Raw genomic sequence first — 71,884 nt, forward strand, 5'->3', positions numbered from 1 at the left:
AAACACTAAATTAAAATTTTTTTTCAATGTTTGATTTCATCCTCCAAACGTATAGCTTGCACTCCAAAACTGTGGAAAAGGCATGAAAGCAAACACCCATACCCCTACAGCCCCAAATGGGCCTTCTAGGTTTTGCATAACATCACCAGCATGAGGAGGGGAACAGTATGTGCTTTTTGCCCCTGCATCCTATACCACATAGCAGCGAGTGAAGTCCTGATTAGCTCTGCCTCCCCAGCACACTGGGCAACGCAGATGAGCTGGTAGTAGGGTATTTTAATTAGCAAAGTGTTATGCCCTGAAGCAAGTGGAAAGGGAAAGTTATGTTCATCCTTAGCTAATGTAATTCATGCTTCGCCCTTTCACAAGACCATGATATAACTTAGCCCTTAGTACAATGGAAAAAAAGGTAAGGATAAAAGCAGGGAAAAAAGATGAATTTTAATTTGGAAATTTTGCAAACATGAGATTAAAACGATGAGAAAAAATCTCTTAATTGGGGCCAAATTTTAGAAGTCCCAATACAGTATTGCTGCCTGCAAAAGGCCTAAAGAATGAGACCTTTGGTGGTGTTACTGTCTTCTTTGCGGTACACAGCTCATAAACTGTGTTGTCACGGCATTTTCAGGTAATTGATTACCTAGTTAGGAAACACAACTTAATGAGTCATGAGTGGCAGTGGCAACCACGTGTTTGTTTATTCCAAGCCAAAAATTAAGTGAATAGCATCAGCTGCCATTGAAAACTAGCTGAACGTCAGCGAAAAGTAAATAGCTGTATACATGTAACGTTACGCGCTGGCACTGAACACTCCTCCTGCACGAAAACCCAAAAGCAAACAAGGCGAGACTGGAATTCTTGTGTCTACAGAAGCGATGTACGTACACGCAGGCGGCAGAGTCAGCCATGAAATTGAGAGCAAATATTTGCCCTGCTCAAAAAATGCTCAGATTGCAATAATTGCACAATGCTGTAAGCATCTAGCTTCAAGAGCTTTTTGATCATTTATGGACACTGCCTCGCCGCTTGTTGAATATTTACTATGCATAGGGTGGGGCTTTCTAAGCAGTTTGCCATCGGTTGCTCTTGTGGTGTACTCAGGGCATTTTCAAATAAAATTATGCAAGTCAAACATGTTCTGGTATATTATGTTGTTAGTTTCTTAGTTTCCTGTAGCACATGCTGTTGCGTTTATGTTTTTCTCATTGTAGGTAGTAGGCCTGTCCCAAAGTTGGATCACTGTTTCATATAAGGTCCTGGTTTTGGCCTCTTAAAACCACAGTCAAAATCCTGTCGAAATTCCCTCTGCTGGGTACACTCCGAGGACTGGCATTAGGTGGTTTGGGGGGGGGGGGGATTTGGGGGGTTGGATTTCTTTTGGTTCAGTGAAGAAGAGAGAAGGGAAGTCTGGGGGGGGAGCTTGGATACCTTCTGAGTATACCTTCTGCTGCTGGCGGACCTGCCACATGCTGCCCAGGTTTTTCACACCTCTCAGCTGGCCAACACCATGCAAACAGGCCTGTCTGTGGCAGACCACCGCCGGTGCCTGCCCTCCTGCCTTCCCCGAGTGCCTGGAGCATAACGCCATCCACCAGCAACCTTGAACATCACCCAAACTTCTTCCGTTCCAAGAAAAAGCACGGATTTCAATGCAAAAACTAAACAGTGCAAAAACACAAGGAAAACTGCAGAACTAGTCTATTTACTCAGCACCACTTCCTTTTAGGTGTAGGTATAAATATGTACTTATAATCCAGCAAGTGGCGCAGGTGTGTGCAAGGCGCCAGCTGGAAGCGGAGGCGGCTGTGAGGACGGCCAGCCCTGCAGGAGCTGTGCTCCCATGGGACCACTGGGCACAGGTGAGCTCCTGCTGTCAGGGACAGGGACCGTGGGACCTGAACGGCAGATGAACATGGAGCAAGCTGAGAAGACTGGAGGCATGAAGAAAGTTGCAGCAGTGCTGCCCTTTCCCAGGTTCTCCCAGCGCCTGTGCTGAGACCTGCTCCTCCGCACTCTGGGGCTGGACATAGGCACGCATCTGTTCAACGTTTGCTTTGGCTTGTGCTGCCCGCGCCATGACTGTGCATGTTCACCTGGCAGACCCTGCTCTCCTCACTCATCCTCTTCCTCGCAGCCCCTGCGCTTGCTCTGGCACTTGCTTCTGATTCTTGCAGCGAGTGGCTGTGACCTTGGCAAGCTGCAGTCACTGCAGGGGCTGCAAATCCTTAAAGATGGAAAAATGGTTGTTGTCTCCCCAAATTGGCATATAAAATATCCTTTCTCACTCTTAAGTAAAGTTTCCGTCACCAGCCCCTTTCACCTGTCAGGGATGGTGTTGGTGGCTTCCAGCCACAGGGCTGACGCCTGCCCCAGCTGTCACAGATGCGGTGGCCACAGTGCAGCAAGGATGGGTGGATCATTTCCAGTAGCTCTCCTTCATTATTGGCTGCTCTGTTTTCAGGTAACCCTCGCCAAGTTTCACAAAACCGTGATCCTGTCACTCACCCAGGGCAGTGACAGCAGTTACACACCCTAGCCAAGCACAACCCAGACAGGCGGGCCCCATGGCTTTGGAGATACATGGCAAAGGTGGCAAACTGAGCTCCTGACTATGGGTCATGCCACATGCTAGGTCAGCTGAGGAGTCTGCCTTCCCAGGAAACATCTGGGATACTAGTTCACCATCAGGTTTATAACTCCCTCATGTGTGATCCGCAGTTTCATGGTAGGAAGCCAGGTGGGCATGTGCACTGCTTCTGGCTTCACCCAGGAAAGTGCAACGCATTACGTTTTGTTCAGAGCAAAAGTGTGTTGGTTCAGGGATGAGGCAATGGGGACACAGCGGCGCCATGCAGCTGTGTGCCAGGCCGGGGCTGCCCGGGGCAAGGCAGGCAGGAGCACACGCAGCAGGATGAGAAGGCCGGCGCCTCCTCCCATCGTGCCCAGCACACCCCAGCTGGCTCAACAAAGGCCCAGAAACTTGGGCTGGGACCTGGAGGAGGGCAGAGGTATTGGTGCAAAGCCTTCTGGTCAGCAGGGCATGTAAAACCTAGCAGTGCACACAATTAAAGAAAAAAAGCAGTGAAAACCCAAGCAGCAAAGGGCCCTCTTCCTCACTGGGGATGGCAGCAGCCTCCTAAAATTCCCTGCTGTATCCAGGGGTATCTACTGACATTCAACTTACAATCAAACTTCTTGCAAAATAAGGAGACCCTAGACATTGTGAAGCCTGTCTTATCTTCCCCAGCCTTGCATGCACTCAGGTCCTTCCAGTTTCACTCGGAGGTGCTTAGTGGCAGTGCGGTGGTGGGCCCTGTCCCACTGCACAGCTACCTCCCACCCCGTCCTACTGCCACCACCTCCAGCGTCTGAGTACTTCTGCTAAGGCTACTTAGATCCCAGAAAGGGACCTGCTCTGATAAAGGAAAATAGCAGTTATGTAGGGAAGCTCAAGCATTTTGAGTGGAAAGGGGACAGGAAGGGATGGGAGGAAACATCCCTTTCCCAGCGTTGCGAAGCGCAGTCCCAGAGCAGTTTTTCAAGGCAACTGACCTTGGTTAAAAACACCAGCACAGGCTTTTGGGGCAGTAGCAGTGTAACTGGTCCTTCTGGGAACAAATCTGAGCTAAAAGTTTGGGGAGGGGAGGTGTTTTGTAACCTGCGTCCCTTCCCCAGCCTGGCTCAATGCAGTCTGTGCAAGCCTAAGAGGGAGGTGTGCTTCTCGCCAGACTGCTGTTCACCTCGGCACAGCTGTAACTTCTGAGCAATTATCTACATCACTGCTACCTGGATTCTCCATTAGGGACCAAATCTGGGAAAGCGTTTCAGCACATGCTACATTTTATGTAGCTGCCTGTCTCCATTGACTTCAACGAGCTTTCAGTCAGGCCCGAATGATTTCTGTGATGACTGAGCGACCCCGGGCCCTCCCACACACCAAAAGGAAGCAGGGTGATGAACTTCATGAAACCACCATCTCGACCTTTTCTGAAAACAGCATTTTTAGATGACATTCTTTTAGAAAAGTAACTACAACATGGACCAGGTAACATTTGCTATGAGCATTAATATTTTAAAATATGTTTACAAAATGCATTTACTCCTTCCTTTTGCAACTACAGTAGGCCATTATGGTAATAGCAAAAACACAGGCAGCTTAGGGTATTTCAGTTCATAACAATATTTACAATATGACTTCAATACTCAAGTGCGCAATATTTGCAGGATCAGGCTATGATTTGCTGCCAAGGCAAGGCTTTAGGAACACAGCATTTTCTAATGGCTATTTTGGACTAAGAATGCTCTAACAAAAATACAATCAAGCTTATGCATCAAATGTGTGTTCTAAACCCATTTGTACTTTTTTTTGCATTTTTGTACTATATATAATCTACCTATAAATTTTAAATATGAAATAGTAGAATATATAAATTTACATATACTATATATTGTTATATGCCATCTGTCTTCTGTTTACCCAGAGCTTTATACACCAGTTCTACTGCTAAAGCCTATGTTGCACTCTGCTGTTGTAAGAATCTTTTCTACAGTCCTATACATCAAGATAATTCCTTTTGAACCAACACAGACTTTTATAGACATCTTAGAAATTTTATTGTGCTTTTCTTTTGATATAATTTTGTTAAAATTTTACTTGTTTTTTTCATCTTCTGACTAAACAATACGAAACAGATGGAAAACAGGAGGGACTTGTAGGTGAGATAAAGTAGTGGGAATCAAAAGTACTGAATGGCTTTTCCGGTACGAAGGGCCTCTAATAATGTTTGAGTTGTGTATGTGCTAATTACTGTCTTGTTTGCTGTAAAAACGTACACAATTAGTTGTATGTATTGCTAAGTGAACAGTATCTCCAGCTAACCCCCGTTTACCAGAAGAGGTTGCCCAACAAAGCAGGTATTGTTCAATCTGAGGTTCAACTTCTAAATCACACTGAGCACCACAGGTCAGGCCTGACATAGGAGAGGGATATAAGTCCACAACTTTGGAACACGGTTTTAGGAGGATAAATATGCGGTCACTGGAAGACAGAACGAAACAGAAGCTGTTAGGGGGCAAGCTCAGCTTTTGATCTCCAAAAGGTGACAGAGGCTGGGATGAAGACAGACCGACCTCTGTAGAGGCATATATTGATAATTAAGAAAGACTTTTATAGTGTTTTAAAATGTCTTTTCTCCTGTTATACTGTGTTCCTTCTGCTAATTTAGTCATATAAAACTTGCTGGTTACTGCATTAATATAGGGCAGCAGCTCTTGAAAAGAAAACTTGCAGGTGTTGTATCCAACTGGAGACTGGGAACGGTCATGTTTTGCACCAAAAATCTATAGCACCAAGATCTGCATGAAAGTCTGTTGGTTTCCATCCTAGAGAAATGCAATGAAAGGCCTTTGCTTGTAGGATCCCCCTCAGAGACACCAGAGAAACAGGTAGCTAGTCTTGAGCTAGCTAGTCTTGCTCTGCCATTTGATAGGTAGTTTGAATAAAACATTAATTCTCTCATTTTTCCTCCAAGCTCTTCATCTGCAGTGGGACTATTACTATTTGTCCCTTGTAGCAAATATTATGAGATTCTGAGATGAAAAATACTGTGTAAGCAAAAAGTACTTATCATAATCAATAATTCTACAATATGATAGACTCTTCAATTACATGCACTTTTTTAAAAAATGATTTGCTATAAAGATAATTTCCTAAAGACTATCTTTGAAATTAGAGAATTCAGATACAGAGTACTTAACTGGATTGCAGGAATGCACATTGTTTCTAGTTCTGCGATTAAACAACAGAACAAATCTCATCACTTCATTATTATAATGACAGCTGCTATATGAAGCCCCAAAACAGAGATAGAAATAGGTTAAGCCACAGGTACCTCAGGATGTTCTTAAGCATGTCTCTTAATAGAGCTGTATACTTCAGCATTTTTGTTTGCTATTTTCCTTTTTCAGTTATTTACAGCTTGAGTTCAGCTGCATGTCCCAGAGGTGTGGCTGGCTTTGCCCAGGTCCATGCTTCAAGGGAGGCCCAGGGGAACCGGCCACGCTAGCTTGGTCTAGACTTCCCTTTCTTAAGCAGATCAGGAAGTTTTGGTATATTTTTAACAAGAAGTTCTGGTTAGCTTCACTGTATCAGTTCTATGAGTTTTCTGTAGAATTTGACTCATCCATAAACTGTGTGAACATAAGAATCATGGAACAAATACACGCAGAGCACTGCTTTGGCCTGCAGCATTGTCACTGTCTTTAGGGCAGAAATTTCAAGGTATACATGATATCCAAAGCCTCATAAATCATGGGTTAAATTCTGCTTCCACTGATTTCATTTAGGTTGAACGGATGCAGTGAAAATGAAATTTGTTTGCATTGTAAAGACTGCAAAGCATAATGGAAATATCAGAGGAATAATGGGATAGATCCCTGACACCACATGCTGCCCCTGCCTACTCTTAACAACTTCATCTTCTAAATAAGCTTAGGATTTTTGCTGTATTTCAGTTACCTTTCCTGACATGCCCTTAGGAATGTCAATAGCTTTATTTTGTTTTATTCTTTTAAAAATACATTAGCAGTCAAGATATTTTTAGAGGACTTTATTTTAATCTAGCCCACTACCTTACAGCTCTTTAATTTCACAAAGAGTTTCTTATGTATAAAGCTGATCTTTATGGGTTGGTTGTTTACTGTGGTGATTTAAAGAGTTCATCCATCATGTTTACCACCATCCTGAAAAACTTATTCTAGTGTATTAACTAGGACTTGCCAAAAATAAGAATTTGCCCTATTTTTTTTTTCAGCTTCACTGATTTCATGATGCTTCATGATCCCATGACACTCCCATGACACATTACTGGTGGATTACAATAAAATCAGTATATGCAACATAGATACTTATACCTTAGCATCTAATTTCACACATAGTCAGCCAAATGAGCATTCTGATTTCTAGAGATATTGAGTTTTCTCAGCCCCCATAGACTTGAGAAGGAGCAACAGATGTCTGACAACTTTGAATACTTTTCATTAATGACATAGATTTAGATGTATATTTGGCACTCAAATTCTGAATTAAACTTTTTCATCCTTTTTTTCCTTTTTTAATAGAGCAGAATCAATTACTGGGCTGTGCACTAGCAGGCTGGTCCCTGATTGAAGAAACTATGCCCAGTATGATTTAATTCACAAGAGTTATCAATTATTTCAAGCTTCCAGTCACATCCCATTTTCCATAGCTATACCTTACACTGGGACGAGGAGTCACAGGTTGCCAGGACCATTTACAGCAACCCGCCATCACAGAGAATATCCCTGAATACATGGGGAAAGCTTTTAAAGTTACCCTGTGTGAATGGAATGGCAAAAAATATCCTTTTCTGGGGGAAATGTGAGAGGATTTCCCCTTTGTGTTGTAACACAACTCTGCATCACAGTTATGATATAGTTTGAATCTACGTATTTCAGAAAGATCAAAGCATTATGGTCTAGTCAGACCTGCACTATGAATTGACGGTATGAATCAACACCTTAAAAGAGCTTAAAATGAAAAAGCATTTGTTACACCTACTTTTAAAGCATATTTTAATGAAGCTTTTGCTATCACTATAGGCATCTATCAAATTTGCATATGTCTTTGTTTTAGTCACTGCTGGTTCCTTAGGCTCATGCAAGAAATTTGAAACCTTTGTATTCTAGCAAAATACTTGTTCAGACCAGAGAAAAGAGTCAGAGCAGACAGTCAGAAGGTAAGGAGAAAAAGCACAACTACCTGGTTTGTTGCATAAATTCCTGAATCTAAAGAGGATTAGTCATCATAGCTGTATACCACACTTTGGCTAGGAAACTAACCAACGATGTTATCTCATGATCACAGAGTCACAGAAATGCATGCAAGATTTCACAGCCCTCAAAAACTGATTGTCTCAACATGCAGAGTTGGAGACAGCTGAACACGTTTGAACACAGTTGATGTTATCAGCGTTCACGAATTCTGTGACAAGTGTGGGCAGTCATTTTCAGAGTATCATGCAAGACCAGTCATGTACGGACCTCCCCATTACACATTGTAGTCAACGATGTGTTCCCTTGCTCAGCTGTCAACCAAAATATCTTTGTCAACTAGTGTCAGAGAAACAGCGCTGGGACCCTGCTAGCACCAGCAGGGTTTTAACATGGCAGCAGCAAGTGCACTTCTGAGAAGCCTCTCCTTTTGTCAGAGTGCAAATCCTGGCACCTCAGACTAGAGAGACTGCAGATATTTGTTGACAAGTTTAACTTACTTCCAAGAGGAAAGTTGCATGGGACAATGCAATAGCTTGCTGCACCACCCTGGAAGAGTTCATACACGTCCATGGGCCCTGAGCGTAGGCTCAATGTGCTTGTGCTCAGTCTAAGGAGGTACCAGCACTTTGTTCCTCCTTGAGGCAGATCTGCTACACTTTTTGAGCACAGAATCTCTGTAATGCCTTGAAGGGAAGGGGATCTCACTGGTTAATTACTTCCCAAAAGAGGACCAGTACTGCCCCCTCCTGTGAGCAGCCCGGTGACTTAGACACCGCCTTTCAGAGAACAAAGTTCATGGGCTTTCCGTGGCAAATGGACACAGAGTCTTTATTCAAAAAAGAAAACAAAACAAAACCAAAAAAAATCCGCAAAAGTCCACGTGCTTTTTACTTCAGCTGACACAAGATAAACAGAGGTGTAAAAATAGCTACTGACTACACCCTGGGCTTCCTCATCACTCTTGGTCATTCTTGAAGACGAGTGAGACTTCAGAGACATTCAAGGTTACTTTCTGGCATCAAGCAGCTTCTCTGCAAAACACAGAATTTCTCTCCTTCAGCTGTTTTTCTGCTTCTGATCTTCTTTCTTTTTTCCCCTCTCACACATGCACTAACACGTAAGTACAAACATGCCAATGACAGTTGCACTAAAATAGAAGTGAAAAAACATTTCTATAAGAACCTCCAGTTCTCCTGTCGGGCTTCTTGCGTGAGCAGCAGTGAATCCCCCCACCCCTCAGCTACTTGAACAACTGCTTTCTCCTGGGCTGGAGGCATATATTTGCCCGGGGGTAAAATATTTGAACGGATAAACATCCAAATTTAATGACCCTCTGTCGTCAGCTTTGTGCCAGGTGCAAAATTTTGCCTGGAAACTCTTGCAGGCTTTACAGCAATTTGAAAGCAAAAGACAGTGAAGAAGCCAATCAGGTTCCACTTAAAAAAAAAATGCACCCCAAATCAAACAGAATTCATAAACTGTGTACAGACAAGCTTGCCAAATTTTCACACGTGGGATGATTTAGTCGAACAAAGAATGACTTGGTGTGTTTTGATTTAAGTTCATTTTTATTATATAGGTATAGTTTTTCATTATGTGTCTGCTGTTTCTATTAGATAGTTTGGATCAGTCAATAAGCATGCATGTTTGAAGGACAATTCAGAAAGGAATTTTACAAACTCTGGAAGGACATTGTACTTCAGGGTGTAGTTCTCATAATAACCGTGGCTGTTGATGCATTTTAGGCAGCTGAAATACAATCTAAAGATCATTTGGAATTTGCAAGTCTGAGCAAAAGAAAGATGGAAATGGGGTTATCAGTGACAGAAGAGAAAGGCAAGGAAATATTACAGACAAGAGAGGATTCGTTTTGACTAGATAAAGGTAAATTGAAAGGTATCCAAGAACAGAACAGACAGTTCCAGACGGACAACAGGAAGAAAAACAACAGAACAGAAATATAAAAGCAAATTCCTGAATCTTTAGTGCATTTGAAGCCAGCTATAGGAATGAGATTATATACAAAAAAGATAAAAAGAAAAGCCAATATGGAGTGAACAAGGCCAGTGAGGAGTGAATGACATGAAATCTATAGAGAAAAAAGCTTACAGAAATAGCGAAAGCTAGAACTAGAAGCCATTGGTCACAAACACCAAAGCTTCACCAAATATCAAGGAAAACAGAATCAACAATGTCAAAAATCAGAAAGATATTAAGAAGAGGAGTGGAAATATGTGCAATATTAACCTTGCAAGAAAAATACACAGTAAAAAAGTTTTTGTTTCTGAAAAGCACTATTCTTTTTGTGGAACTTTGTTAAGATACGCTAAACAAATTTCTCCCAAATTCTGTAAAAAGTAACTACTTTGGCTCTAAGAACCAGTGCATGGCAATGTAAGATTGGAATTATTTGTAAGTTACAAATATTTGCAGGTAAGCTGCAGGTATAAAATCAATGGTGGTAACAGAATGCATCAAATTATATACCAATCATCTGATATTCCGTCTGACACACATTTTATTTCAAACAAAAATAAGTTTCTTCTAATTCTCTACATCAGTGACACCTGACCATGTCCATTACTTAATATAAGTTTTATTTAGCAATTGTGGGCGTTGATTCTCACTTTAAAGAGAAGTAAGTATACTTGAGTAAGAGTAAATTGCAAATATTTTCTTGTCTGCTTTTTGGCGTGGACAAGAGTCTAGTGCTTTGCACATAGGATTGGATCAAGAGTTAAGCCCCCGACTTGGAAGCTGACCTGATCTCCTTTTTGCTATGAAATTTCCATGGGGCTACAGGCATCACTCATGTGAGCAGTGAGAGAGGTTTATTCACATGAGGAAGTGTTGAAAGACCAGCCCTTGGCTTAACAACCTTGGGCAATTAACTTCTCCTCAAGCTTCAGCTTCATTACTGGAAGGATGTATGTCTCTTCCTTGGAGGCTGCAGCAGGTGTTAATTAAATTACTGTTTGCACAGCACTTTGCATCCAAAGAACTACCTGGGTGGAAAAAAAAGAAATGAGGCCCAAGAACCGTAAAGGGAATCAGGCAGGTATATACAAAGATGGTGATTTGGAAAGCGCAGCTCTCCACGCGCACCCGTGCCATTTTGGCCTGCCATCTCAAAGCGCCTACGAGGGCTGCAGGCGGCAGCGCGAGCCAGTGCATGAGCCTTCCTCACCCCATGGGGGACGCCGGCAGCCACCCGCTGCGGCCCCGCACGCAACTGCCCCCGGCTCCAGCCCCGGGCCCCATTTATTGCCGCTGCGCGATGCCCCACGCTAGGCACCCATAGGGTGGAGCAAAGGGCTGGGGTCCGCACTGGCAACGATGAGGACACCTTGTTTCAGGTTCGGCCTCGAAACTTTCTTCCGTCCTGAAAAGCTGCAAATAGGAGCTAATATGACACTTTATAGTGATAGCTATGGGAGCCATAAGCTATAGCAAATTGTCTGTACATTTAATATTGAAGTTAATCCCCCTTTATATAGGAAAACGTGCCTTGTCCCACCTGAAAACACTCTGACCTTTCACACAAATGGCAGCATTTTCTGCATATACATTTTGCATGATGAAACAGGAAATTGGGTAACACGATGATGCCAGACCTTCCGTGGCCATTTCAGAGAAAAAACAATAAAAATCCCTCATTCTGTACAATCAGGCCTGCCTGCCAGAAAGCGTTCTCCTTTGGGCAGGCCAAAGAGTAAGAAGAGAGTAAAACGAGTTAAAAAAAAAAAAAAAAAAACAAAAAAAGACCAAAAGAGTTAAAAAATGAGTCAAAAAAAAAAAGGCGGCAAAAACCTACCTCCAGGCAGGAGGCCCGGCCGCGGCGCAGCGGGCGCCCGGCAGGCGCGGCGCGGCGCGGAACCGCCGCGCGCGGCCACGTGGGGGGAGGCGGCCGCGGGCGCGGGGGCGCGGGGGCTCCGCGCCGCCCCGCGCAGCACCTGGCGGCCCCAGCGGCGCGGGCCCGGCGGCGCGCCCCCGCGCGCGCGCCCGCGCGCCCGCCCACCGCCACATGCACACCCGCGGCGCGGCGCAGGAGCGGCATCCTCCTCGCCGTCTGCCTCTCTCCACTTTAATTCCCCCCGCCTTCCCCCTCTTTGTTTTATTTTATTTTATTTTTATTTTTATTTTTATTTTATTATTATATATTTTTTTAATTATCCGTCGGCGTGCTCCCGCCGGGGAGAGGGCGGATCACAGCGAGGGGACGCCGCGGCTGCTGGGGAAGGTAGGCAGCATCTGATGCAATCGGGGGGGACGCGGAGCGGCTCCCCGCGCCGCCGGCGCCGCCTTTGTCTCCGCGCCGCGGCCCGCGCCCGCGCTGCCCCCGGCCGAGCGGCCCGCGGAGCGCGCCCGGCCCGCGCTTTGTCCCCGCCGGGCGCCCCCCCCCCAAAAAAAAAAAAAAAAACAAAAACCGTGCCTCCCCGCCGGGCGCTCCCAACTGCTAAACCTAAAAACTGGGGGCCGGGCGCGGGGGGAGCCCCGCGGGCGCCGCTGTGGCGGGTGCAGCCCGGCGGAGGGGGGGCCGCGCCATGCGGCACCTCCGCGGCGCGGCCGCGCGGGGGGAGCCCGCGGGATGCTGCCTCGGCCAGACACTGCAGTGTGCCTTAAAAATGGCAGTGAGCGGCGATCCGCGGTGAGCTTTCCCCGGCAGCGTTAAAATAAAAATAAAAATAAATTGGGGGGGGGGGGAGAGGGCGCGTGTCCACCCTCCGCGGTGGGAGCTGGAAAACATGGTCGCTGCAAATGGGCGGCCGGGTCGTGTGTGTCGCAGCCCCACAGGATGAGTGGCCTCGGCTTTCAGCCTGCCCTCGGCAGAAGTGCTCCTGCCTTTCGCTTAAATCGGACGCTGCCGGCAGAGCCCGGGGAAGTTACACGGTATTCAGAATGTGTGGGCTGGGCCCACGGCGCACGCGTGTGTGTGTGTGTGTGTATTTGCGTGTGTGTGTGTGTGTGTGTATTTGCGTGTATGTGTGTGTATTTGCCCGTAAATATAGAGTAACAGCTAAGCTGCTTGCATTTAGCGAGCCAAAGACGAGAACAAAAAGGTGCTAGGTTTGAATGCATTGCTGCATATATGCACGTGTCCATACGTATAGCTTTCTTTTAAGGTAGAGGTTTCGTTCCCTTGTTTTTCAGAGTTTGTAATGCAACCTGTAGCTATAATTTATCGTCTTCATGAAAGAGAAGATGAAGAAGTGTGTAAACCTGTGCTTTGTTTATGTGACATTAGAAGAACTGAAATAAAACCCATGTTTGGCAGCTGATTTTAGAAGAAGCTAGTCTCCCTCTCCTATAGGCTTAACCTGCCACATATCGTTGGATGAGTCTGTGACCCACATACTGCTTTTGGGCATTTCTGCTAACCTATATTCCAAATGATTGTCATTGCTGCTTTGTGGTCTTTCATTCATCTTTTGTTTTGTTTTGTTTTTTACTATTGCTTGAAAGACAAAATGACATGGACCAGTCATTGTTCTAAAAGTAAAGTACTAGCAAACGCTCTTTTTCTATTTGATTTGCAATACTCATTTTAGCCATCTAAAATCAGAAGTAAAACCAGCTACAAAGGGGGGAAAATAGCGTTGTTCCATCTAACTTTTACTTCCTTTGTCAGCGAAGTATGAACTTGCTGTAAAAAGTATCTAAAAGGAAATTCCATCTGTTGCTGAAGAATGCATAGTATCAATAACTGCCATTTTTCAGGCTTGGAGCCCATTCTGAAATTGTGTTGAAATCAATTGGCAGAACTTCTCCGAAATCTAGGAATTACCCTATTTCCAGCGAGCAAAGGCCTTGTGATGTGACTTAGTGGAAATTCACTGACTAAAATGGAACCTGTTTCACTGTAGTGCTGAATGACTCCTGTTTGACTTTGCCTTTTTGGAGTTGTTGGGGGTTTTTTTTTTGTTTTTTTTTTTTTGAAGAGGCACCACAGGGCGAACACTTCCCCGAGGCACACTGCAGCATCCTCTGCCTGGTCGCTTGAGGCTATTGGGGCCGTAGTGGGACTTGCTGGACTCCTGAGCCCTGCTGCGGATGGGAGACGGGCTGGGAGGAGACTGCCGCTCTCCACCTACCCCCATACAAAGGATTATCCTCTGCCTTGTTAGACCCTTTCTGCAGTGTCGTAGAACATGGAGGATCAATTGTCCTTCATGACCAAATCCTGCTTTTTACAAGGGTTTTAACGCATGGAAGGGGAGGAAAGGCCCTTCGGCGTGCCTGCTTGCTGGTTCCTCACCCTGGGTCTTTGACCTGCCTTTCGTCGGGGCTTTCTGCTTTTTGGTTTTGTTCTTGTCTCGGGGAATAGTGGTGACTGAGCATAACTGGGACTTTCCTTCCTCCCGCATTCTCCCCTCTCTCTCTATCTTTTCCTCAGTTTGCTCATTTCTGTAGAAACAAGCTTAGCAAATAGCCTGGCAATAACTACTGCTTTAAAAGAATGTATTATGAAGAAAAACAAGATGTTGTGGGCCTACTTAAATATTCTGAACTTAAATGAAAGTGTTTCCTTTCTGATACGTATTTATTGCTTTAATCTTAATCCAAGCCAAGAAGTTTGAACAGCCGCTCTTAGTAAAAATGGTGGCTTTTTTCATGCCCAAAGTGCTTTACAAGCATTATCCAGTTAATTCTCATAATACCTATGTAAAGTTATTAAGTAAATATCTCTCTGAGTCTCTTACAGACAAGGAAACTGAAGCAAAGAAATTGCATGTAAACTGGAGGGGAAAAAAAAGAAAAAAGGAAAAGTGAGTTGCAGACTGATGCAAAGAGTTCTTCCTTCTGTAGTACAAAAATTACTTTTAAACAAGAATTTTTAAGGTGCTAGTAAGTCTTTATGAATTCATGTTGATGGTAACCCATAATGCACCACTCTGGCAGCACAATTTCTGTGGAGTACAAGAGTTCCTGTATTTGTGGTGGTGAGTTCTGGGATCTCTTCAGCCAAACCGAGAATGTCAAGAGGATTTCACAGAGAAATATAATTAGGAAAAAATGTGACTATATTCCTCTGCCAAATACCTTCCCTAAATCGACTGGGAAGGGCTCAAAACAAAAATGTACTTAAACCATTTTCCTTTATGGCTCATCTTTAAGTGTTTTGCCTAAAGTAATGAATCACTGGGTGAATCAGACTAGTATTTTATGATTTCTTGTTTGCCTGCCTTTGATCAACTGACTAGCCTGTCGAGACTTAATTTGGGGCTGTCTTCCCTTTCTTTATGGCAATACGGAAGGGCAGTGTTGAAAGTGATGGGGCAGAGCAGGAACATTTTCTTGTTGCAACACAAGGTCACAGTACTGAAAAAGGTTGAGAATCTGCATTTGTGTACATCTCTCCTTTTTTCTAAGATCTTTTTCTGAGCTTCTTTATCAAGTCTTCTGTCAGTTGGTTGTTTCTCCCCACACACACCTTATCTTTTTATTGTTCCTATTCCTTGCATCTTGGGGGCCGTGTCAGAGAAAAGAGTCGCTATGTTAGTCAGGGACCTGGAAATGAGAGGTTAGGGCTCACGTTCAGGGTGTGCACAGCTGCAGCAGCTGGAAGGACTTCTCCCCACCACACTGCGCCGACCAGGGGTATCCCCTCTCAGCAGGTCAGGTGCGTGCCAGCACCTCTCTCGTTCTCCCTCGCAGCCTGGTGCCCTGCGGCGAGGGTGTCTCGCGCCCGGGCACGGGTGCAGCAGGGATGGAGGCACACATTCCCTTGGCCACTTCGGCTCCGAAGGCTTTAGCGATGTGGTGAGGGGCAGTACCAAGTAGCTGGAGGCAATGACATTTCAAGCACCACAGATGTTTGCTCACTGGATGTGAGTCAGTCGTTAATTTCCAAGCTCTTTGTTATCTTAGTAGCTCTTGTCTAATCTCTCCATTTCGTCCTTCCTGTAGGTTAAGAGTAAAACAGGAACTTTATGTTCCAGATGTCAGGTGTCACTAATGCTGAACAAAAGGAGAGAGTTGCTTCCCGGGCTTTCAACATGATACCGTTATGTATGAAGCCCATTATTGCTTTTTTGTCATTCACGTGAATAGTTCATAGAGTTTCAGGCTCCGTTTTTCATTATTTATATCCATAGAGTCTTACTGGTCGTATTGCTGTTGTTTGAAAGAACATACAAAAGTATGGGCAAAGAAAGACGTATCACATCGCAGTCTTTCAGGAATAAAACAGCTTGCGTGAAACTCAAGCACTGGATCCTGATGACTCCTAACCTACCAGAGGAGTTCTTGGCAAAACTCTCTTTGAACAGAAAGTTGAGTCACATTTCAGCTTTTAAGTAAATTATCTTGAATTCCATAGTTAAAATTGCTTAGTGTGTCTCGGATAAGTGCCATCTCATCACCAAACTACAAGACTGTTTGACTGCGGGAAATGCAGTGAAGGCAGTGCACAGTGAGTGTGCAAGGTCATGTGACAAACACCATGCCTAGAAAGGGGTAAAATGGTATCAAAACTTACTGCTGCCTCCAAGCACCTCTTAGGTACTTGGTGAACTTCTGGGCAGTCATGCGTCTAAGGTCATACTTTTGAATTATGTAATTTCCAGGATATTAAAAAAAAATAACTGAATCATGCCATCATCATTACCTCCAGGAGTGATGATGTTATTGATAGGAATGTGATTTCTGGTGAAGAGTTTTCTGGAATTACATTTCTTCTAGATGCTGCCTGGAAAGGATTCATGCTTAAGCCAGGAAAAGAAATAAAGTTAGAGTCTCCATATTTTTCCAAATATACAAACTTTTTAAGCCCATCACTGCCAACTTTTCAAGCCTATTACTGCTGTTGTGATGTTTTGATAGTCCAGAAAACTGGAGTTGCAGGGATTTGGGGGGGAGGGGGGGGAAGAGGGTGTTTCAGAAAGCAGTAGAGAAAAAGATCCCAGTTCTTGAAAATGTGTTTTAATGGCCTGTGAAGGTCTCAATGTCCTTGAGAAAAATAAATTCATTTTATCTTCTTGTGTCCTCCATATGGAGTCTGTGACCAGTTGTTATCTTTCCCGTAATTTTAAGGCAGTGGTGTTATTTTGTAAGCAGCACATGATAAATAAATTATCTATAGTAGGTTTTACAAGACATGTCATGGGATATCTAAAGACAAAGGGAAGCTTCTAGCCTAGTGCAGTGCTTTTTCTACTCAACTGAGGGCCTGGGTCAGCTACAAAACACAAATCTTTGACGTTCCTTCAAACATGACATTAGTCCTTTCCTGTTTTTTCTCGAGGTGATTCATGCAGTGTGGTTGCCTATTTTAGTGGAGAAGTTTCAAGTAAGAGCAGAATTCGTACTTCTTGTTGTTGATTTACTTTGTGTGTGTCTGAGGAGAGAGAGGTTTGATTACAGGTATTGGGACACTGCTTCCTTTTTTGGGGGCTTCAAGGATGGGCAGGGTAGTAAGCATGGTGGCTGGTGTTGATTGGGATTGCTACCCTCACTGGTCAGATGATTGTTTATTACCTTTCAGAGTCAATTAAGAATAAAGCTCGGTCTAGGTATTTTTGCCAAAATAGCATTTTTATTTGAATTTGCTTTATGACATTTCATGAATGAAAAGGCCTTAAATAAAAATGCTATCATGCTTCTTCCAGTATAGTTCCAAATCGACCTGTGGTAAATTTTATTAGCTGAAACAATTTTTTTTTTCCTCTCCTCATTATTAGTGGCACTGACACTTGAGGTGGAGACTCACTTAACTCGGCTATCTCAGTGTAAGGCTTCCAGTCAATGCTGCTTTCATGAGGAAAGCTCTATGTTCGCAGGGAGCAATTCAGCGTGCTTACAAACACCTGCCTTAGGCTGGGATGAATTAGTTTGGCAGTGCCAGACTCTTCTGAGCCCAGAATGGTCACGCAACTTTCAGAGAATAAAGCCGGCTGAGGTGAATCCTACCTCTAGGGGTTGTAGACTTTATTTAGAATCCGCGTGTGATTTGTCACATCTATAAGTAGACATTTAAAATAGGCATTTTGGGGGTGAAATCTTATGACCACCTATACTTCACTGACTGCGAAGAGAGCCTAGAGTGATTAGCTCTGATAAAGATGTTGCACTGTGCATATCCAAAGTAAAGTTATTTTGGCAAAACTTCAGAGTTTTGCTTAGTCTGTTTTTTGTGAGTATCTTGCATATCGCACCTTTCAGCGCTAAGTCTGCAAGCGCTTTACAAACTGAGTGTTATTATCACTATTATCGTCTTAATTTTACAGATGGAGATGCTACAGATGAGGTGGTTATCCTTCACCAAAGATTTGCAATGAGTTAATGCTATCACAGTTAATGTTTCAGTCACCAGCCCCACATTTCTCTGTTTCTCTTCTAGTGTTTTGGCGCTGAGATCAGGTTTTCTCAGACTTGGGTGCGCAATGCGCCATTTCACTCAACAGTTTTTTAGTTTCAGGGTGTCTTGGCATTTGTTTTTTTTGTTTGTTTTTTGTTTTTTTCTTTTGAGTAGATCACTAAACCTAGGAAGAACCTGATACGGATTCAAAGATGCGTCTTCCTGCTGCTGCAGGAGTAGCTCATCTGTCTGAAACCTTGAATCTGCTGGAATTATTGCTAGTGCTCCAGCCGACATCAATTGCACTAAGGTTTTGCTGAGTCTTCATTCAGTTTTTCATAGAATCAGAGTTTTAGCGAAAACAAAAAATGTTGGGACTTTTGTATTGTAAAGATTCCTTGCAAATAAGTCGGTGAACCGTTTTGCTGTTAGTCTGGCCTTACAGCATTTCAGCTAGACACCAGCAGAAATGAGAACTAGGAGCTGCATGTCAGGGAGCTGTGAAGTCTCCTCTCCAGCACATTGTTTACCTCACAGAAGTGCTAATTTCAGCACCTATTTTTAAAACACTTAATGTGGAATTTATTAAGTGCAGGCAATGTCGAGGCAATTCTGAAAATCTTCCTGGGGGACTAAGACGCAAAACTGTACCCAAAGGAAAAGTTGCGGTGCTTGAATATTAGACGAATCTTTGCATGGATTTTAAAATCTCTGTGGATGCAAATCTCCTTGCAGACATTGTCACTTCTGTTAAAGAATTGTTTATTTTAGGAACACAGGGTCACAAGAAGCTTCAGAATTCGGCGCGCCACCTCGGCAATTGCTCTCTCCTGTGGCTTTATCCTTTTATAAAAAGATCAAGCTTCTCTTCCAAAATAGGTAGACTATTTTATCCCTGCTGCTTCTGGGAAGACTGTTCCAGAATGTCACTGCTAAAACCGCCTTCTGCTTACCAGTCTGTATTTATTTATCAGCAGTTTAAATCCATTTTTTTCTTGTGCCAACATTTTAATATCCAGATGTTTACTCTCCTGGTATCTGTAGTTAAAAACTGTTGTGTAGATGAGTTGCAAAGGACCAAGTTCACCTCCCACGGCACCTTCCTCTGGCCAGCTCTGCCACCCCATACTGTCCACCTGTGTAACTGGTTGTGTAGTTGCTCCTTCTGTAAAAATGAGCGGATTCTACCTTATCGTAAGTGTTTTAGGATAGCCTTTAAATTCACACCTTAAATTTGGACACTTTGGGATGTGTGGAGAAAGCTATCTTTCTAAGACAATGTAAACTTCAAGATAAAATTAAATTTCTGAGAAACTATTTATAGCAAAAATGCTCATTTCACAAATACCTTTTATATGTGGAAGGGATGTAGTACAAGCCAGAAGTATTGGGTCCTGTAAAATTAATTTGAAACAAGCGGATGTCGTAACTGCACGAGAAGGGAACTAAGGCCTCCCCCGTTTCCTTGGGGGCCTGTAAAATGTGGGGATACTCCTGCTGCTTTGCTTGTACATGAGTATTTGGATGGTTTTGAGGTAGCTCTGACGATCCGATAATATCCCCAAATGAAGCTGATGTGTGAGCACTCGTAAAGTAGCCCAGGGTGAATGGCAAATAGTTGTCTGGCATTACTGCAGAAAATTCATTCACAAGGTAGGAATGAAGAGGGTTGTGCTGTAGGAGCTTGTTTCTGAATAACATCCCGTGGCCGCAACGTTACGCTATAGCTGTAGTTCGTCTGAGAGTGGTCTGACTCAGGAAAATAGCGGTCTTTCAGTTGATTGGTGTTTTCAGGGAGGAAATATGTCACTGTAGCAGATTTCTCCTATCTACCTTTGGTGTTATTCTAGGTGCTTTTGCACAACACATCTATCAGTGGAGAGACCAGCTGATCTCTGGGCAACACCTGCTGGACATGAGATATACATTATTTTTTCCTCATATGATCCATGAGTTTAAGGATTTGTTTTTGTCTGTTTCTGCCTTTGTTCAGAATAAATGTTTTGGTAAAGAGAATTTACAGAGGGTGCTTTATGTGTGATTAATCTTAACAAATTCAAATGTCAGGAATACCGATGTCAATAGAGCAGAATCCTGGAATAATTCTATCCCTCTGCTCCCTCCACCTAGCAGCAGTATGGACACAAGTGATGAAAATTATGAGAGGGCATTTTATTTTTTTATTTTTTTTTTTTAGTGAGAGGCAGCATGGAGAACATACAGAAGATGAGTGGCGAATAACAAACTGGGACTTGGGCAAGCACAACATTTTTATTCTTTAATTTTTAGGTGGTTAACCTTTTTTTTTTCTGAAATAAATATTATTGTTTGCTCACTAGTTTATAAATACGAGTACCGTCTTCAGCAATTGGTTGTTCAACTGGATAAATTTGTCTCATTAGTGAAGTTCATCTAATTAAGGAGTATAATGTTACCACTCTTATGCAATGCATTCATTCGCCTGAAGTGCCTCTGAAAATACAAAATGGGTTGGTAAAGATGGTCTCTCTTGTCCAAGTTTCACTGTATTCTTCTGGTGATATTGCCTACTATGGATGGCATACATCTTGGGTTTTTTTCTTGTGTTTTATTTAGATTGCTCACATTGTGGCTGCAGTTTACTTGCAAGATACCAACCAAACACTAATATTTGGAGAGACACTTGGATACATACAGTTCCTCACCCAGGATGCCTTTCAAAGCTGGATTAGAACTGACTGAGTTGCAGAATATGACTGTCCCTGAAGATGATAACATCAGCAATGATTCAAATGATTTCACAGAAGTGGAAAATGGCCAGATAAATAGGTGAGTATTTTTCCACTGACGCTGCCTGTGCTAAGAAACACACTGTTTAAAAACAGCATTCTAATTTTCAGTATATGTCTTGAATTATTCATTACCAAGTCATGCTCCATTTGAAGATGTAATTTGAATTTCGTATGTGACATCTGTTGGGCATAGGCTGCAACAACAGATAAAGCAAACAGAGTGGCAATTTATTCATCGTTTTGAATCTTTCAAATTAGTCTAATAAAATGCACAAATATATAATGTAGCAAAAAGCCAACCTTTTGAAATGTCTGCTTACACACAGCAAAGAAGTAATAATAATAAATACAATTAGACCAACAGAATAATTTGGGGCAAATCACTTTGGTGACCTTTGACCTCTGATACTATGGTTTTAACCTGCCTGGCCACAGCCACGTATTCCAAGCTTCTGGGAATTTACAGTTCACGTTGTTGCCAGGAAAATTTGTTCCAGCCCCACATTCGCAAGCCAGCAAGATAACCTGTGCCGCAGCCATTGCTCCCTAAGACAAGGATAGCAAGAAGCTGGGGAAGCAGAGGCTTTGCCTACCTGCGGTCACGTTTCAAAAACACTTCTATTTATCAATTTCAGTAAAAATCAGTATGTGCTTTTAAATTATTAGACCGTTGACTTTCTTTCTCTTTCTATAAGCTTTTGTTAATTTTAAAAAGAACAACCTGTTTCATATTACAGCAGTTCTTCCAGGGCTTTCTGTCAGGTACCAGCATCCAACAGGTATCGAATTGTGTCATGTTTATAGCAAAGATCTGCTGATGCTCAGCGTTTGTGTTTTGTGAGCTATAAAACAAGGAGCTGTTTTCCTATCAAACTTCCTGTTCAAATATTGTAAACAAAGGTGGAGTATGAAGGTTTCTGCTCAGGGATCCAGGTACTTGTGAGTAAGGAAGCTGGTGCCCGCATATAATCCTATTTACTTAATGCAGCGCTGCTGACTGCTACTGCCAATGTTTATAATCTTGAAAAACCTGAACCGACCTTTTTCTCTTGCCTTTCCTTCCTTTTGGCAGCAGCTTGCGGGAGGCGTCTGGCTACTCAGTGAAACTCAGGTTCTAGGGTAAAAATGCAATTCTGAGCTGTTTTTTCGCAAGTAAGGGTGCAGCTCTGTGGCAGGAGCCGAGTGGCCGGATGCTGCCTGGCATTCCTGGGCCCTGCACCGCCAGGCAGGTCACGCGCTGTGAAGGGGAATTCCTGGGGCAGTTACCAGCTGTGAGATTTAGTAATGCGACCACACTGCAGCTGCACTGATGAAGATTAGAACTGGTCAGGAATTTTCTGATGCAACTTCTTTGATGGAAAGTGCCAAACCGAAACACAAACCACTTCTATTAAATAAATAAATAAAAACCCCTCCAACTTTGCCAAAACAAAATAGTTCCAGTACGAACCTGCTGGCTTTCCTACCAGTTCACTTCATAAGGCAAGGAGTTGAGGAAGTGACAGTGGTAAGCACGCTCCCCTGAGCCGGTGGAGGATTTATACCTTGAGAGGAGAAGGAGTGGCCGTGCTGGGCTGGCTGTGCCTCGGGAACTCTTTGGCTTCTGCCACAAGTAACTGTTACGGGAAAAACCTTGTTAGTGCTTCATTTTTCAGTGAATGTTTATGGAGGATAAGGAAAGAGAGCACCATATATGTTTGATCTTTGACGGTCAAGGTGTGTTTTGAGGAGTTAGTGCATGGTAAGCATGGAGATGTCCGAGTAGACTGCCTGCAAAAGAAAGAAGGAAAATGGCTGAGGAAAGAGTGTCAGAAACCTCAACAGGATTTCTAATTACTTTTCTGGCTTCTAGGGAAGGCTAAAGCATTCCACAGTTTCCATTCCCTTATGGGTGATTCTTCTCCTTCGCAAAGTATCATTGGGTCATAGGAAGCAGCCCATTAAGGTCATCTCTCATCTGTCTGCTAGGCTGCTCACTGGATAGCTGTTTACTCATGCCTACTATTTAGTAATATTTTGCCCTACATACCCAATGTGTTCACGTTGCTCTCCATCTTAAAAACAAGAGTTTCAAGGCTGTCCTTACCAGCTGTGGACTGCCTGGGCGGCAGCGCACAAGCACCAGCACAGCCCCATGGGCTTCCTCTGGAGCCGGGGCCAAAGGCCCCTTCGTGCCCATGCAAGCCCTCGACCAGCGTGTGCGAGTGCCTCAGCACCCACAAGGGGTGCGAGCAGACAGGTAGACCCTGTTCTGCTCCCCTGCCCAAACGCCGCCTCGAAGGATACGGTTGTTCTCTTTCTGGAACTATTCTGGCAAACGCCCCATCTCTGAGGAATACGAGGTTAATCAGTGCACAGAAGAGCATTTTTGCGCTGTCTGACATATGGCATAAGGCTATGTGAAACTCCACAGTCCATTAAAACCAGTGGGACTTTTTTTGTTGATTTCACTTGAGCTTTAGATTAGATCTGTAATTTTCAACTATCTTCTTTTAGCTGTTTCAACTTGTTTAATTTTGCACTCTGTGTTTCATTTTAAACCTGTTTCTTTTCCCAGTACATAGTTTACCTTGTTCAATGCAAATCAGAGGTTTTAAGGGTCTTTTGGGGAAGATACATCAGTGAGGAGCAGATTCCAGGCCTGTGTTTAAATCCCAAACATTTCCTGATCTTCGGAAAAAAAATCTCTAATTTCCTTTGGATTTCCAGCCTGAATGTGGGCCTAAATATGTGATTATATATACCACTGGGAGGAAGTATTGGTTTGGGGGGTTGTATTGGGAAGGGGTTTTCTTTGTATATGAAAATGTTAAATTTCTTCTGGAAGTGAAGAAGAAGCTTGCATCAAATCCAAACAGCCGCCTCTTGGTGTGCTGTTAAACCAGGTATCTTGTGTATAAAACTTTGCCATCTCTGAACGTGACTGTAAACCTGTGTTTAGATGACCTACTGCTTTGTGTAACAGGACAAAATCCATTCAGCTGGTCGTCAACAAATTTGTATCTATAACAGTGATTAAACTCTCAGCAAGCGGCTAGCATGATACTGAACGTTCGTCTTGGTTTACAGCTGCTGGTAGATTATCAGCAGTCCTTGCTCAGGTAACAAGGTTGTTCATAGGTATACCCAGATGTAGTAGAAGTTTCACAGTGTAAACCAGACCAAAATTTCTTTTGCGTTTCTTGTTCCTGCTTGCCTTGGAAATCTTTACTGTTGCTCAAGCTACAGCTCAGTTTAGGAAGATGCCTAAGGATAGAGGTCTGTCATCTTGGCAAAACTAGCTTTCCCTAACAAATGTTTAAGGCATTGTCAAATACCACTTTAAGTTAATTATGTTTAAATATATCTGAGATAGCTAAATGGTTTAACTCTGCTTAACAAAAATGGTTAACTCAGCGCCCGTATGAGACATTTCTCATATAAGTCCTTTAGTAAATTTAATTTCAAGACCATAGTTAAACATGGTCCTTTTAAAGCCACTTTGCTAATAAGACTAATTTTCTACCTTGCACTAAATGAAACAAGAAGAAAAATTAGATTAACAGATTCTCTGTAAGCCAAGTATGAGGATGGATTCATCACAAGGATGAGCTGATTATTTTTGGCCAGGGTATTCTTTTATAAACATATCTGAGAAGTTTGGTATAAACTGTTCATACTCAGCTGTGATATGTGAAGCACAACTAGAAGCAGAAATACACAAGAACATGTTATGTCTTTTGATGATGAATAAACTGTTTGCAATGAAGACAGCAACAGCACAAATGGATTTCATGCTTGTCAGGGAGTCACAAAGCTTTAATGACATGGGCCATCCTATTGTGCATTTCTACAGCACCTCTCACAGTGGCCTCTAGTCCTTGTGAGGGTTGAGAGAATCTGAGCAAATAATCATTTCACTTCATTCCTGTCATATTTATAAAAATCAAATATACAACATTCTGTGACAGTGAATAGTCCAGTTTCTGAGAACTTCTATTAAACAGAGCAGATGCATGTAATGGTTTAACTAGAAATTCTGGTATTCCAACGTATGTTCCCTTTCATATTGTCGAGAAAAACACCCTGAAATGAAAAAAGTTAAATGTTCATAAAAAGCAAAATCTTGGGGAAAATTTTTTTTGTTGAATTCACTCGACTACCTTCCCCCTACTTTTTTCTGGCTTTTTTTTTGTTTGTTTTTTGTTTTTTTAAGTTCAGTAATGCATTCCACTTACGAAAAACTTATGGTGTCATACAGCATGCCTGTACCACCTACTGAGTGTGGTCCTGAGGCAGCCTTCTCGTCTGGGCTTGCAGGTTATGTCGACTGTAATAACGAATGCGGCCATAGCTGGAGTGCAGCCTCGAGACCAGGCGGACACCTACGCACCCCACAACTGCGTTGCTGCTAAGCTTTCCGGACAAGCAGTCCTGTGGCTGGGAGGCACCCTGTAAAAAAGCTACACCCATTGCCATGTCCCTCATAGAAGTTGCAATTTGGAAGGCTGGAGGCCCTGTTTGCATACAAGCCACAATCTCTTGTCTGACTTTGTCTTGCAGTCCACATCATACAGCATAAATGGAAAAAAATCTGCAGTGTGACATGGTAAATGTGGAACGGGTGAGGAGCCCAGCTTATAATAGGAGAAGAGAGGCTGGACAGCAAGTCCAATCCAGTTTAATGTAGGACTAATTCAAAGCAGTACTCTGGATCAATTTATGAAATCAGATTAGCTTTTTTTAAGTCCAATCCATAAAAAAATAAATTGTTGCCACAGAAAATACTGATTCTGGAGAAGCCATTTTTTCCATCAAAAATATTTTAATAAAAAATTCCAAGGTAGCTTCATATTTGAGCAATATGATTCAAGTATTGTCTTTATCATTTGTAAACTCTTTGCAAATAATTTTCTTTGAACTTTAGTACCAAGCAGCAATAATAATATCTACAAAATTATTATTTCTGTAAGTATTAAACAGGGGCTAAATAACTAGGAGTGAGCAGAAAAGGGAGGAGGGGAACAGACTAGTGGCTTCTATCATAACTCTGACAAAATCTAAAATGACACAGGATCTCCGTAAATGACAGAAGAAGGCAAAGTCTGCAGACGTTCCCAGCAGCACTTTAAAATCGATAGGAGACAAAACTCTTCTCTTTGCTCCTGACTGTAAAATTGCCTGCAGGGTATTTCATGAGAGAGCTGGAATGTCTTTTCCAAACTGTTCACACTCAGCTGCCTATATTCAAGAGATGAGCTTTAAACAGACATAAAAAGAAAATATGCAAGCTCTGAATCTGTAGAAGACCAGTTTGAGGTTTTATTCCATGAGGGTAAAATACCTATGCGGTGAACTTCAGAAAGTTAATTTTGGATCAGTCTACCATAGAAGTGGTTGCTTTTCACTTCTTACGACAGTGGAGGAGGTTCAGTCAACTATTCCAACTTCTTTAGGACTGCTAAACCTGGCATGGTGTCTGTATGTTGCAGCAAATTAACTTCTGAAGTTAATAGTTTCAAAAATATAGGAGGAACCTGTAGTTGGTTGTTGTCTATATAAAGACAGTCAAAGCAGACTGATGAGTAGAAGTCAAATTTACAACAAAAGCAGCAGTAATACTAAATACTTTTTGACAGATTTTGCCAAATATAAGGGATAAACTCCAAATGGAAATACATAGTAGAGAAAGGTCAGACTTTTAAAGACATTTTTCTATTAAGGATGTTTACCTTTATATCTAAAGACTGAGTACAAGGTACTTTGTGAAAAAAATATTAAAGATGCAAGGCACAGTGTGTCAGCTGTGGAAATTGAATCAGTAGCATTACAGCTGTATCATTTTGGCATATGCTTAGAAACTATGTTCTCCTCATCTTTTGCTAGTAATTAGGTCACAACCAGGGTAGTAAGGAAGTTTGATAGCGCTTTATATTTATGAATTCAGTGTCTTATTACCAGCCTAAATACCTTTGGCTGCATTGAAGTAAAACATAGTCTGAGTCAAAGTATGAACTGTCTGTCCCTAGCCAGGAGACAGTCCCAGCTGTGGGAAGTGGCTAGTAGGGCTGCTCTTTACGTAAGACAAACCACAGTGTCTAGTTTATTGTTTGTTTTCATTTAAGAAGAGCCACCTTAATTTACCTGCAGCAAAAAGGGTCTCTGAAACTTGGTGACAGTCGCTGGTTAGGAAGGCAGCTCACACAGTGGCTGATGCAATAGCCAGCGCCTAAGAACCGTCTGTAAATTAACAAAGATGCCAGGGACTTGCTTTTGCATAAGTCTTCAAAAGCTGAAAAGTCAGGAGAACGCTATAGGCAAACTAAAACATTCACTGAAGACAGGATCTGGGAGAAAATAACAGCAAACCCAGATCAGAAGTGTCATAAATGCCAAGGATGCGGAAACACAGAGGCAGGAGACAAATCTTGCTCTGGCAACAACGAGTTCCTGATGGGTACGTCTCAAGGATGAAGCACAAGTAACGGGTGCAGAGAAAGAAAAGATCTTTACTCCGTGCTTCCCAGCACAGAAGTGTTTAATTCTGCAGTCTGGTGAACTTAATACTTGGATTTTCAAAGACTCTTTAATGAAAATGCAGTAGTCCAGAGCTGCTGGTACATTGACAGAGCCTGTCGCTGTGCTCAGGATGGCCCCAGGCAGTGGTGGCTGCGGGCAGCATTTCTTCCTCCTTTTAACTCCAGCCCTGTCGACTCGGAGGTGGCACCAAAGGGTTTCAGTACCCAGGTGCCACAGCCACCTTCCCACGGGCTCATCCCGACCTCGGACAACCTGAGGCTCAGTGGCTGGGAGGGCTGCAGCATGCCAATTAAACAAATGGTGTGGCTGGGAGCCAGCTTTGTAGCTAAGAGCCGGTGGTGGCCACACCTCAGCAGGGTACTTGGAGAAGTCCATTAGCAGGGCCCTGTTAATGTCTGTGCAAATTCGTCGTCTTCCTGTCCACAAAATGGGTGCTTTTTCATTACTAAATCTTCTGAAATGCCATTCCGTATACATTCATTCTGATCTTGTGCTAGTGTTACCTTTATTGATGCCCAATGTATGCCAGCGTAAGTGAAGCATAATCTGGCTCGTTGATGGTTATGAGTTTGACCTCTTTTCTCATCCAGCTTTTATACATTGCATGTTTTGTAATCACGTGATGCTCATAGAATTAACGTGTTTGCATTTTATAAACACTTCTGATGGAAATAAATCCTTTGACTTCTTTCAGCAAGTTTATTTCGGATCGAGAAAGCAGAAGAAGTCTTACAAACAGCCACCTGGAAAAAAAGAAATGTGATGAATATGTAAGTGCCTCCCACTGTTCTTTTCTCTGTCAAAATGAACTATATATTGTGCATATGTACAGCTTTTAGATGTGGTCTTCAAAAGTGCTGAGCGCACACAATCATAGCTGGAATTCAAGTTCCAGCAGGAAGTGCTCATGCTCAGCACTTCAAAAAAACAAAGAAAAACACACAAAAAACCCAAGCGTTTTGGTCCAGTTCAGAAAAGTGAAGGCAGGAGGACTTTGTTGAGCAGGAAATCATGGTGGTTCCTTACGGCTTTACAACATATAAATCATGCCTAAGATGTTTTACAAACATAGTGAAAGATGGATTTTTGAATTGAAAGTGTACTATGAGTTATATATTGCCTATACCGTTTATGTCCATTTACACAATCTATAAACAGTGATCAGAATGTAGCTGTGAGAAAGTTCAGTGACACCTTTTCTCTTTCAAACCTTGCACTTTTTTATTGATTTGTTTCCATAGCAGTAACTACTTACATTTGATATATCAAAAATATTGCAGTTTAAAGTATAGATGCATTTCTCTGCTGTGTTCCAAACTGTTACTTACATGTATATTTTTCATTTCTCCAGATTCCAGGAACTACTTCACTGGGAATGTCTGTCTTTAATCTCAGCAACGCTATTATGGGCAGTGGAATTTTAGGCCTTGCTTTTGCATTAGCCAACACGGGAATTCTCCTTTTTTTGTGAGTATCTATGTGCTAAGTAGCAGGTCTCTGTGCAATTTCATTGTGTTTAAAGAACATGTGCACTGCAAGCAAGTGGGGTGATTTATAGTCCATTTAAAACGTGAAGTGCTTTTTTACTCTGCTGTAACCAACCTGTATGAATAGCTTGGATTTCAGAGTACTGATGGATAGGTCAGTTGTTTAGTTATTTAAAGATGGACTCAAGTATAGCGATCAAGTTTTAAAATGTTAGTTACAAGTTTCAGACTTTTTTTTTTTTTTCAAAATTGTGAAAGAAAAGCCACTAGTTGTAGTTCTAGAGCAAATTAAGTCCATGTTACTTACTACTGACTTAGCCTAGTCAGGATTTTACCCGTGGTCTACACATATATTAGAAACAGCAAATTTATTCAGTAGTGATAGTTACAGTGTGATAGTACCTGCTTCTTATTTGTGTTATAGGAGCTCTAGAGCTTTCATCATGCATGGTACAAAAACTACCTTTTTTTATCAAGAGAAAAGAGTATTTATACTCGTTTGTATGTTACATATTATATTTTCATCTCACTCCCACAGTTTCTTCAGTTTGTTATGTGAAAGTCCTTAGAAGCCAACATAAATATAGCCAAGATTTTAGTGTGAAAAAGGATTTGAGGTAGAGTACTCAACTCCACAAAAAAAAGGCATTTTGTAAAGAAGAATTTTATAGTTTAAAAATGAAACGATGCCAAGGAATGACTAAGATGCAGAATACTGTGTTATTTTGGACTGCAGTATGAGACATTTCATTGTGAAAAGAGATTGTTAAGAAATCAGTTGGGAGTTGTGCACAGATTCCAGTAATACATGTTCATTGAGGGAAGAAATATAATAACTTACAATATTTGAGAACTGTTCAGCATTTACAGATAATTCTGAAGAGGTGTCATTTCTTGAATGACAAATCTAAAAAGTCTAGGACTTTGTTGTTTGTTAGATTTTTGGGAAATATTTAATGGAAGCTCTGTATATTACAGCGTGGACAGCCAAAACAGTATGTAGAGCCGGGGTTTTGTGCCAGGGTAGCAACATCCATGCTGCTACTATGTAATTCACTGTGTTTGGGTAAAATCTGGGAATAATCCAAGAATTAATCCACCTACATTAAGAATGTACAGTCTCATAATTGTGTTGTAACTAAGCTAGGCTATAAAGTAGATGGGTTCTAATTTAGAGAGCCCAATTTTAATTTAATCTTTCTTATAAAGAGGGAATGAATTTATTTCATTTTTGCTGGGTATTTTTTTGACAGTAGTCTAACCTGTAAGTGACACTCCACCTGTGTTCTAATAAGCAGACCTCTGAGAGCACAGTCTGGTGTTTGCAAAAACTGCTGTAACCAAAAAAAAAAATTACTTCTGCTCAGCTTTGTTATTACCTCTTCTGAAATGAGATAATAGTGTCTCAGCTAAGAAGAAAGAATTTTTGCATGTGCTTCACAAAAGGTCATCATACTGCACCCACAATTTCTCCTTACTGCTTTAGTTTCATATAAATAATCCCATCCTCTTCTCTTTCTTTCAGCAAATGCACAGATTTTCATGGGAATTTCAGTGAAATGTGTTTGCTTTAAAGGATGTGAAAGGGCAGGGGGGTTTTAAGTGAAGTAGATCAAACCAGTGATTCTGAACACCAGAAAACTTCTAAACGTCTCTGATAGTGACTGGGCTTCTCCTGGTGCAAGTAGTGTGTATGTAACTCTGTACCAGCAAATTTTACCAAAAACTACCAAAGCTGAATGTTTTATAGAGATGTTATACAGTAAATAACAGCATTATGCTCTACAGAGTTGACTGTGTGGATTTAAGAGTGGATAACTGGTTTCATTAGCTTTATAATGCCTTTAGAGCTGTTGGCCTTGAGCTAGATCAGCCTACTGAGATCAAAAGTAAGGAAGCTGGCAGGAACAGCTGACCAGGCTAGCAGGGATTTCATCTTTGTAGCCTAGAGATGCAGGATCTTTGCGTGTGGTGTCTGTAGTTATGTCTGAAAACTGAACTGCTTTAAATATTCTTTTATCATGCAATAGTGTCAGAATTAAATCTAGTCCATCAGGATTATTACATTTTTCCCACACTTTGATTCAGTGCATTTTTCCAATAATGTATAGTTCTGCTGTCTCTATCACAAGGTCGATCTTAGAACCATTTCTGTATTACAAGTGATTAGAGTCCTAGCAATAATTTCATTGCTTTTTGCACGTGAGAAAGCACTTACATTCATTGCCGTTAAGTTACAGAATTCTGGAGTGTTTCAAGGCTGCTTTGTCCAGGTAGTCTGTCTGCCAGTATTGGCATACACCATCTTCAGAAAGTAGAAAATAGAGGTGGAAAAATTAAAGGAGCATTTTAAGCACTAACAAAGCAGATGCAGCTTGATTTCCACTCTCACAACTTTAGAACTGCTGCAGTCTGAAGTGTACACTACCATGGCTGTGGATCAGTTCAGATCCTATATTCTTGGCACAGGACATGCAAAATAACCATGACAATGAATATATATTCTCACATACTGTTTGTATAACTTAGTGCCATACTGAAGTGTCACACTTCCCAGGCAAACAGCTGAGGTAGGAACTCAGAAAATTTTAACCCTAATATTGTTAATAACTACAGCCTAGGCCAAAGAAAAGCATCCTTTCCTCTGTGCAAAAGGGGAGAAAACCTTGCTGCAGAAAGGTGGCACGGAAGGCTCAGAAGGCTACAAGGTGGCTACCAAGCCACCTGCAGGTGAGAGGAGCACTTCCCCAGCTAAGCTCCCTCTTCCTGTGGTGCCACTCTGGAGCCCCAGGACCGTGTTGGATCGCACTGCAGAGGCATAGGGGCTGACTAAATGCAAGGTGCCTTTGACCTGCATTTAGTCTAGCACTGCACATGATGCAGTGCTAGACTAAAGCACCACTCCAGCAAAGGGCTACTAAGATGATTAAGGGACTGGAGCATCTCTCATATGAGAAAAGGTTGAGAGAGCTGGGACCATTCAGGCTGGAGGAGAGAAGACTGAGGGGGATCTTATCAACGTGAATAAGTATCTGAAGGGAGGGTGTCAAGAGGATGGGGCCAGACTCTTTTCAGTGGTGCCCAGCGACAGGACGTGAGGCAACGGGCACAAACTGAAACACAGACACTTCCATCTGAACATGAGGAAAAACTTCTTTACTGTGAGGGTGACAGAGCACTGGCACAGGTTGCCCAGAGAGGCTGTGGAGTCTCCATCCTTGGAGATAGTCAAAAGCCACCTAGACGAGGTCCTGGACAGCTTGCTGTAGGTGACCCTGCTTGAGCAGGGGGGTTGGACTAGACCGTTCTGTGATTCTGTGATGATCTAAAAAGCTCTGCTGAGACACAGGGCTTGTTAGATAAGGTACAGTATGAGATTACAGCCAGCTGCATGTGATTTTGGATATCCCTGCCCTGCCCTGCACGTTGGTGGCACGCGCCAGGAGGTCGCACAGGGGGATACTGCAGCCATGCGAGGCCACTCTGCCATGCTCTGCCATAGGCCGTTCCTCACGGGCCCAGCGCTGTCTTGTGCAGTAAGGCAGGTGACTGCACGAGCTCCGCAGGTCTTCTGGTCACAAAGCCTGGGACGCCACAGCGGGCTGGGGATGGTACGTATTTCAGCTCACTTGGTAAGGTGGCAGCTGTGAGCAAGCAGCACTGGTGCTGCAGGAACAGTTTGTTCTTCCTAGTGCTATATCAGTCCTGTGCCCTAAATTGTTTATTCTGAATTTGTGGGGGGAGGCAAATTTTACCTGTGCTGGTTTCTTATGTAGCTGCCAGCACTTCTTTAAAAGTGGGCAAACTAGAAAGGGGAGTGCTCTTGAGACTCCAGGCCAAGCTCCCCTGCTTCTGTTTTGAATTTGTGCAGAGTGAGCAGCGTGGACATTTTCAGTCCATTCCAAGGGGTGGTTCTGGTGTGAATATCCTTGTCCATACCACAGTCCTAACACAAACAAGTTTTTCATACAGTGTTAATGAAAATGCCAAGCGTCTCTGTAAGCATCCTATGGGGAGGTAAGGACAACAGATCAAATAAATACCTGGCTGCTTGGAAGTGTTATTTTTACCACTGCAAAGACTCCATGAGCTCAGTGCCTGAAAAACAGGAGCTTTTGATATTAAAATAGGCTTGGGGCCGGGAGTGACTCAGTCAGAGAGGCGAGCAGCGGTGGCTGTGAGCACCGAGCCCCACGCTGCAGACACAGGCGCAGTGGGTCTGCGGGGAACACGGGCAGGAGCGGGCTCAGCCTAGCCTTGAAGAACGGAGCAGAGTGAGCTCATCCCATACAGTCTCCTTTCCCTTCTCCACCTCCCCGAGCAGCAAGTAGTAGACAGAACCACCCTTTGGGCTGTGCAAAGTGCAGCATTATTGTCAACCATCATTCTCTGCTGTCAGAAGAGTAATTCCTTATATCCCCTCTTTATGTCTTCCCTGCTCCTTTGGCCCCAAGAAACCTTTGGGTCATTACTTGGTCCTAAAAAAAGGGAGTGGATAGCTTCTTATCCTGTTCTTTCTGTGTATTACTATGAAAAAGACCTGTTGCTGCCTATCTATGGTAGCAGTTTGTTTTCTGTTAAATGTTAGGTTTGTTTTGCTTGGTGTCCTGAGGGCAGTTGTCATAATAAAGGGAGGAATTGCCAGCAGATTGTCTGAGCGCTCTTCACACACATCATGAAAACATCATCAGGTCTTTGTGTGTCAGGGTGTTGGAGCGAAAGGCACGCATGGTGCTTGGCTTGAAGTCGTAGAGCAATGAGCAAATGTGTTTTTATGCACTTAGCCCCTAGCGCTGACTAATTATTATATGTGCCAGCAAGTTCCCTACAAACAGTTTGGTCATTGCTTCCTGTAATTCTTCTGTGTATAAAGTCAAATTATGGATCACAGCAGAGCGGAGGGTGACACCAGTTAGGGAGCACCAGTCCGTGCCTGGACAGGATATGAGCCTTTGGCTTCTGCTTTTGCTGCTGAGAGAAACTGGTGTTGGCAGGTCTTGGGGCAGGGCGAGAGGGGAGGTACAGGCTCCATCGCTGTTGTGCTCAGGGGCCACAACTCTGGGGGTCACTCGGCGTGAGGATAGGGCCAATAACATTGCCAGGATAAAAGCTGGAGAGACCATATCTTTTTCATCCAGCCAAACTGCGTTAGCCATGTCGGCTAGAGGAGTCCCGTTTGCACGCGGAGAGCAGGGCGACTCTGGGCAGCGTGCTAGCCTCCCTCCTCTCCCATCCTTGACAGGCCCTGGGAAGCACGTAAAAAGCCGTTCCTGTACCCCTTTGGCCGCATATGGAACGTGATGTGGGAAAAGATGCTTCCCTTTGGCTTGGAAGTCCTTAAATGGCTGACTTTCCTTTGAAATTTTTTACTCGGCTTCCAGAAAAAAGCTTTAGACTGGGTGGTGAGGAACATACACAGCTCATCCTCACTCTGATTAAATCTTAGCTCTTATGTAACAGGACATCTTAAAAGTCACCAATAGGGTGCACACACGAGTCCTACAAAGCAAGTTGTACTTGGTCGAATCCTTGTGCGTAACAGGGCTTTATATGTCCAGTGTAATGTACTGAAACTGTAAACAGCATGTAAATCACATTTATTTTTAGGGCTCTCTGCATTGTTGGAGGAGTATAAAAATTGTTTCAGCGTCAATAAGAATCTGACCTGATGTGTAAAGCATTGCAATGTTACACTTTAGCTCTTATAGTAAGCTTTATTTTTCATTCTTTTGTAGGCTGCTTTTGGTTTCAGTGACGTTGTTGTCTATTTATTCAATTTATCTCCTGTTGGTGTGTTCAAAGGAAACAGGTAATTTAAGGCGTTATTATACTATTTCAGTACAATTGTAAAGAAAAAGAGGTGAAAAGTAGTCAGAATAAGGCCAAGGGCTTTGTGAAGGATAAGTTTCTGTCACTTTGCTGACATAACAGAAAGACCTAACACTTTGGGGGTCAGAAGCTCAGAATTAAAAAGAATTCATGCCATGGCAATGGGGAGCAGCATCTAACCATCACTATAAAGAGAAAACGTATGAAAAAGAGTGAATTCTGCTGTAGTGAAATTCCACTTTCAGAGAGATAAAAGGAACATCTCAAATAGTTTCTCTGCATTACAAAACCAATTTCAACTGAATTATAGTGAATCTTTGTTTACAGTGCTTACTTAGAAATGCATTTTGTCATTAATTGGTAGTGGTGAAATTCCTGGTAGCCTTGATGGTGTAGTAGGAGGTTTCCTAGAGGAAAGTAAAAGGGAACAGTTCCTCCACAGAGAGAAGTATATCTCTAGGCAAAATATATTTCTAAACACGGAAATTAGAGGTTATCCACAGAATGTTAAGTGATTTCGTATTCTGAAGTCCAACAGTCTCTTTCCTTAGGGAATAATCTCCGAAGCCAGATTTTGAAAATTATCTGTGCATAAGAACATTGTCATATTTAAATATTTAATTTGGACATACACGAGTTACTGTTTTAGTGTGTATAATGACAGCAACTGCCCGTTTCAATTAGGTGCATGCCTAATTGTGCACACGTTGGTGCTCTGTTAATTCTCAAAATCTAAGCCCTGGTTTCTATGCTGCTGGAGATGGCATTACATTTAATGTAGCTTAATTAAGCTCAAACTTACTGTTTATACAAGTTTCAAAGAAGAAATGTCAGCTATAAGGAAGTGTAGGGAAATCCAAACAATGAGATCAATTTTTAAAACAGTCTGTTGAATGTAACATCTGCAATATTTCTCTTTCTGTTCTTGTGTATCTCACCATCTTCACAATGTTCAATCTTTTTTCTCAGCCTGAACCACAGCTGATGGAAAAACATTTAACAGAAACACAGTGTAATTAATAGAGGAGCCTCTCGAGCTTGACAAATTTTAAAAATGAAGTTTTAGTCATAGTTTACACCTTTCCCTGCTTTTACCAAAAACATAGCACATTGAGAATTCAGAAGTTAATGCTTCATCATTAAAAATTGTAAATCAACACGTAAACCAGTGGCTGCCTTCATTTAGACTGTTTAGTTAAACCAAGCAAAATTACAGCATTTACTGTGTCTTTCTAGCTTGGCTGCCAATGTTGAACTGTGGATCCTGCAGTGCTGAATTTTGTCTGGAGAGAAGGCTTTCTACCTCACTGTCCTTGAGGGTGCAAACCTAATATGCCAAAATGGGAATACCAGGACTTTAAATGTCACAAGGGGTATAGATGGATTCATTAAAGAGGTGTAATAGCCTCCTTAAGAGCTTCAGTTTCCAAAGTGATTGGTAGCTAAATATAACATTTAGAGAGGTGAAGAAAACATTCTCATATAAGTTTGAGCCCTGCTAGTTACAAGAGAAAGCTCTATTTCTTTGCAAAGAGAAGATATAATTGCACAGATGAATGGTTAGCTGAAAAGGAATCACTGTTTTTTTGATTCAACAGCTTTTGTTGATATATTAATTATCCATCTCCCCATTTCTTTTAACACAGGCTGCATGGTGTATGAAAAGCTTGGTGAGCAGGTCTTTGGTACTCCAGGAAAAATGATTGTTTTTGGATCTACATCTCTTCAGAATGTTGGAGGTAAAGGAGATGAGGTGTATGGAAAAAAAAAGGCAAAACCCAGGGACATCTTAATAGTGGATTCGTTATGGTTACCAGCCAGTCAGGTTCCTCATTCTCTCGGTGGTGTCTTAGGATCTTCAAGCTCCTTCATATGGCTCTAGCTGCTATTTTGTATTCAGTCTTTTAAAAATGATGTATTACTGAATGATCAGTAGTTTACAGTCAGTTAGAGTTCTGTGTCTTCTGTCATCACAAGTTGACATGGGGAAAGGTTCAGGATGCTTTTCTCTGTGTATTCCACAAAATATCTTGTCCATTTTCTAAAGTGACTTTCTTCTTCCTCCAGCAATGTTGAGCTATCTCTTCATAGTCAAAAATGAGTTGCCTTCTGCCATAAAGTTTCTGATGGGAGAAGAAGAATCCTTTTCGTAAGTTTAGTTCATTTTGGTGATTTGAGTTTAGATTTTAACTTTGTGTAGATAAGGTTACGCATATGTTAATAAAAGCTCTTAAGTATTGGATGTTCTCTCTGCTTGTCCACAGGAGATTTTCACAGGAATATCTCAGTGGGTTAATAGAAAATAAGACAACCTTTGGAAGGAAAGAAGGAAGGAAGGGAAATGAAAGTTCAAGTCATTAGTAGTCACTGCCTGTGAACACCAGATTTTGCTTTAGAATTAGGATTTATAAAAATTCTTATCATAGGATCCAATCTTGTACAGTGCTAGGTAACACTTGAAGATACTGAACATATTCAGCACCCATTGGGAATAACACGAGTTTAAGATATTAAATATTTCCCTACCTTCTTAGCATCTCACAGGATTTTGCCCCTGAAGCACAGTTCACAGTATAAAATTCTTCAATGCTAATACATGACAACAGCAGAATATTATACTTAGATTTCTGCCACTTATCACTCCTTGACATTTACCAGCTTCTTTAACAGAGCAGTGGTATTTCTTTGTAGTATTAAATGTCCTTTGCACTGGGTTATATCATGTGTTGTCATGCAACAGAAAAAAATAGAAATCCCATTCCTCAGGTTTTCGTATTAAATTGGACAGGGCAGTGAAAATGCATCAACAGAACAGTCACTAGTGCTGTCCATTTTCCCCTTTCCTGCTTTCCAGCAGGACGAGGTTGCTAGAAGATGCAGCCTGTGGCTGGGTATGCATGCCAGCCCACAGCAGCCTGATTTGCAGCTCAGGCACATGCCCGGGCGGTTCAGCAAACAGATTGCAATGGGCCCCCCGTGCCACACTGTGCTGTGGGTCTGGCCCTTTGCATGATCATTTCTTGTCCTGGCAGGATGGCTTATATCAGGTTGCGGTAGATATTGCTCCACACCGCAGCCCCAGCCACTGATCTCAGTCACAGGGTAATATTTTGTCTAGTGTCTATGAAAATCTGCTGTATCTGAGTCAAAACTGTGATGTGTTTTGCAAACTGGATACTAAATGACTTCAGTACTCTACAAAGATCAGACATGGCCCCAGTCTTTCCTTTTGTAGGAGCTTGTAGCATAAGAAAGCCAAAGATCATTCTGTTACTGTAGTGATTAAAGAGTGGCTGATTCAGCGTAAGGAAAACCAGAGAGTGTTTAAGGTGTGTTCATTTGTGGGTTTTTTTAAATGTTTTATCCAGGGCATGGTACGTGGATGGGCGGATTCTTGTTGTCACTGTGACGTTCGGTATAATCCTCCCTTTATGTCTCCTTAAGAACTTAGGTAAGACGCAAATGTCATTATGGGAATAAAATAAATGAGTCCAGACATCATGCCACTGACAGTTGTACTGACAACTCAAATATAATAAAAAAGTTTTTGCTCTCCTTGTAATCTAAGCAACTGCCTGGCCTAGGAATTAGCTGTGTTTCGAGCATCTTGAAAGAAGTAGGCCTAAATTGTCACAGTGGATGAACTCAGTATAAACGAGCTTCATCCATATGATTGTGGAAATTGATAAAAAAATTGTAGTTAAAAGGGTGGTTATTTCATAATGTAACTATATTCTGTGTGGAAACTGTAAGAATATGTTTACAAACTGCAGGATTGCAAAAACTAATTATTTTTCTATAAACATTAAAATTTTCAGTGGTCAGGTTAATTGGAGGTGTTAGACTTGTAAAGTTATATGTGTACAGAGGATGACATTTTGAGTTCACAGTGATGCTGGTAAGTACACAATATATTTTTTGAAAGCATATAACAAGTTTTGGCACTGAACTCATGTTGTGATCTTTCATTTGAGAAACTAACCCATAGTAACTTCACATTTCTGAGTAGCAGGGATTTCAGTTCACGTTCCAATGGCAGTTTCCCATTTTCTGGTTTGTTTCAGTTATCACAGCTCCTTTCAAAAGTAAAATTAGTCTAGCTGCCATAAATGACCCTTAGAAAGATTAGAAAATAATACATAAGTCAAACCAATCAGAACAAAGCTCTGATGTGTTTGAAAGCCAGGAGCCTTGTGAAGCAAAAAGTTCCCAAATCAACAAGAGAAGATTTTTTGCTGCCCAGATGCTTGTGATACATGTTAAATAAATTTAAACTTTTCATAAAGTAATAAAGAGAAGAAGAAAAAACATGTGCATAGTAAAATAGTTACGGATTAGCTTTCTTTTGAATTTCTTTCAGGGTATCTTGGCTATACCAGTGGATTTTCATTAAGCTGCATGGTATTTTTCCTCATAGTGGTAAGTTCAGCTTGCTCTGTTGGCTGGATTAGAGTTGCTTCATAGAATATTCAGAATTTCTCAGGCATTTGAATTTTAATTAGCTTTTTATTATTACTTTTAGCAATTAGCTGTTTTCTGCTCTTCTTCTAGGTTATATACAAGAAGTTTCAAATTTCCTGTTACGAATTGGGACTAAATGCAACATCTCCTATCCTATCAAATAGCTCAGAACATGAGCATATGTGTAAGCCAAAGTATGTTATCTTTAATTCCAAGGTATGTTTCTTTTTATGATACTTACTTTTAATACACATAATATATGCACTCACACTCCATGTTTTTAATCAATCAAAAGTACCATGTAGGGCCTGATTCTGTCATCTTTGCACACGTGCTCTGAAAGCGAATGCAGAAATAGTCTCTTTCCCCAGTTTTATGCAGATGCCATGCTGAATTTAATTCCTTGCAGTCTTACTCTGCCTCTCTGTTCCCCAGGAAGCGGAGACAGGGTGAGCTGCCTTGGTGGTAGATGGGCTAAGATTGCAAGTCTTAGCTGCCAGCGGACAACAAATGCTTTCTTTGGAGGAGTTTCCTTTCTGCTGCTTCTTATTATATATGCTGCAACTGAGCCTTTAGGCTGTAGTTGAGCAGCAACCGAAAGCTGTTTTTCGCATCCAAAGCCCGGAAGTAGTCCCTCTGTCCTTCTGCACACAAACCACTTCTTTGTGACAGAGTATGTGTTTCTCTAGCCATGTGGTGGACTGGATTGGGGAAAAGATACAGTTGAAAGCTAATCCAGCAAAAATTTGGTTGCTTTTCAGCTGGTTGCTTTCCTCGATCACTGCACAGCTGCAGAAAAAGTTATGCCGTCACAGGGAAGAAGGCACAAGAGAGCAAGCGACTGTAGTTGTGGAAGCAGTAGGATTGCTTCTTTCAGCTGTGCCGGTTTGAAGTGTTCATTAAGCTGTGTCCTTATCTAGTAGGGCAGGGTCCTTGGGGTATTGCAGCTGGCATTCTTAGACAATGCACATGAACAGTATATGTGTGCAAAAATCGTATTTTTTGTACCAGCTTTCAGTTCAAGAAACTGAAACTAATCTGAGTACACCTTTTTTTTAAGTTGGGGGGAGCCACCAGCCCAAGAGACTGAGAGTTAGTCAACTTGGTGTGTGCAATATTAGCTTAGGTGTAGATATATCTTAGATAATTAACTTTGAAGGGAAATCTTGTTCTCCTAAAGCAAATATTAGTATTTACTTCAGAGTCAATAGATGCACCTCAGAAGGCTCAGTCCATCTGAATTAGGCACGCTGGATCTGAACTCTAGAGATTTACCCTTGGGGCCAACTGTTTGCCCATCATTTTAGCAGCTTTGGTGTGTGGCAGGACAGCCAGTTCCCCTGTTGAGGAATGGCATGCTGGGAGACAAGGCAGCACAGGCCTGGGTGAGGAAGGGCCGCTGGAGTAGTTTGTAGTAGTAGTTTTTTTTAGAAAAACCAGTCTGTTTTCTGAGTCTTACAGGACTTGGGTGTACCCTGTAAAGCAATCCCAGAACTGCTGCTGCAGAAATGGGATTCCTGTGACCAAGGCAAGGAAATCTCAGAGTACTGGGGAAAGCCGCACACAAGGATTGACTCATTTTATCCTCACAAAAGGGCCTGTTTTTCATATGATCTCAGCTCCTACCAGTTTCTGGGGAAGAATGGAAGTGTTTGAGCACTGAGATCACTTGTAAAGTTTGGCTGTATGCTGACAGCTGAAACCCACTGGATTTTTGGTTGAGAAGTGGGTGAGGTTCCCCTCAGAGGCCTTCTGCGCTTAATAGTGACGTAACGGTCTCTCTCTTTCCCCAAGGACTGAGCATGCTCCCTCCACAGTCCTCCTAGCCCTTTTGTTGGCCTGGGAAATGAAGGGACTGAGTGTGGTACCTTGAATTATCCATTTATTTGTAAGTTCTACATTCCTCTTCTCTTTTCTTACAGTCTGGATATGGGCTTCACCTTCAGGACTTCAGCATTAGCACCGCTGGTGCAAACCCCACTCCGTACCAAGGCAGAGTAGTGTAGTGGTGATCCAACATATGTCCCCTTTTACAAGTGACTGTGTTTTAGGAGCAAAGGCAGTAACTGGGCAGGGAAACCCATTCCAGGGAACAAAACCAGTAGCCACATGTCATCCACTACTGTGCTCTGAGGACAAAGTCAGAAATGTGTTTGCATGACCAGTGTGAAGATTTGTCCTCCCATTAAAAGAGCACTGTTCTCCATGTTGTGTTAAATACATGCTAATTGACAGGTCTTCTGCCTTCCCTGAATAGGGCTCTCAATGTTCATTTGAAGAGTCCTGAAAGTTGGGAGCTGAGGTAGTTGAAAAACACTGATCATTTCTTTATGCCACTGGGGGAAATATGTATTCTTCTTAACTTTTTTCCTGAAATTCTCTTTGAACAGACTGTGTATGCTTTGCCCACCATTGCTTTTGCATTTGTGTGCCATCCATCCGTCCTTCCAATCTACAGTGAACTTAAAGAGTAAGCCTTTTTCTTTTTTCAGTTAATTGCTTTGAACTGTTTTGCATGGAAAATGTTAGTGCAGAGGTGCTCTGAGTCATTCATGCCATTCAGAGGAGATGTGCTTCAATAAAACCAAACAAGCCAAGGAGCATGGCTGTAAGCTAGGAAATCTGTATTCCCAGATGTGCTGTTGGGGTGGTGGGAGTGGTTGAGGATAATGCAACATTTGGGGAGTTTTCTCTGGAAGTACGCAGCAGTTTGGGGGAGCCAAGTGGTGCAGATCATTATTTTGCATAGGAGAAGCATGTATTTCAGCTACTGGCGTCTGTTCCAGTGTAACTAAAAGTCTGTTGCAATACCGGAAAAATTATTCTTAGCCTTGCCTGTACTAAAACATCTTTACCAGTACAGCTGTCTTGGTGAAACCTCTAAGAGACATGGTTTCTACCAGCAAAGGGCTTCTTTAGTCAGTCCAACTGTATCTGTGCTGGGACTTTGGCCAGATGGACATATTGATCGGTGCTATGACATTTTCAGGCTTCCAATAAAAACAGCTCTGGTGGGAAAAAAAAAGTTTGACCAGTTCTTTGTCTATAAAGAGTGAGTTTTAAAGGCTGTTAGGGACAGGCTGCGTTGCTGCAAAAGGAGACGATACCTCATGATGTGCCTATCAGAAGTAACTTTTCTTGTGTAAGAAAAAGGCCATACATAGGGTGTCCTTTCCAAGGGCGTGAGGATGCCGCACGCAGTACCAATGCCTGCTTGCAGTGGGCAGGCCTGTCAAGAGTTGCTCACTGAGCGTGGGAATTGCACGTGACGGTCCCTTCGGTGACCCAGCCCACCTGCTTTCCAGGTCAGCTTTCATTTGCTGAATGCTTCTCTTTAAATTTGGGCAGCAACAGCTGCTCCGAGATGCCGCTCTGAGCATCTCTGCCTGTTGCCTTCCTAAGAGCATTGCAGTCACAGATGTACAGGCTCCTGAACAGCCCCTGAGGAAGGCTGTAGAGACTTAGGGCTACAAGTGAGAGCGGTGGTACAGCCTGCTGCACAGCCAGCCTTGCGGGCGCTCCTCGGGGCGCCTCTGAGTCATGCCCATGGTCAGGAGACTCGTTGGGGGGGGGGGGGAGGAGGGCTCTCCACGTGGGTCTTGCTCCCAGGGCTGGCTTTGGTTTCGTAGTGCGGGAACGCCGCAGCGGGGCTGGAGCCAGCCCCACTGCGGGGTCACGGGCAGCAACCAACGGCCCCCGCAGGGCTGAGATGGGGCCGGGCCGGGTGGGGGGAGCCCCGGGGAGGAGGCAGCGCAGTGAGGACTGGGGTTGCCCCTGGGGTGCAGGTGACTTCGGTTTCAGGTGCCTCCAGTGGGTTCTTAGGTGTCTATTTAGGGCGTCGCTGTGTGCATTTAAAAGGCTAACTTTAGGTACCATACTATGAATATTTCAGAAAAAAAAATCTAAAAATGAAATGTTCATACTTGACCCATTTTATAATAGTCTACAGTGGTCTGTATACTTTCCTTATTTTCTACCCACAGGAATACAAATGTTTTTCTGCAAACATTCAGAATATTTTTTTTTCTGTGTATACTTTTACTCTTCCTTTATTTTGGCCTTTTAATTCCTGAAGTGTTTACAGGCTGTCCTGTCCACTCTGCTTCATCCTTCACTCGGTTTAAAAGGGTATGGCTAGGGAGACAGCACAGGATTGTCACAGTGCTGCTTCCCTCAAGCCCTGAATAAGGTCCATTTTGCCAGTCTTTCTCTTCCTTGTGCAACTGTCAAAGAATTCCTGTTTTAAATGCAAATACAGTCATAAGTCTCTCCAGAGTTAATCAGTATGTTTGTGCAAAGACTTAATACATTTTTTAAACAGTTGTCCAAATACAATCCAACCATTTTGTTTTTTCTTCTTTCTCTAGCCGTTCACAGAAAAAAATGCAGTTGGTTTCAAATATCTCATTTTTTGCCATGTTTGTGATGTACTTTATGACTGCCATATTTGGCTATTTGACTTTCTATGGTAAGTAAACAGCTTTGCTGATCAAAGTAGAAAGGGAATATATGTGAAATGTTCACTTACACTGAAATACTTTTTCGAATAATTTTCCTTAACATTTTCATATTGAAGGTACAAATCCTTTTCTCTCTTCCCTCTGTGGATGAAAAGTGCAAGTAAAAGTATTATTTACAAAAGGCATATTCAAAATGTGAGGAAGGGATTTGTTTAAAGGAATTGGGGATTAGCTGGGTCCTATTAAGTTTTCTGTTCCAGGGCCATTACCTGAATTTTGTGCACATTGGTTATAACTTATATGTGACTGATTCTACATATCTGTATAAAATGAGACTGATCTGAGAATAGGTCCTGGGAAATGGGTATCAAATCAGCCATCATAGCTCTTTGATTTTCTTACTGTCACTGTCAACATAGAGAAAAAGGACCAAATGTTTTCCCTGTGTCTCTAGAGTTGATCCCTTTGGCTCCTGATTAAATAAATTGGTAAGGCAGCTAGGGAAGTGTAGAGCATTGTCCCAGCTCAGCAGCCAAAGGATGGTTATTTCAGTGTCTGAGACTTAAACCACGTCTCTTTTCATAAATATCAGTTCACTTAAAAAAGCAAACAAATTATATTGTATCCCTGTCAAATAAAGTGGGATAAAATACAACTCTTGCCCAGGAAGCTACTCCCATTTCCCAGTATAATGGAAATCTTGAAATGTAGTATGATTGTTCATGGTGGACCATTAAGGGCATACAAGACAGATTACAAAACTGACCCTTGTCTTTTACCTCAGAGTCACCCAAAGGTCATCAGTCTTATTCACTGTATGCAAAGTAATTTTTTAGTTACAATCTCCACATTCATGATATCATTCATCGACAGCCACGTATTTCAAGAGAGAATAAACACATGTGAAATTTGGCATTTTTTTGAAGATGTACCTGTCTTATAATTTGTTTTCTAAAGATATTCTGATTATGAGGCCTTGTGTCTGCATGCATTAAAATAATTTGAGATCATCTATTCTAATTTTCCCAATAAAACTGCTGGAAGTGAGAGTATATATACTACAAGTGACAAGAGCAACAGCTGTTCTTATCCAACACCTGGGCTGCTGCTATCTCATACATCTTTATAGAAATGCATCAAGCATATTAAAATTAAAGGTCCAATTAATAGCCCCAGGGAGCAAGTGGGTGTAAATCAGTATGAACCCATTCCCTTTGGCAGGGAGGAGATTCTGTTGTGATTGCCCCAGGGATCTGAGGAAACAGATCCATAAAGCTCACCTCCGGGAATCTCCCGTGCCCCTCGGGGGCGAGGGGCTGGAGTCCATGGAGGTAGGGGCTGCTGCTTTCTAGTTCTCCCAAGAGGGAACAATGGAGTCATTTCCTAGTATGTCTTGTGTCCCTCTCCCCAGGTCAGATATTCATGCTCCTGAATACTGGGAGCATGTGGATGGAAGCTGGACACCTTCATATGGCTCCGCTGGGCTTGTAGAAACATTAACAGCTGCAGAATCAGTGTCCTGAGAGACAGCAAAAAAGAAACTAGGGGAAAAATAGAATTCCTCCATTTTTATCCTTCTTACCCTTGAGACTGACAAGATCTTACCTTTCATATGTACACTTACAGTTTTCTAAGCCTCTCCTCTGCCCTTACCTGGATAAGAACAGCATTTTTATTTTGGCCATTTCTTTTTTACACCAACGCTACTTGTCTGTTTGTTATGTTCTCAAAAGTGTTACAGTTATAACTCTATTTGTATTGCAGATTTACAGAAAAGAGGTGTTTTTTTTCCCCTAAAAGGTCGCTGTGGTTGGGCTCTGCGGTATATCTAGCTGACAGGAAAACAGACCTTCAACTATAAGCCCTGCCTTTCACTTCCTACCTGGCTGCAGTCCGTGAGCGGTAGCGAAGCTGCAGCCTGTGCTCCGCAGGAGCAGAGTAAGCTCTGTGTCACGGAAGCTTTGTATGTGCTCGGCTTGAAAAATCCCACTCCTAATCTGCAGGGAGGTGGGAAAGCATTTTCTTTCTCCTGGTGGGAATTCAACACTGTTGACACGTGATCTCTCCCTGGAAGGATTTCCTGTGGGGAATGCAAGCGTTTTGCTGCAGAACAGTTCTCTCTGCCTTCAGAAGTACACAAGAATTTACCACATGTCAAAGATTTTAAACTGCATATGCCCACCAAGTTCCCTTTAAGGACTTCGGTTTCAGAGCTATTACATTTTACTATCAGCTTTCTAAGATTAGAAGACAAAAACAAAACATGAGCTTTTCTAAAAAGTGGCAGTGAGTGTGCTTTTGTGGTAAGGTGCACAGCTGCTTCCTTAGGTTATTGTTACTAGATATTTTAAAGATGCAAGGCAAATGCGTAGGTCTCGCAGCAACTTGTTTTTCCTGTCGGTTAGTGCACACAGACCAACTCTGCAGTATTTATCACAGCTTAAAGGAAACATTTTTGCAGGAGGTCTTGTTAAAATATTGTCAGTGGCCTCCACATTAGGCACCCACAGTTATTTGTCTTGGCTGCATTCAGAATGGGAGTGCATGCGGGGCAGCTGGCCAGCGTGGGGCCGAGCTAAAAGCACTGCTGAGGAGGGATGACAGGCCCAAGAGAAAAACACAGAAGGGCATCCCTCAGAGGAGCTGCAGAAGGATTTGAGTACAAATGTCAAAATGTCCTGCTGAGAGTTGACCTAAGATACGCTTTGTTCTTATTTAAGAACAGAGGCACTGCTTTTTGCTGGAAGTTTGTTGCTGTTTATTTTAATTTAGCTGAGCCTTGTCATTTGTTATAAATTCAGCCATTGCAGTGCATGTGGTTATTTTTATGTCATTTGAAACTTTAAAAAAAAAAACCACTTTAGAAGCCAATTAGAAAACCCCAAATGGAAATAGCTTCTTTTCACTTTACTTATTTTTTATATATGTAAGCAAATCTTGATGTATGTCTCATTTTTGTCTTTCCTGTAGTGAAAATTACCTTAAACTTAGACATGTGCTTTCTTGAATCAGGCCTCCAAAGGATTAATCTGGGATAATGGGATCATTAGGATTTGGTTCAAAATGCTGTTTTAACTCAAGAATATTTCATTCCATACTCTTTTGTCTGCAGATAAATCACTTGTTGTTCAAGAAGGCCATTGTTAAGCAATGGTTTCTGTGAATTAATTGCCTATTTGCCAGAACACTTACCTTATTGTCTTTTCCATAGACAATGTGCAGTCAGATCTGCTTCACAAGTACCAGAGTAAACATGACATCCTTATCCTGACAGTGCGGTTAGCTGTAATTGTTGCAGTGATACTCACAGTGCCAGTGCTGTTTTTCACTGTAAGTAATAATCTCTACACAATTTGGAAAAAGGTAATGTCTGTACACTGCATTTTTTCAAAACACAGTTCAGCAGTTTCTGAATCAGTGATGTTGCTGCTAGAGAAAGAACTTGAGCTTGTATGAGTCTTTTCCAACACCACACTCCCACTAACTTCTGGAAAAGTTCTCCCTGCCAGAAATAAACCAATCGCATTTGGTCTTAAATCTGTTTTAAATTGAATCCTCAGGAATTGATTTTACTAGGAGCAGGCTCAGAGGTGAAGTTCATTTTTAAGTGTAGAAGAACCACAAAAGGCATGATAAAGAGAAATAGCCTACTTCAGACCCATGTACACATACAGTTTTGAAATATCAAACTAATTGCAAGGATTATTTCAAGGGGCATTACACAAAAGACCCCAGAATTTCTGTTAATTCTATGGGGAGCTTGTTGTCACATGAAGAATGAGTAAAAGAAAACATGAGAAGCTTTGAATTGGCTTTTAGACTATTCCTGACAGAGAACTCTCTCTCTTCTTGCAGGTGCGTTCATCACTATTTGAGCTGGCTAGAAAAACAAAATTTGACCTATGCCGTCATGTTTTAGTTACTTTTGTTCTTTTGGTTATCATCAACCTGTTAGTCATTTTCATCCCAACCATGAAGGATATTTTCGGAGTTGTAGGTACGATATCCTGGTTTTGTACTACTAAAAAGATGTTGCTAATTAGCAACATAAGAATTAGCTGTTGTTGGCAACTAACAAAACTCATTTATTTCAATTTTGCAGGGGTTACCTCTGCCAATATGCTGATTTTCATTCTTCCTTCATCATTGTATTTAAAAATTACACATCAGGATGGAGCAAAATTGACTCAGAGGATTTGGGTAGGTGTTTATTTCCAATCAATGCAATGCTTTTATTTTGTCATTCCTTAAAATGTACTGGTATTGAAAACAGATCTGATTTGGCTATCTGAACATATTTGTGAACTTCTTTTTGTTACTTTCCCTTCTTGCTTCAGTCAGTTGTCTTCCTCGCTTGTCCTTTTTCTTCACCTATCTTGTGAGCCTTCCAGTGTTGGGTCCCTACCACGCAGAACACCTTGTGTTCCCTGGATTCTCCTCTGCTAAGAGACTCTGCCCCGCTGGGGAGCTCCAGCTTTGCAAACAGCAGTAGCTGGAGGCAGGGTACTCTTCCAGCACTGTTTGGCAGCTCTTTCAGCCAGACAAGCATTCTCCATTTCAGTGTATGGAGCGTTCTGTTTGCAGTGTTTCTTGCTATGTTTTACAGGAGCTGAGTCAACTTTAGGGTGCTTCTGTCAGAAGAAGCCAGCTGAAATGTTAGCCCTTGAACATGTGTGAGCGTATGGGACAGAGCCTTGAAAAGATTTTCCATGAGGCCAAGAAAAAGTTTCAGCTGAAAAGGCACAGCACTCATGTATATTCCCACTCTAGAATTTAGCAAATACTGTGTTGTATCAGAGAGAGCTTTTGCCAGTTTTCCATTTTGAGATGATTTATTGTAAATTCCATATAGCTTCTGTGGACAGCTGGGAGCGCTATGAGCATTCTGCAGTCAGTCCTTTCTGCCCTGAACAGACAGGCAGGAAGCCCATGTTTCGCTTTGAGCTCCATCCACAGACTCCAGGACGGAAGGGCTGAACTTATTCATAGACACAAACCCAATGGGAAAAGCCACTTCCATGTGGCTTTGAAAGGGCCAGGGCTGATGGGTCCTAAAACCAGACTCACTTGATCCTCTTTAGCAATGATCAGCATTTAATAAGTGAATTGGAAGTAGAAAAAATTGGTTTTGGTGTTAAGCAAGTAATTATTAATGACACTAATATGTTCAATTATCTATGGGTCTTACCTTTACCAAAGCGCTATCCCATTTTCACTGATAACCTTGGTACTTCACCTTGTAAATCTCCTTAAGAAGAAAAGTTACCATATTTCAATTAATTGTCTTTCTTTTTTTATTCATTAATTTTCCTTCCTTTTTGTTCCAGGCTTCTCTTTTCTTGGCACTGGGGATAATGTTTTCCCTAGTGAGCATTCCTTTGGTCATCTATGACTGGGTACAATCAGGAGGCAGTACCGAAGGCCACTAAAGCTAACCTCATTATGAAAAGGAGACATCCCTGTTTGCTACACACCAAAATCGCAACCATCCATTCTGTTATCTATTCCATCTTTTGTGAGTTTACTCAAATCAAATCCAAATAATGATTATCCAGTACTGAAAATACTGTTATGGATGTATTTTCTTGCAGAAAACAGACCCATTTTTCCAACAGACATATCACTCTGTCCCATGATACTGAGTTATCAGATCAGCATTAAGTCTGTGTTAATTGTCTGTGAGACTATATAGAGCGTTGCTCATAGAAATTCATCATAATTAATTTGTTTTTCCTCTTCCACCCATGAATTGCATTGTTCCATTATTATTCTTAGCCCTTAAACCGTAAGCTCTGCTCCTTTAGAGCAAGCTGTATTTGTCCTTATCAGTCCAAACTGGAGTAACTGTTCCAAATGTTGTCAGTTCACACCCTTCCACTTGCCTTTTAACCAAAATTCTATTCTTAAATTGTATGCATTTGGTTTGTTTGTTTGTTTGTGTTGTTGCTGTTTTGTACACCATTTGCCTCACTGAGTAAGTGTAGCATTCTGGATATGAATATGAAAAGCACCATGAGAGCGTAAATTAGCAATGTATAAATGTAGGTCCTAAATATGGTGCTTCTCTTTAAAACATTGTGATGGAATAGCCAGCCATATGGCTTGGCTGTTTTGTCGCTTTGGGAATGGACGTGTGTGTGTGCACACGCACGTGCGTGCGTATGTATGTGGCGTGTGTTTGTGTGGGTGTGTTTTTATGAAGGGGTGCAAGGAGCAGGAGAAGGAAGATCATCACCAGCTACCATTTCCCTGGTACATTTCAGTTTGAAACTGACCAGAAATAGACTTGATGCAAAGCAATGAGTACTTGAGAGTGAAGAGAAGCAGATATTCTGAGATTTCCATAGGAAGTCTGCATTTTCTTCAGAATTAAACTGTCTACTAATGCCCCACTCTTTTCAGGAAAAAATGGCAAGCTCCAGTTTTTCAAAACCTGCAGATTTAATCATACTTTATGCCTTTTCCATTCTGGCATTCATTTGTACATACCCAAGACTGACCTTGTACAGACCAGCTCCTCTCCTATGTCCTATCCTCCTCCCATTGAAGTCAGCAGGATTTTTGACAGCAGTGAGAGCAGGATTTGACTCACCCTGCTGAACTACTGGATTGCTAACGGAAAATAAAAACTTTAACACTTCTTTAAACAAATGTAAACACTTTTTATATTTAAAATGTTTCATTTACATTTCTCATCCCTTAATTCTTCATAACAATTAAAGAAAAGACATTAAATTACTACTAGCAGAAACACCGTAACTTGCATCTGTTGTCCACAAAATAAGCATTTGCCTAATGCCTTATAGCTGGTGTAGAGAACTACTTATAGAGATTCAAATGCTAAGCAGGTGATTGTTAACCATCTTAAGCAGACAACTTCTATTAGCGCACTGCCAGCTGCATAAATGTGTTCACTTTGCATCATTTACTGTGTGAGTTAAAAAGTGTCTGAGTTTTACTCTCAAAGTATGAACCAGGCTCCTGTTGAAAGAACTAATGGCTAAAGAGAGCCCTGGTTCACATTCAAGGGCTAAGTAATGCCCTTTCTGTGTTCAAGATGTATCTGGCAGTATGCAATGACTCTCTTGTTCCCAGTAGCTGATTCATTTTTGACTCCCATTGTAACCATGGAAGGAGACTGTCATTAGAAGTGCTGTCTGTGGGTATTATATGTCATTGCAGCTTGTTCTTTTTAAGGTTAGGGATGGAGAATTCAAGATCTTGGGATTTCTCCGAGCTATTGAATTGCCTCAGTTTCCATTGCATTATCCTACATTTCTTGAAGTCACTGAGAGTTGAGAGCACAGGGCACCTCTCAGGACCTTTAAAGTTTGTTTCTAAGAGTAACATCCAGAGAGGTTAGTTTGAGGCCTTAGCTGGAATTTAGTTAGAACAGGTTAGTTAGAAAGTTCACGCTGCAAAAAATAAGTCTATTAAACTTAAGCTGCTAGATCTGCATCTCAGTCTAGACAATAAGGTACTTAGCTCCTGCCAATACTCCTCTGTGATCCAGAAAAAAGAGCAGCCTTATCCAGATATGTGCCTAAAACATGCACACATATGTAGTGGCAGTGCTGAATCCAGCACAAATACCTGGAGTCCGAGTTCTTTTGATTCAAAAACAAAGCCAGGGAGAAAGCCACATTTCTGAATAATAACCTAGCTAGGACAGTGCTCCTCCTGGGAATAAGAGAGAGTGGTGGGTTTTATGTCCACCTCAGCCTGCAGAGAGGCAAACTCTCATTTCAACAATATGTCATACAAACTAGCAAATTGGACAAGGAACTAACAAAATGAGTAATGGGCACAGGTGTATGCTTCCTCCTAAATTTTACCTTGCACAGTTACTGGCTTTAAAAGGAAGAAGAAAAATGGACCCTTGTCTATAAGGAAGATCAAAACTAGAAGTCTGTTCCCTTTTTACAAAATGACCTTTTGGACTACAGAGTCAGGTTCTCTTTAGTCTTTTTTCCTTCTGATCCATTAAACTTCCATTCCTTGCTGCACAGGGTCCCAGCAAAGTCACAAGTGTGACATTCTTCCCCCGAGGTGTTCTTAGTCTAGCATTTAAAATACTAACCACTGAGTTACGTGGGACCCTGAGGCTGAGGCAGGCTGAGAATCCATCAGCTTGTGCTTTCCAGCAGCTGGTCTCACACCCTTGTCAGCAATGGCATACATAGGTCACCAGTTTTCTCTGCACCTTCTCTGTATGTGACTGATCCCGGCTTAGGCAGGCCCTTATTCACAGGAATGAAGTCCATACCATAGCCTACAATTCCAGGCATTAGTCAAACTCCAGAGGGAAGAACCCGTGCTTGGAATCTCCTTTCAGCTAGTTCTGGGCATCTTCCCAACTCAGTTGGGTGTAAGTTTGTGGCTCCCCATTCACAGGCACCCAGCTCTCCCTGTTAGCTATAGAAGGAGCCTAGCATCTAACTCTGTTCTCTGAATCAGCTTGCTGGGGTCACATTTTAGGTTTTGAGGTGCCTCTCTGGATTTCATCCCCGAAAAACTAACTTAGACCTGAGAATACTGTATAGGTTATCCTCAAAATGCTCCAGGGCTCTCCTGGTTTCTTTCCCCCTTTATCTTTCTTCTGCTATTAATTTATGATCAGTGCAACTCTGTGCATCAGGGGGTTGTGAGGAGGGAGATCCTGGGAGCAACTTTCAAATACCCAGATAGGAACTATAGGTCTGATCTGCTGTGCAGGCTCCCAGCAAGGTCACAAGTGTGACATTCCCTCCTCCAGAAAAAAAAGTATTCTGTAGTCTAGCATTTAAAATACTGAGGTTTTGGCATTGAGTTTTGGCATTCAGGCTACTTTGACTTGAAGGGCTGTTGGATGACTGGTTGCTCCTTGCATTTTCCTAATCTCCTCCATCACTATCCCTCTCTCTCCTTCTGCCTTCTCCTTTTTCTCAGTTTATTTGTATACTGAAGTTTTCCTGAATAAATAGAGAGAAGAATGAGCTGGGTGTATGCACAGAGTGAAATTACCCAAGGTACTGGACCATCAAAGCATATCTTAGATACTGAAAAATAGATGCCCAAAATATTGAGTCTTTAAATAGGCTTTGTTTGCTTAGATTGATTTACTGACATCATATTTATAGATATTTATGGAAAGGAATCATGTGTTTATTGATGTCTGTGGTAATGAACGTGAAATAACGTGCTTTTTGTTTTCTCATCAGGTTTATACATTCTTAACAGAATGCAATAGACCCTGCTGTAACTGTCAACATCAGTGATGGATGACAATATTTGTATGAGGTTATCTGTAAAATGTACTGCTGTTATTCAGTTCATTTGGAATAGTGAACTTGTAGCCAACGACGTACGAGTCCCACATTTTAGCTAGGATTTTAAGAGCACAGTGAAATGCTGTAGGAGTTTCTCTGTTGTAAAATTAATAGGATCCAGAGTACCGTATCTACTTAGTAGGTGGTAGCATGCTTTCTTTTCATAGAGAGTTTATCACTATTGTGAGCACTGCAAATTTCATAGACTGGATGCAAAACCGCTCCTAATAACTACAACAAAATACTTTAAAGTTATTGTTTGCATAATGGCAACAATTGAGTGATTAGGGACAAGGAAGGTCTATTTAGAAGCAGGGACTCCTAGTAAGATCGTAGGAGTTAATCCTGTGCATACAAGCTGGCCTTGCTGCCTCTCCTAGCCCACAGCACATTGCAAAGAAAATACTCATGAGCTTAAACCACCCTTATGGTTGCAGAATACAGCTATCCTTCTCTGTCCGGTGGTAAACATGCCTAATAAAGAAAATACAATAAATTGTTATTTGGGAATAATATCCAGGGAGTAGTGATCTCTCTGGGTGATACTTGCTTCTGGTCAGAGGGCCAATGCCAAATCTGTGCACCGGCTCAGACCTTTTGTAGAGCCAACATGGAGCCCAAGGAGTGCCCAGCCCTACTGCAGGCCTAATGCAGAAAGGCCAGTCTCATTCTGTGAGGTCAAGGATACCTGTCTGCTCCCAAGGGCTGCTTTCCTGAGCTACTTACAAATCCATAGCTTGTGCCCTTCTTGGATAGGTCAAACATGTAAATGCAGGCTGGATAATGTATGGAGATTCTATGGGTTTTGTCTGTGTGTCTGCCTTACAATACATAAGCACCATAGCTATTTCTGCTATAGTGCATTAATAATAACTTACAGTAATAATTAATGGTATCTCTAGCTCATCTTTAAATCAATATGTTTCTTTGCTTGAACCTTACATTAAGGCTAAAGAGCATCTTGGTCAAAACAAAACTCTTTCCATGTGGTGTTGTCCCACCTCCAGTCCTACAGTCCCACCCCTGGTGTCTTTAGGAGAAAGACACGGCAGAATGTATTCAGTTCCATCAGCAATTCCAAGAAATGGCTTGAACACCTGACACCACAGTGCTCTCTTAAAAAATTCCCAAGAGCACTTGGCATCAGGAAAATCTTTATTTCCTATAACCTACACAAAGAATGTTTTATTTGTATCTAATGTAAGGATTTCTGTAACAAACTGTGAAAAAGATAATGGATTAATAAAAAGTACCGGGCTGGAAAGGTCTAGAGTTCACAAATTGTACACATGCCTATGTTTCTGAAGACAAATCTATGCAGTTGTGTTGTATTGTAGGAAATTTCATTTTTATGTATATATATATATTGTAAATAAATAGGATGCTGTATATTTTTGCAGTTCTTTATCCCCTATGATATAGAAGTGTTGAAATAGTCTCTGCATATTAAGAATAATTTTAATAGAAATACAAATACTTTAGCTTCTGACTTAGCAAAATGTATATCCTTTCCTTTCTCCCAAGAGTTCAGAAGTTAAATTCTCAACTTGACGTTATAATTACATTGCTAAATGTAACAAATAAAACAAAAATAAAAGGTCCAATGAAATTGCTAGAATTAATTCCAGTGCATGTCTCCCTGTTTTCTCAATAGCAAATTTTCCAGTCTTGCTGCTGGGTAAAATCTCTCCCTATGTAAAGGGCCTGTTTAGTACCCAGATACCTCTTACTTCCTCAGCAGAGTTCACATGGCATTAATGTGCAGAAGAGGCCTTGTGCAGAAACTGGAGCAAACTGCAGCCAGCAGTTTGACCCAGCACTATGCCATGTTGATATTTCAGGCATGTATACCAATACTTTCCACAGAAGGCAACTAGTACAAATAGAAGTCAGACCAGGACTTCTGCATTTCCATTTCAGCCACAAGACGTGGCTGTAGTTCAGAAAAAAGTACTCTCAGCCAGGTGTGGGCAATAAACAGAACGGTTCATGCTGTTTATAGCCTGCTCCCCACAGCTCCCTTTCTGCAGAGTCCGGTGGCTGCTCTCCATCTCAGACCCAGGCATGCTGCTATCTTGTGGCCAAAACGCGAGCACCTCCCAGTTGAGAGAGTGCCCCTGCCCAGCTTGCACCTCCCGTTGTATAGGGGTACTCCTAGGCTATGATGGGGGTGCCAGTGTTTTGGTCCTGGGATACATGCATGTCCAGGGGCAGAGATGATGGAAGGGGGACGGTTGCCTGTGTCCTGAGAGTGCCTCTATGAGAGCCCAGCCTCCACTGTCAGATGAAGTGCTGCTATAGGCAAGTGCTACGTAAATATCTCACTTGTAAGACACGGAAATGTGATTTTCAGAACTGATGAAAAATGGAGGTTGAGGATCGCATCTAAAAATAAATGTATTTTTTCCATGTTTACTTTATAGTCTTGGATGAAAGTGAAACTTGAAGTAACGTTTGTTTTCACCATGAGCACAAAATTGAGGGAAAACTTATACGCAGTCACTTTTACAGAGCTTTTCAAACTAATACAAATGTACATTTTGTTTGCAGTGTTATAGCCAACAAAATATAAACTGTAAAGGTATTTTTCCACAAGACTTGAACTTTAACTTGTTTATATAAGCCTGTTTTTAAGAGTCCCAAGGTATGTTAAGGCTCACCCAGATCCAGTATGAACAATACTGTTTGAATGATTTACACTTGATATGAGCTCATCTCTAGTAGAATGTTCAAGTGAGTCATTGTAATATTTTGCTCCTGCTAACATCACCATACTTTGTGCTGTTCATATTCAAATAAACAATGCAGTTTTTCAGTTTTTGTGTGTAAATAAAAAATGTATTAAGTTCTATAATCTCTGTTACCTCTATAGTTTTTAAACATTAAAATATTGTGATCTAGAGTAATGTCAGGGGCGTACTGATTTCTTTCAAAGGAATGAACATATATATATCCATTATAATCTCTTAAATAGGATGTGCTCCCAGCTCTTGGTCATGCGAGTAGTCTCACTGAACTCAAGGCATGCAGCTCTGCAAAGCTAATACATTAGACTGTGCAATATAGAGAGAAAAGTATCAATACAAAGCTATGAAACATTTACATAAAATTTCCGATATAGTTTTAAAGGGACCTGAAGCCAGGGGTGTAGAGTCACCACAGGTTGGGGTGGCTGAGGATGACACTGTTGCTCAAGCCCAGCGCTTTGTCCTATCTGTTTCCTGAAGACTGTCCAAGAGTTCCTCCGTCTGCTTCCAGGCAAAGGCAGATGGTTTAGCTTCAAGAGCCACTGTATTTGGGGTTGAGCTCAGATGCCAAACTACTGCCTGGAGTGGATAAACCCCTGTTGCACTTCTTTGGCTGCTGAAGCAGAATCTTTTAGCAGAGGGATGAGGAGATATCTGAGGACAGTAATGCCTTAAGCATTCCCAGCTATATCTGCCAAAGTGCCTCTGTCAAAGCCTTAGGGGTTCTGGAAAATGTTAACTTTTTGCCTTTGAGCACTAATTTTAATAGTGCTCAGGTTTTAGTGGCCACTTACGAAAAGAGCTCTTGGCTAGAGTCCTAGCCATAAGATATGTAAGCCATAAATGGCTTGCTTGACTGAACAGGGAGAGATAAGCCAATATCTCTGTGGCATTATTCCCCAGGTCCCCTCTGCAGGAAAGGCAATGGGAGGATTCAGGTATCAGAGGATTTTTGGCAAGCCTTTCCCTGGTCCCAAAACCCAAGGACCTGTCTCAAAAGTCTTGTTCCTGGGAGCACAGAGTTACAGGCTCTTGCACTGACCTGAGCTAACAGCCTGTCCCATTTGGCCATTTGCTCCCACTTCTCCACCCAGCAAAATGTAATAATCTCAGAGCCATACCTAAAACACAGGAGCATGGGTTGTGGACTGGAGAAAAAAAGAGGAGAAACTACATTTCTTTTCTTCCTGAAATGAGTGAACAGCTGTCACCTTCCAGAGTAGTTTCACAGCTTCACATGAAATTCACCTAAAACCACACAGCCAAAGAAGGAATGCCAACCTCCTTTCCAGCCACACACTTCTGCCTTTGGCTTGGCACTGGTCTTCTTGTATCCCCATGGTCAGTCAGATCTCTGAGTTGATCTGACCAGTCCCTATGGGGGAGAAAAAAAAAAAGAAAAAAAGTAAAATTACCTTTCTCTAGGGCAAGAGAAGCAGCTCTGCCTAGGGGAAGAGCCCCCCCTTCTGGTTCAAGTGTGGTCTTTGATTGACTTAAGCTCATGTGAAATTGCACACTTAGTCTTAAAGCTGAAGCTTCCATTCAGGCCACTATTAAGATGTCTTATTCCCCACTGTGCCAAGAGCTGGAAGTAAGTACTCACACCAACGTTAAGAAGTGTGGAGAGAAAGGAGATGGTAGCAGCTGGCATGAGTTCATTTCCAAGTCTATTCTATCACAAACCCCTGATAAATTGAATGCGGACGTAACTTCTTTCTTACACTTTGTTCTCCTCAGACTCATGCAGGAAGGTAGGACCAGTTGTTTTGCATTTGTTTGTGCCAGCAGGTCTGGTGGCCATAATAGGGCCCCCTGACTGTTTTCAAGAGAGATCCCAGTGTTAGAAGTTTTCAGGCAGCCTGGCATTTGTCATCTGAGAGCCTGTATTTTACAAATATTAGGTACCACGCATTTCTGCTTCAACTTGCAATTAGGGAAAATGAAGTCTCTTAAAGCTGTTCATATTACACTGCTAAATGTCATGGCTTTGGCAAGGGACAGTTCCATTGGCTTAATGTGCCTCAGCCTTGCCATGGTTTATTGCTTGAAAAACATGAGGTTATTGGGATTCTTGGAAAAAGGTGTAGCTGAGTCAAGACTTAGACAATAGGGCTCAGGAAGTAAATTGGTATGGGCAGGGGTGACTCTGTTCCTGAGCAAGCGCCAGTCCTGTCAGTGAGAGCCAGTCCATGGAGCAAAGCCAGCTCGTGATGCTGACAGTGGTTCCTGGCTAACTGCTGCCCTCTTTGAGATCTCTGTGCTATTGGTTCAGCTGTGAGCCATGCCCCATAGAGATTACTTCACTGGAAAAAATGGGGAGAAATATATCAGTAGGAGCCAGAACATACCCAGGACCCAAGAACCACATTCCCTCCTTGGACAAGGCCATCCAACTTTAAGTCTCGGGTCCTTTTCCCAGAGGTAACTGTCTCTAACACCAGATCCCCATACAATCATTCAGCACTGTGTTTGCCCAGTAGTCAGCAAATCTTAAGCAGTGTCCCATTGCCATAGGTGTAAACGTGGTGAAACTTGCCTACTTTTTGGTGGAGATCATTACTTTAGATCATGCCCTTTGAATGTACCAGGCACTGACCATACTCACAACATACTTCTATGAGCTCTTCCTTCCTGGACTCCTTCAGGGGACTTGTCTTCAGGTAAGTTCCAAAAATTACTTGTTCCACTGTTTTCTGTTGTTTTCCCAGCAGTGCTCACTTCATGAAAGCTTTGCAAAAACTGGAACATACTGCTAAGTCAGGTAGCCTTGGCTGCTGGAAAGATATAAAGAACAATCCTAATAGAGAGGGAGGGGATCAGATATTACTGGATCTCTCCAGGGTCAATGTAACATAAGTCATTCATCACTTTCCCACTGACTGATAATTCACTGCCTCCCACCCCTACTGACAGAATCCATATAGCATTCCCTATGTAACATGCACGAGCAGCATGCTTCCATTTTGTCAATGTAACAAAATCTCAGTGGCTGAAAGAATATGCATGACAAATTTTAGCCATGCTTCAAGCCCACTTGAAGTTGCTCAGATACTCACCATGATGAGTGTTAGTCTTCAGCACAAATTTGCCAAGTGACTGCTCTGGTTCTGCAGTTCCAGTGGCCTCACAGGCCTGGACCATCCACATTAATGCCTGTTACAGGCTTTGCCCAACAGCACAGGCAAAGCTGCTTCCTCCTCTCACTTTCTTTAGAAGGTGGGCAACCTCAAATCCCTTAAACGCGGCAGAGCAATAGATCACATAGAGGTAGTTGCTATGAGAGAACTGATGGATGGCAACGTGTTCTTGGCATAAGGCAATGGAGTGAAGCCAGTGTGGATTTAGCAGGAGGGAGGACATAACCCTGCATTCAAAAATACTTTGGGAATATTTCAGGAATTTACTGTCAGATGGTATACTCCTTCTTTTGAAATAATGTCCCCTTGCAGCTTCTGTTTATTTGCACAACATATGATGGCAACAAACTTTGTGCTGAGGTGTTTCACCGTGATCAGAGAGATGACAATAAAGCATCAAATGCAGTAGCATCTGCAGCTGCTGTTTCCTCTCTCCTTTCCACCACAGAACAGCCACAAAAGCTTGGTCAGGGGCTTCAAATAGGCATTCACCCTCCCAGCTCTGTTCCCAGGATCTGCCACAGGCCGCTTTGCCACAGACGTGGTGTTTGTCTCCTTAGCTTGCTGCAGCCTTCTGCTCTCCTGTCCCTGCACCGGGAGCAGCGCAGGGCCAGCCACCCTGGGAGCCTCGCAAATGCCAGGGGAGGGGCTGAGAGGAGAGGGAAGTGGAACCAACCTGTTCACCAGAGCTGGAATTATTTTTCTAAAATACGTGAGATAGTGGTAAAAGACCCAAATGCAGAGGCTCCCACTTATCTCTGCTATTCTACCTCATCTTTTTCCCCTGCGTTTCTATAGAAACCAATCTCACCTCTGCTCACTGCTAACAAGGCGACACAACAGCTACCAGGGCTGCGTCTGGCAAAATCAAATACCCTTGCGCAAGGTCGGTGCCTTAGCGCTGGGTTTGTCGTGTGCCTCTCTTCCCCTGTGGCACCCCATTACATGCCACTGGCATGTATCTCTATAGCTCTGCCCCCGCTGTAATAAGGTCGTCTTCAAACTGGCAGTATTCCCAGATGTTCAGGTCCTGGCTCTCTCCTAATGCTCTCTTGTGGCCCTTGCAGGCACCAGCTCTTTTCAGCTTGCCCATCTGGTTGTCTGCTGTGCACAGATAGGAGAGTCCAATGGTCTGAAGGGCTGCAGCAGTGCTGGTGAACTGGCTGGCAAGACCAGATAAATGTGGATGTGGTCTGCGAAAGCTCATGTGAAGGCTCCTTCATCCTGTCCTGCCGTGCTGGGGGTGGCTGTACGGTGGCAGCTCCAACAGCCAAACTGAAACACATGCACAATTTGTCCTCCTGCGCAAGTCTTCTCAGAGCTACAGGCTGCTCTCACTTGCACTGATGTGGCTGGAGTAACTTCCTGGATGTCATTGCAGATGTCTACAGTCCCTTTTCATCTGCGAATCAGTGGTGGGAGGAACACAAGGCAGGAGCAGAGCTTTTGTGCTGCCAAGTTTTCAAACAAGGCCCAGAGCAGAAAGAGTCTGTTGGCCAAATGTCGTCCCAGCCTTCAGGACCAATTTTCCAGAATTCCCAACTGTGTTCCTGGATGTTCAATTTACCACAGCAATGTGGTGAACACAGTGCTCTGCAACACCATTTGAATGAGCTAAGCATGTCAAGTATAAAAAAGTAGTTGTTCTACCCAGGGTGATTATAATGGAGTGTAGCAGAGTTAGGCGCCAAGGTATTGGAAAGTGTTATGATAACAAAGAAACTCATAAAAAGGGTGGAGAAATTTTTACGATGTGAGATCAGATTAATGACCTGTACAAAGACTGCAGTAAAAACAGCAGCATACAGATGCTACAACATTTGTAGAACACATTTCTTGAAACCATAACCAAAGCCTGTAATTTACTGGGATGTAAAAAAAAAATTATATGTTCACTGACAAAGCTAGTTCTTGCACACTCTAAAGTCTTCTCAGGCTTTGTCTAGGCAACAGTTCCCAATAGTACTTTTACATGAAGGCTGCATCTCCTATTAATTTTCAGATACAGTTCGTAGATAATCAGAAAAGTACCAGATGCTGGAGAAACAACTTCCCTGACATAACAAGGAATTATATATCTCTTGCAATTAGATCATCATAAAATAAAAGGAAAACAAGCATCAGTCTGCCATTCTTGTATTCAGTGGCATTTAAACAATGAAAGCAGTCTCTTTTACTACTTTTGGCAGGCTTCCAGCAGCACTTTGAAAAGGCAGTGTGGCCTCCGTGTAAATTGATAAACAATCTTGTTGAGCAAGGGCGCAGGAACATTCAAGCCTTTGTTAAATTTTGACTTGACTGGAGCACTAATTGGCATCTTTCAGGGCAGAACAAACAGGGTCAACTCCTTGGCTTTACATAGGCAGATTATTTTAACCAGAATCCACAGTCATCACCATTAATGCAACAAACCCCAGGAGTGAGGGCACTAAAAGATGCAGGAATTGTTTTGTTAAAGAGCTCTGGAAACAAAAATTGTCAAAGCTGTTCTGTGGAAAAGCTTGAATATCTGAATTCTACTTTTGTTGATGGCTTCAGTGCACCCTCAATATCACTACAAAACCAGATATTTCATCTTCACATGGGATACAGTTTTCCTAATGTAAGATCGATCAATTACTGTAACATTCAGGATCAACTTAATCCAGAGAAAGGATCATATTTTGATCCTTTGGGGCTGAAAAATACAGAAATGGCCCAAAATCTTTCTCACAGAGCAGCTAAGGCCCTCCAAGATGCAGAGCAATCTTTAGTAAGCATGAAGTGTGCTCAGACAGATTTGCACTTGCTAATTATCTTTCTTTGTCCAGTGTTCTGGCAGGTCCCTGCCTGCTCCACATTATAGGGAGGGCAAATTCTGTTCTTCTCTCTTCTTCTTCCCAGCTGAACAGAGCCTGAATTCCACCACACAGAAGATGCACCCCATGAAGTTTGCAAACCCTAGGCAGGCAATTAAAATACTGAGCAAGTGGGTGGCATGACAACATCAAGCAAACACGGAGACTGTGTAAATCATCAATACTTTGACTTCTCTGAGGACAATTTCTCTATTCTAAATAGAGAGGAAGATTATAAACCAGTTCATTCAAGTAAGAAACCATACTTATTTACATTACAACCCTCTGGCAAGCACAGAGATAGCACACCAATCTGGCTAAGGATAGTTGTCTAAAAATGGAAAGGGTTTTTTTTTTTTTTGGTATTTACAAACAGTCCAGATGCCAGTGAACAAAATAGGTCAAAACTAATAGCTAGAAAACACCTCTTGCAACATACTCTTTACCTACTTACCTACCTCCACAAAAACACTGTGGTTAGCATAGCTCAGTAATGAAAACAACATCCACAAAGAGCGAGAGTCATCAAAGCTGGCTCCGAGGTGCCCTTTTCACAAGGGACAGGCATGACGAGGGCATTCACCCACAAGAAGAACATGCAGTGATTTCAACCCCACTATTTTATAGAGGTCCATCGAGACAGCACCTAAAATTGTCTCTAGAGCTCCACCAAAGGGAAGCACTGTCCCAGCACACAACCCATATCACCTCTGACACCTGGCTGAGAAGTATTAAGTTTTGGGTGTCCTCTAGCTCAGAGGTGCAAAAGATGTTTTGTGTGTCCTTGCTGCTGCTCTGCCCAGCAAATTTTTGGTCCCAGGGCTAAGTCAAAGACATAAAACCCACAATCTAGTTACTGTAGACCAGATCAGCTATATAGCGCCTATATACAAATGCTGCACATTTTCAAAGAAATACAAGCTAATCAACTGCTAATAAAGATGCTAATAGAGTGCTGAGTTTTACAAGTGAAGAAATTTAGATGTTAAGATCTTGGGATGGGAAAGGGTTTCTTTCACAAAGGTCACTGGCAGCCACCATCAAGTGCTAAGAACACTAGCGAAAGGGACCAGACTAATTTACTAATTAGATATAAAGTGCTATTCCCAGCTGACACTTCCACAGACTTTCCAAGGTTCACAGACTGTTGCAAACTGATTGAGGTCTGCTGTGCCCGAAGGAACTACTCTTAGATTTATACAGTCTGAAGAACTGTCTTAATAGGTCTCTACAGAGATACTGAGCTATACATGAATTGCTTGGTGATTATTTTTTTTTGGGGGGGGGGGAGAAATGTTAAATAGGTTTCAAGTCTTTGTATCTTTTATTACTGTTATAGAATTTACATTTTATTGGTTCCAACCTTGGTAAGAAATGAAAAATTATCTAAACTCACTCTGAAAAGATACAGAGAATCAACAAACTGCCAGAAAAACAAATAACAAAGGATGCCAGTGTTGCACTGCTGAGGAAAACATTTTAAGGAATGAAAACTACGGTAACTGAGTTGTAGGAGTTCTGGGCTGTCTAGGTGAACATTATTGCAGAGCTCAACTAATCAAGAAAAAAAAAAAAAGGCAAGTGCAAGTGCAGGTGTAAAGTTTAATGTAAAACCCCACCTAATGTGTGAGGGATGGCTGGCCATGCTGTGATGAGGTAGGCAATATGCCTAGTGATGGGTACTGAGGATTGCACAACTGGGCACAAGAAGCTTCTCTGTTCTTGAGTCAACATTACTTTGCAAATGCACTCACATTTCTAACTGTGTCTTTGTCTATTACTGCACTTTTTCCTCATCTCCATGGTCTATTGAGCAAAAATAACATCAGCTGTGTTTTTCTCCTTGTAGGCTACATGTGCAGGCTAATCCCTGACATAAATTTATTGTACTTATCCAAGATCAAGTGGTAAATCAACATGGACACCAGCATTTTAGCACTAAACCAATAGGTTTTGCAGCAGTACTGCATGCTATAGAAAATACATCTGCTCCCACCCCTGGTGAAACTAGGTCACCAAAAGTATTTCCTCCTGCATTATCATTTTCTATCTGAACACATAGAAACCGAAGTGTTACTCCAGCGCACAAGTTCCTAATCACCTGTGGAACAAATCCACCTTTCCCAGCAAGGAAATGAGGTGACTGCAATCCACAGTGGTACTCACAGCATTTTTCATACGATGAGGTCTGCAACAAGCCAGACTCTGAGTGTTTTGTTTTGACATCTGAAAAAAACAGTCGTAACACAACTCCAATGTGCTTGTATCATTTAGCTGCCCAGCTCATGTTGCTTGTGATGGCCTTGACCAGTTTGCAAGACACTGGGTGCCTGCTGATTTTTCTGTTTCAAGTCAGCAGATGGTGCTTTTGGCAGGACCGTCTTCCGTCTAGGCTGCTTTAAAGACAAAGAAGTTTGGTAGAGCCTGTAAAGAGATGATCCAGTGAACTGCAAGCTATCTGGGAAGCCTAGAAGTGCGAATAAGAAGAAAAGGATCTTGTATGAATAACCTCAGTAGTGGCTGAAGTAAGAAAAGACTGACAGAGGGTCATAAAGCTTTATATTAAAATACAGGTGCCTTGAAGGGCCATGCTTTCATCTAAAGCACTGTTCTCTGTCTCAGCGTTTTATACTGTTATTTGTGATCAGAGACTCTCAAACTGCCTCCAGTGCATAATCAATAAAGACAGTGGACTCTGTTCAAGTGTATTCTGCACTGGAGGAGTAAAACAAATAGCAAAAGGAGAAGGTGCTTGCCTAAGACTACCCATTCCTCAAAGCTGGCCAGGCGAGGGGATTCAGACCAGAAGGCCTGTTAGCCTACTGTTCAGCACTGCAGGGCGTAGAAGAAGCCAGAGAAGAGAATAAAGCAGCCCCATTTATTTATAACTCCCTTTCTTCTGTCTTTTTGTGACTGACTAAGCCTGGGGTTGGAATTTCAGTGTCAAAACCTGAGCAAGTTAAATGCATTTTAATAATATTATTGATAATACTATTGACAATATTATTGCAATAATATTAACTCTGTAAATTTGATTGTTTATATTCTTTAAATGTATATTCTCTCTGTCTTTTTATTGAAAAAGATCTCTTTCTTAAGCTTTTACAAATATTCTGAGCATCTTTATGTGCCTCTGCTCTCCCCCACGCGCAGGTGCTGCAACCCACAGCCTGGGAATCGCAGGGGCAGCTCAGACCTGAGGTTGCCCTACACCACCCGGGACGGGCCACACACCAGGGTGTCCTGCATACAACTGAGGCAGAGGCACCGTTGTGCTCTCTGCCTCCCTGTTCTTACGGGCCAGGCAGGAAAGGCAGAACTGGCTTTGTGGCCCTCAGTCTAGTTTCTAAACCACGTTACAGCAAAAATAACTTACTGCGCTTGCCACACAGGTTCACTGAACTGTTTCCAGACTCCTAGGACTGACTGCCCCACTTGTCATCTTTCCCATTCTATTCTTGCCATAAAACTGCAATTTTTCAGTCATTTCCTTTTTTCTTTTTGAGGGACTGCCAGCATTCTGACTCCTGTAACACTGAACAGAGCAAAGTACAGGGACAACCTGTCCACATTCATAACCTACTACACTGCCCTTTCCTTTCAACAAGCCGCCCTCTACCTGCTAGCTACTCATTTTAAGACTTAACACTGCTGCACCATAACCTGGATGGCGTCAAGAACAATAGCCACAGTGAAGGCTCTTCTCAAAGGCTTCCATTTGACTCATGTACTTGTGGCATCCTGATATTAAGAAAACAATAATAAAAAACAGAGATATGCCTCTTTCAAAGGTCTTTTGAAATAACTGAGAGCTAACACAAATATTATTCTAACATCCTCTCAAGCAAATCTGTAATATGTTCCAGTCCAATATGGAAAATATTTCAATGAATGAGAAGCTCTACAGCAGTTTTCTTGTTTTTCTACAGAATAAACATTGTCAGAAATATTTTAACTTTAGCCTGGTTGGTTGGTGATATTCAATGTGTTTCATAAACCTAGCAAAGATCAAAGCAATTGAAATCAAATTCTGAGGTGCTCACTGGATAATAATATGCAGGGAAAAACAGAGAGAGTTGTTAGTCCTAAGCACGTAGAAGCTAGCCAATATGGCTTTCTTGGTTTATTGCCACAGCAAATGACAACACAAAAATGATACTAGGCAGAAGACCGGCAGAAGATCTGCAAACAGCATAAAGGAGTTTGGCTCTCCACAGTTCTCTTAGCTGTGCCTCCTGCAGTTTGTTATAACATCATTCACACATGGAAGCAGATGGTATGCTACGTATCAATTTACTATGCCTCTCTTTCACAGATTTTTTTCAGCTCCGTCTGTGCATTTTTATTCAAAAGGGGACCATATGGTCCCTGTGAGGTAGTTTATAAATAATTGTATATTTACAGTAGCAATCGAAACCGGAGTCACATGCTTACCTTCAGGAAAGCAGCTGAAAGTAGCTGGGTAGTATAAGGTTTTGAGTGATTTCTTTAGTATGGCATAGCAATATGCAATGAATAATTAAACAGAAATTGATTTCACATGGCCTTCCTGACTGCATTTGTTCTGCTATTGCTGCAAAACACAAGGTTCCTAATAGTGCAGGTCGAAGAGAGATGGGGCTATGCATGCCCTGATGGCATCGCCTCCATCGGTGACGGCCACAACAATCCCACTCCCCAGCTCTGCCAGGTGCTGGATTAAGCTCTCAGTGAAGGAAGGTGAAAGAAAGATGGTGCTATGTCACTAGAAGACCTTCCTTTACTCCATTCTTGATGTTTGCAGGGGCTCGTTTGAACATCTAGCCCTCTCCACTCCCCAGAAGAGCTGTTTTCCACGTACAGACGGTTGGAGGACAGCAGATATCCAGGTAACACCACTCTGGGGCTTCAAGGCTCCTGTGAACAATACTGTTCTGGTGCCTCCTTCTGCTTGCACTTCCCACTTCCTCCCCACACACTCATTAACCATATCTTATTTCAATCCCAGTGAAAAGCAAATTTACCTTAATAAAAAAACAATTATCCAAAGAGACGTGATCAAAATTACTTATATAAAACCCCTACCTTTTTCAGTGTAGTGGCAACTGAACCAACGCCCACCCCTGCCCTGAAAGGTGAGTACTTTCAGCACTGCCTTCATTTTGCATGTAAAGAATCAAAGACACAAAACTGCACCTCCCAGATATCATGGGAGGGTGCATAAGGTCAAATTTTCCAAATGCTTGGTCTCCCCCACTAGGTGTAAATTGCCAGAAGAGCTCAGCTCCTACTTAGATCCATAAATAAGAGCAGATTTTTTTAAAGTGCCTCACATGGCTATTACTGGCCAGGATGCCTGTGAAAGCTCTCTTCCTGTGTTCAGTTTCTCTTTGAAAATCTTCACTGCTCATCTGTGGGCTTAACTGGGGACACTGGAGTGAACATGGTGTTCTGGCCCCTCACTCCCTAATCCCACACCTTAAGCATAAGATCTGGACTCCTCTGGTCACAGACAATCCTGTAGTCCAATTCTACTTTATTCTCCTCACCCCCAGGCGCTCTTCTGCGGGTTTTTTTTTTTTTTTTTTTGGTCTAAGAATTAATATCATATAAAAAATGAAGATAAAACTGATTCAATCTAGGCAGTAAAGTTACAATTTTCTTTATTTCCCATTCTCTATCACTTCCACTGATGATCAGTAATGAAATTTTCTTTTCATCATGATCTTCTGGGTTGATGCCTAAGAAGCGGGCTGTGGGATGTGATTTACAGAGCTGAGAGGTAGGATTAGATAGGTTATGTAAGTAAGACAGCTTAATCAATCATGAACAAAATTTAGACTCATTCTAATGTTGTATTGAACCCTGCCCTCTCCCCTTCAGCTTGAGAAGAAAAATTGCAGATATCCATGCAATAATCTGAGAAGTCACTTCCAGGCATTGTCCTTCATACTCTTTTCTAGCCTTGCTGTTACACTGCCAGACGCTGCTGATATTTTTTGCTTCAGCTGTCCAGCATTTTCATCAGTACCCCATGCATTCGTACGTGCTGATATGTTTCTCTCACACCAGTATGAAAGAAAAGTAACATAATACACACACAGAGGCCCTGTTGATTCATGGGCTTCAGTGGTAAGGAAATTTGGATGTGGGTGAGGCCAGAAGCTGCCAAGCACGTGGTGACCATGCGGACAAGCACAGCCAGCCGTAAGCTGTCTAGAGACGATGGTGGGGTTGGAAGAGAAGGAAGGTCTGGAAGAATGGTAGAGAAGGCACAGTTGCCTGAAATTGCCACTTTGTGAGGTGGTTGCAGCATGGTCTTCTCAGCAAAAGGGCCATGAAAGCCCTCCATAGCGTGTGCCTATATGTGCATGCATACAAGGCGAACAGGCCGCATAGGGGAGCAGGACCGGAGGAGTGCTAGATTTCTTATCCTTCCCTGCACAGTGGCTAAAGGAACTGAGTTTTGGTTAATTCACTCCACAAAAGCATTCGCAGCAGTGTGAACTGTCATGTGTAAATCTATTGCAAGGGACTTAATTGATAAATTTTACATCACTGGATGTAAAGTTTCTGCCCACTTTCACACTTTTGTTATTTAAAAGCTAGGAAAGACAGATTGTTTTTCATTGTTTTTCTTTTATAACCTGCAACAACCAGATGGTTCACTGTAACAGAGTGAAGTACAGATTAATGTGTTGGCAGTATCAGGAACTAATATCTGACTCCACAAAAATATTTAGGCTCCTTGTAATAAATGTAGACACCAGGCTTGTCCTAGATTTCAAAACTGAAATACCTCTGAAGATCTGTGTCTTAGTGGTCATATCAGAAAAACAGTGAAACTAATTATATACAGAGAGCTACCAAATGCATAGAACAGTTTAAAAACAGATTGCTCCTTGCTAGTCTCTTTTGCTAGCAATTTTGGTGCTATTTGTGATAACTGTTCAAACTCTTTTTCACTTTATGGGTTTCCCTTAAATGTTCCAAAGCAATGTTAGACACAAATATAGCAGAACAGTATTGTGCTTCTGCAAGAGATCCAGACAGTAAAACTGACATAAAAATGAGAAATATAATTTTTTGTGTAAACAAATTTACTGTGTTAAAATAAAAATGCAACATAGCTGAAAAATATATTTTTTAAAGTATTGTTGCTCCATCTAATCTGTAATATGATTGGTTTAGCAATCTTACCTCTAAGGGGATAGATCTGTTTTTAAACATACATGACCAGATGGTACATTGATGTAAATGATGATTCTATTGATTTCACTGAAGTTGGGTTACTTTTTGGTAATTGACAAATTGTTTCAATAGTATCTGTCCGCTATTTTTAGCTTTACTCCAAAACTCCCGGCACAGCAAAATGACACCTTCCACAAAGACAAGAAATTCATTGACTTCATATTATAAACAAGCTATTGTTAAAATACATGGAAGTCTCTTAAGTCATAACAATAGTGGGTCAGATGTATCTGACCTTTGTGGGTGGGACTTTAATTATGCCTTCTATGTTTAAGAAAGTACAGTATTGTAATAATATTATTCATCACATACCAGGAGTTCCATCAAAGGCTTGACAATCAACGGAAACGATGCACATCCTCGCTACAGTACTATTACAATGCTAAATATGTTGGGTCACATAAAGCCTGATCCTGCGAAGTTTTGGCGTCACCTAATTGGAACTAACAACGTCTCTGCTGGGCCCTTTCCCTGACGGATGGTCATGGTGCTCAGTGCCCTATTGACAAATTGCAGCCTTTAACCCTCCCCAGAAAAAGAGGATAACTGGAATACAGCTGCAGCAAAAAGAAGTGTTATTGATCCTGTGAAAGAAGCGTTTGGGGAGGGAAGGGGTGTGAACCAGAGGTTATCTCAAGGCAAAAGACGGAGACAGGTAATTTATAGCCTTGAAAAGACAGGAGGCATGTTGGAGGGAGGGAGATTGTAACGTGACATAAAAGCAGTGTCTCTGCAGAGTTTGTGGTTTCTCATAAGCAGCACAGTTATGAATTTTTGTTTCCAGGCACCAAATAATTTTCTCAAAGAATGACATGCTGCCATCTGCTGCTTATGGGTACTAGCGCATGACTGCGAATTCATCCCAGCACAGACAGGGCTGCGCATCAGCGAGGCTCGTCAGCCGGGGAGCAGTTCACGTCTCCCGGGTGAGCTGCGGTGGGCCGAAGGATGCTCCCAGTTATACTGACGATCTATGAACTGGGTGGCTTCCAGATCTCATGTCACCTCAATCTTATTCACCTCTTGTCAATCTCAATTCACCTGGTTAAAAGCGATGAGCAATAAAACCTGACCTCTCCTTGATATGATTTGGCTAATTACTACTTGCTTGATAATTAATTTTGAAACAATGTTATTGTAGAGAACATGAGTGTTATCTGAAAGGAGTTATTGTAGCAATCCTTTTTTGCTGGAAATACACAATACCGCAGTACAGTTATACTTCTCGTTCACAGATAGTAGTGTTCACAGAAACAATCACAAGCTAATTTTTAATCATAATCTGAATTTTAGTTTCTGTTGAAATACTTTTCAGGTGAAAATTAGGCGCTATGTTCAAGCAGCTGGAAAATTGAATTTGTTCACTAAGCCAAAGTTTTAAGTGTAGCAGTTGGGTCTGTAGCTGGGGTCCTACATCTGCTGGCATTTGACCCCCTCTATTTAGCTTCATAAACAGCTTGCTAAATCTCTTCCCTGTTGAGAACTGCTTTTCTGCCTTTGCCTCTATTTGAAGGCCTACTGATCACTTGTGTCTGGAAGAGACCAAGCAGGATACCTGCCAGCAGTTTGGGAGGCAACCTCTCCTCTCCTCTCCAAAAGCGAGCAGCATCTCTCAGGATGCTTTGGCCTTCCTCTCCCCCAAATCAGCTCCACCATGTGGCCAGTTCAGCTAGTTTTCATCTTCTGTCACTCGAGTCAGGTATCAACTTGAGGAGGAAGGAAATGTCACCTACTTGGTGACTCCTTTACAGGAACTGCCCAAAAAGGTTGTCTGAAGCATGTTTCCACTGCTCCTCCTGACCTCCATTTGGAGAAAATGTCTGTTCAAGGAGGATTTTACATCTTTTCCCACAATTATCTAAGTAAATAAAGCTCAAGAAAATATAGACAATTTTAGCTAGAATATACATCTTTTTTTCCCCCATTTTAAATTTTCAAGAATTAATAGACAGTCCAAAGTTGAATGAAAAGCTGTTTTCCCTCTAAAAAACAGAAATCTGATTTTCTGATTTTTTTTTCCTGATCTGCTTCACTAAAACTCATTTAGAAATCTCCACAAACCACTGCTGCAGCCAGCTTTCCCAGGCAGGGTGGGGGCCTGCTCACAAGCTGGCAGCCCCGACGCGCTCTGCAGTTGTCTCCTGCCACGTGCCAGCGCGAGAGCTCGGCTCACTCAGCTGCTGCAGAGGGGCGGCTTCGCCGAGGCACGAGCTGTGCACACAGGAGGGCTGCCCGCCTTTCCCATCGTAAAAAAAGAGAGGACCCAGAAGCAGGCAGGTGTCTCCGAGCGAGCTAGTATGTTGGCCCTGCAATAAAGAAGATGGTTGGTAGGCAAAAATAAACACCCTTATACTATATGCTTAAAATGATTGTTTTGAGCAGTGAACACCAGTGCTTGAAACCTAAGGACTGTCACACTTATGGGATGGACTCAGCCATACATTTAATGTTGAATTGAGCAAGTCACTGCTGACTCCACAGAACAGCTTAGCGTTATTAACAGGCACAAAATATGTATGTGCTTCCTCAGCAGAAACGTGGCTTTCTATTTTATAACATTTCCTTCCTACCAACCTGAGAGGATGGCATTTATATGATTTACTTAGCTCTCCAGCCTAACAGTTTGGACTTTCTAAAGAAGTTCATCTAATTTGTTACCATTTTCTTTTCTTTCTCCCTGTACCTGCTTGGATTTTGCCTGAGAAACACGACCATTCAATATGGGTCAGAAGGATGCTTTGGGTGCACTAAAGGCACATGGACGGGCAATGGCTCACCAAGGAGGTGCTGAGGCCTGGGCAGAGGGCAGCGAGCTGCAGGCACACCACCTAACCATGTCTGCAGTAACAGTGAGGCATTGGGCTAAGAAGTTAACTGAGATAATATTGGTTCCTTTGATAGTTGGTAAGTGGGTTTGATAACTCAAATCCCTTCTGATTTTTGGCATTATGTAATTGCAACCCACCCACAGCTTTTTATCTCCTGGGTTTGATGAGGAGAGAATGGC

General features: G+C 42.1%; 1 protein-coding gene and 1 long non-coding RNA gene across 3 annotated transcripts; one reads left to right on the forward strand and one right to left on the reverse strand.

The window, feature by feature from the left end:
- Window positions 1–8,595: 8,595 nt before the first annotated feature.
- Window positions 8,596–11,583, reverse strand: LOC106488472 (uncharacterized). 2 transcript variants are annotated; one of them, XR_001293186.2, is made up of 3 exons: window positions 11,312–11,583; window positions 10,557–10,799; window positions 8,596–8,825 (listed from the first exon to the last, which is right to left on the reverse strand). It is a non-coding gene; the product is annotated as an uncharacterized lncRNA (long non-coding RNA). The 2 variants fall into 2 exon arrangements; XR_010883207.1 differs by having other exon boundaries at window positions 8,596–10,799.
- Window positions 11,584–12,430: 847 nt separating this feature from the next.
- On the forward strand, window positions 12,431–55,832 carry SLC38A1 (solute carrier family 38 member 1). The gene is made up of 17 exons (XM_013947810.2): window positions 12,431–12,442; window positions 20,687–20,899; window positions 28,076–28,151; window positions 28,733–28,848; window positions 34,604–34,677; window positions 36,344–36,436; window positions 36,765–36,846; window positions 38,066–38,148; window positions 39,058–39,116; window positions 39,249–39,374; window positions 41,549–41,628; window positions 43,526–43,626; window positions 46,830–46,948; window positions 47,474–47,615; window positions 47,721–47,818; window positions 48,946–49,133; window positions 52,819–55,832. Exons 2-16 carry the CDS (start codon window positions 20,781–20,783, stop codon window positions 49,045–49,047), a joined length of 1,470 nt encoding a protein of 489 aa, XP_013803264.1. The 5' UTR covers window positions 12,431–12,442; window positions 20,687–20,780; the 3' UTR covers window positions 49,048–49,133; window positions 52,819–55,832.
- Window positions 55,833–71,884: the final 16,052 nt, after the last annotated feature.

This window comes from Apteryx mantelli, chromosome 1, assembly GCF_036417845.1.
Source record: "Apteryx mantelli isolate bAptMan1 chromosome 1, bAptMan1.hap1, whole genome shotgun sequence".
NCBI lineage: Eukaryota > Metazoa > Chordata > Aves > Apterygiformes > Apterygidae > Apteryx > Apteryx mantelli.

What these genes read in the sequence shown, in the direction of transcription:
- SLC38A1 (XM_013947810.2), top strand. Translation starts at nt 20,781, where the DNA reads ATGCCTTTCAAAGCTGGATTAGAACTGACTGAGTTGCAGAATATGACT. An exon ending in ATGTTATCTTTAATTCCAAG is followed by an intron (nt 39,375 to 41,548) that starts GTATGTTTCTTT and finishes CTCTTTGAACAG; the next exon opens with ACTGTGTATGCTTTGCCCAC. An exon ending in ATCTACAGTGAACTTAAAGA is followed by an intron (nt 41,629 to 43,525) that starts GTAAGCCTTTTT and finishes TTCTTTCTCTAG; the next exon opens with CCGTTCACAGAAAAAAATGC.